The sequence below is a fragment of the Vespa crabro genome, chromosome 13 (assembly GCF_910589235.1).
Source record: "Vespa crabro chromosome 13, iyVesCrab1.2, whole genome shotgun sequence".
NCBI classification, from domain to species: domain Eukaryota; kingdom Metazoa; phylum Arthropoda; class Insecta; order Hymenoptera; family Vespidae; genus Vespa; species Vespa crabro.
In genome coordinates, this window is record NC_060967.1 from 6038431 (window position 1) to 6099378 (window position 60948).

Consider the following 60948-nt stretch of genomic DNA (forward strand, 5'->3'; position numbering starts at 1 on the left):
GTGGACGGACATCAAGAACAGGTTGGGTGCCCGTTTCGTCTCTCCGAACCATTTTACAAGTCAGTTTCGTTCAGGACACGGAGCATTTAAGGCCGATCTGAGTTCGCTGAACGTCATCACGGAAGGAGCATGTGAGTGTGGCGATGAGGACACAGTTTCGCATCACATCGTCGACTGTCAGGTTTTCGAACCACAGAGAGTTGCTCTGGAAGAAATTCTCCGTGGAAGGAATTGGCCAGAGGCAGCGAGACATCTTGTCTCCACGGCTGAGGCCTTCTCCCTCTTCACGGAGTTTCGCAAAGAAACCCTTTCGCTACGAGCGTCGTCTATGGACGACATCCGCGTGTCGACCTGTGTGTACGAGCGTCGTCTACAGACGACGTCATTGCATAACACTTGATATACCATTTGACTATGAGCCCAACGATGTGTTTATTTTTACGCATACTGTACATCGATCTCATTTGTTGTCAACCGTCCTGAATTAATCCGAGTAAAGGTATCTTTTGAATGCGAAATATATATTCTGTACGTCGAAGCAAATTTCTTCTGTATTCTACACATAACAATAACTTTGAAGTATGGACGTCAAAGACATTCGTCCCCAAAATACATAAGCTTGCAGTAGCGGATTCAAGAATTAAAAGAAATATTAGTAGATCAGCAAAAATCTTAGATTACTTTCAGCTTTTTATTTCTGAAGAGCTCGTAAAGTTGATTACAAGAGAAACTAATCAATATTGGTCTCGAAAGAATAATAATAATAATGTAAACAAGTCAGATGGAACAGTAATAGCCGAATTATACTGTTTTTTTGCTGTGTCATTATTGATGACACGCAACAAGAAATTATCATTAGCAGAGTACTGGAGCAAAGATAAACTTCTGCGTAGCGAAATCTTTGGAGAAATAATGACGAGAGACAGTTACTTCAAATTATTTCAAATGCTACATTTCACCGATGATGTTGGTCGTACTAATGATCGTTTATACAAAATACAAAACGTCGTAGAAATATTACGAAAAGCATTTAACGAATCATTTCAGCCTTATGAACGGTTATGCATTGACGAAAGTCTGCTTTTGCATAAAGGGCGGCTTTCGTCTAATCAGTACATACCATCGAAGAGAAACAGATTTGGTATAAAATCGTTTATTTTGAGCGACTGTGAGACAGGGTTCGTGCAAGACCTAATAATTTATGCCGGATCATCCACCATGGTGGATACAGAAAATCTAGACATTGAAAAATCTGGAGCAATTGTGAAAACCCTTATGAAGCCGCATCTAGGAAAGGGCCATACTCTTTACGTAGATAAATTTACGCTTTATTTAAATTTTTGCATCATAATGGCACAAACGCGTGCGGGACCGTAATCAAAAGGAGGAAAGGAATGCCCAAAATTGACAAAGGATTAAAAAAGGGGGAAACAGCATTTAGATCATCCGATGATTTATTGGTCTTAAAATGGATGGATAAGAAAGAGGTATATATGATTTCTACAATGCATACAGCAGAGTTCAAAACGTTAATCAGACACGGAAGAGAAAAAATTATCCGGAAACCTGTATGCGTGTTAGATTATAATAATTCAATGGGTGCAGTGGATAAAGCGGATATGGTCATAAGCACTGTGACCTCGATACGGAAATCCTTGAAATGGTACCGGAAATTTTTCTTCCATCTGGTGGGTATTTGCGTCTGGGACGCTTATTGGCTGTACAAACATAAAATGAAACAACCAATATCTATGGCAAGATTTCAATTGCTACTAATTAGGGAGATACTGGGAAAGTATCATGAAGGTGTAAGTCATCCACATCGAACAGGGAATAATACTCCGTTGAGATTAATAATACGACATTTTCCGTCGGTTTACAAATCGGCAGGAAAAATACCAAGAAGAAGGTGTTGTGTCGTTTGCCATGCGAACGACAAAAGATGCGAAACGATGCATGAATGTAAAGACTGTAATGTGGGAATATGTGTTGACCCTTGTTTTAAAATTTATCACTGTGTATTAAATTATTAATAATTTTAATTTGTTATTGTAAAGTATAATTGTTAATTTTTAAATACATTTTTATCGATAATAATTGCAAATCTCCAATAATGTTGTTGTATAACAATTAAAACATCGTACGATCAAGAGAATGACGAGGCTGCACCGAAAGATGTAAGTCCAAACACATAAGCGCGATATGCACAATTTTCGGTGCAATGCTCCGTTCAGCGGTGTCACTTCGGCGGAGTACACTGCCGTAGCGAAAGAGTTAAGGGTCATTAGTTCATGAATCCTGTTCAGCTGGGATTGTCAGAGTTCAGGTGATGAAGGTGGGTGCCTGTAATCTTCTCATATTAACTCACTCCCGAACAGAATACGGTCAGAGACGCTCGCCTGCAACTCCCTATTTTTTCTTTTTTTTCCACCACCAAACTCACTCCCCTGAACTTGCTATCCTACCAGTTCCATCCCATCGATTCGGACTCCAAGCCCATAAAGAAATAGATGTAATGCCCATCCCAACACAACTAATTGAACATTATCATACAAGAACATCAACAATTCTATCTCACTTCAACAAATATACTCTGATAATTGCAATCATTAAAATAATAACCTTCGTACGTCATTTATTTCAAAAAATCATTACCCATACCTGGAACAGCATTGTCATCCATTCAGTATATATTTTTCCACTTTCTAACATCGCAGCGTGCATTGCGTCATCCACATAAACTATCAGTGTACCATCTCTCCTCTACATTCCATACTACTAACGCCATTACGTTTTCTAAATATCTTTTTCAAAATTTTGATATGGAATCATCTTTTTGTATTGTCCATATGATTTTGTCTCACTATCATTTCTACTATCTGGTCTTCATCATATTCTATTTCTTCTTCGCCCAAAATGAAAATATTCAATTTAAGTTGAGCTCTCAATTTTATAACTTTAATCTGCAGTTTATTCTACTCCTTTACACTCATATCCACTAACACTGTTGCACCATACTCAAAATTTCAATATTTTCAATATTCATCCATTCTTCCACAATGCTTAAAACCTCATTTACCTTACTCTCCAATTTCGTACAGCTATCTCCAGTTACATATATTAACGTGTCATTAGTATATTTTTACGCACAACCTTCTTTTTGCAAAATATAGCATGAACACACAATAGTCGTTGGGCAAAATATTGACTATATCATTTATGTTCATCTAATAAACACCTGGAGTCATAGTACTGACCATTGAAATAATTTTATTTAAATATACAAAAACCACAATGTTTTTGATTGTAATTTCAAAAAATGCCTTCAAGATATACGACTAAGCAATTCTTATTACTCACTCCTCAATAAAACAGAGCCACAAGCTATTAAAAACAATTTAGAAAAGCCTGTTAAAACTGTCCACTATCCTTGATTATTTGACACATTGCGTACGGGTCACGAGATATCCCGTTTTTATGTTTTCTCGACTGAATCAATGACTTAAGCAACGAGAGACAAATGATTTGTTGCGTTACCAGGATAATGAGGCCTTGCGCGTTTAGTTATCGAAATAACTAAATGTTGACATTCCGAGAATGCAAAAATAATCAGTCAGTACAGCCAGTACATCGATAGATCTGTGCCGATCGTCATATGTATCGTACCTTATAAAATGTTTTATTATTGTACAATTTGAAATTATAAAGTTCGTGTTTTAATTTGTAAAAAACAGCTTTTTAAAAATCATTTATATTTTCAATTTATTACTGATAATTTATAACAAAAATTATTTTATGTAATAGGCTCTAATTCTATAAAAGTAGCAAAATTACACATACATGTAATGAAAATGAAAGTCAAAGTGAAGTGATGTTTGATAATTTATCGGGTGCACCGAACAACACTTGCGACGAAAATGAATTCAGTGATAGCAGCAACAATCTTGAATTAAATGTTCCGATTAAACATAGAAGAAGACGGTGTAAAAAATATAATGTTTCAAGCGAAAGTGAAGATTGGGAGATGGAGGCTCATAAGTCTATAATTGAAGAATGGGCCGATGGGGATACTTCTCCAAATCTGGAACCTTTTAAAGGAATTTGTGGTACGTCGACATCATTACAAAGAAACTGTAGTATGAAGGAAGCTGTTGATTATATATTTGGCAGTGAATTTTTCCAAATTATTTCTGAAGAAACAAATCGTTATCATTTACAAAATGTACATAAATATAAGGGTAATTCTAAACAAGGCAAATGCAGGAATGTCTCATGTTCACAAATAAAAAATTTGTTCGGAGTATTTATTTTGATGGGACAAATACTAAAGGAAAACATAAACGAATATTGGCCCGTGGATCCATATTTGGCTACATCTATCTTTTCAAAATTAATGAGTAGAAACAAGTTTGAATAGGTTATAAAATATTTACATTGTAACAATAACATGAAATGAATGAAGTTAGTGATAGACTATAAAATAGAACATACAATTATCCGATAGAAAAATTTTAAACCGATTATACTCCTCATCAGAACCATTCGCTAAACGAAGCCATGATCCCTTAGCGTGGAAAATTAAAATTTAAGATGTACAATTCACAAAAGCTCACTAAATATGGAATACTTGTACGAGTATTATCGGAAAGTCAAATTGGATTTATATGTAATATAGAAATTTGTTGTAGACAAGGAGAAAACCGCAGGAATCTTCTTACACCTTTACTAACGATTCTTACACCGTTATTAATAATATTGATAAACACCGTATTTCGGATATTAGCACTGCCTTTAAATGGATAACTATTATAATACTTTGAATTTTGCTGAATTCTTATTACAAAATAAATTACGAATGGATGGCACAATAAGCGCAAACAGATTGCCAAAATGTTTTAAAATAAAATCGTTAAATCTAAAGGAAGGGGAGAGTATTTTCAAACGTAATCGTGATATTTTGTTGCAAATTCGGAAAAATAAAAGAAAGGTACGAATGATATTCGACAATTCATAAATTTAAAATGGTTGAATGTATTGGAAAATATAAAACCATGCAGAAATGCATTGCAGAATTTAATTCAAACATAAACGGCATCGACCTTGTTACATCCCGCTCACTTCAACGTATTAATTAAATAAAACTTTACTTATATCATTAAGTAAAGGAGTAAATGGGGACACCTTATGTATTACACATTATATTACAAATTTGTTCAAACTCTTTTATTAATCAAAGAAGCGTATAAGTTAAGATCCTTAGATATATAAGTAACTAACACAATTATATGACACATTCGAGCCCGATGTAAAGTCTCTATTATTACAGACTAACATTATTATAGAATACCACCCACTAGTAAATAAGTAACGAACATACAAACGTTAAATTCAAGAGACGAAGGAACCTGAGGAATTTATGAAAGCGACGCCAAATTCCAGAAAAGAGAAGGCAACGAAAGAATCTAAGGAATTTGTGAAAGCGATGGCAAATTTCGGAAAAGCAAAAAGGGACGAAGGAATTCAAGCAATTTGTGAAAGTGAAAACGCAAGTGTTTTCCAGGTAGAACTTTCTAAAATTCTATCCCCACGACCAACGGAGTATATAAGCAGCCGCATCTCTCGTCTCTACGGTTATAGTGTTCTGTCGTTCGACTACGACACTTCAATTATACTATTCCGTCTTTCGACTACAAGACTTCGATTATACTAACGCATTGTTAGTCGTTATACTACGTGGTTACTATACGCTACGTCTCGTTCTTATACGAACTTCGTTTTCTTATATTTTAAAGACGATTGCACACTGTTATTTGACAATTATTAAGAAATTAGTTTTGTTAAGTTTAATTCGGTGTTCGTTCATAACCATGGCTGTGCTTCCCAGGCAACCTCGCGTAGTTCTAAATTAAAATCACTAAATTCTCTCACGAGTCTCAAGATCTTCCTACTACACAGTCGACAAGTTCTAAGCTAAAAGCTTCCATTTCTAACGTGAAAATCTTCACCTTGGTTATCCTTTACTAGAGGTGCGTACAAATCGCACGAGTTATCGTAAACATCCATTAAATAATAACTAGAGTTATTATTCTCCATTCCCAAATCTCAACTTCCATTATGCCAAGAACACGACGTAGTGGTAGGAAGTATCACCTACGGCGGATACTCGCGGCGTATTACGATCCGCTTCGTCATCATGCGGACTTGGGAATCGCTCCATCAGAGACTACTAACAAACGCGAAACAGTTCCATATCGTTTCGTACCCATTACTACAGAAGAAAAACCATTCCGAGAGACTTAGCACCAACCGATCCCTGGGCGACGAGCAGTCTCAAGTTTTCAGTCAACTTTGCCGAGCCAGACGACTGTGCAAATAGGTGTCCATCCCCTGCCACGAACTGCACATAGTAGGTAACGGCCAAAGGGGGCACAAATCCCACGAAGGTTAGAGCTCCTCAAAATAAGTCTTGTACTTAAAAAATTTTTGAGGCCCGTACCGAGTGGGACGTGACAAACTTGCTGATCGGTATCTATCATATTACTCAATATTGAGGAAAACAATTAAATGGCCAAAAAAGGTAGTATTATATCTCATCAACTGCGGCTTGTTCAATGCATTCAAGATTTATAATCCGTGTAGGAATAAAAATAAAATATAAAGATTTTCTACTTCCTGTGATGAAATTATGGACGACGGAAAAAATCAACGGAGACAATTATGAAAATATAACAAAATATTTTCAATACAACATCATCTACGCATCGACCTACCATTAGACTCGCTGGTAATATGAAACAGCATATACTTGAACCAAAGACTAGTAAAGACAAGAAGTTTCCAACAAAACAATGTAAAATTTGTTCGTCCAATGGAAAAAAGAGTCAAACAAGATACTGCTGCACATCGTATAGAACACCATTGCACAATGGAGTATGCTTAACTAGATATCACACTCTAAAACATCATTCAAGGATGTGAAGTAAATAATAGTTAAAATGTAAAATATCTTATACAATAAATAGAAGTATAAAATATATAGTTATAATTAAGAATAATTTATGTAAATATAATACCAAATGCAAATCAAAAATGTGCATATACCCATCCTATTGTTTGCCATGCATCTGGAGTGTTAAAAAATGTGCGGGCCTTGGGAGCGCGTTGAGTGCGCAGAGCACCGTACGCAATGTGTTAATGCCATTAAAGAGAAGAGGCGTAATTCTTGACAGATTTTGACGAACTAAGTCTCATTTTAAAGACGAAGGTTTAATTTACTGTAGATGGATTTTTAAAATAGATTTATTTTTTTTGAAAAAAATTCTGTCAAAAATGGTATTTTTTCGAGAACAGTTTATGTATAAATACCAAGCTTTTTTAAATCCGTCGAAATCATACCGTAGATTAAGCTATTGTCCTTGATGGCGTAAATGCTCTTTTCGATATTTTTCGCGAAGAAAAAGTTTAGTATACTGTGGTGCTCCTCGAAATTTGCGGCAAAAGAAATGAAGCTCGTACCTTCACTATTGGTTTTCATATACACGCCTGAATGGTATATGTTTATGTCCGTGAAGTAACAATTGTTTGCTAAGTTGGGTATGTAAATAGCTGATGCTCAGATTTTTTGAACATTTCCAAACCTAAAGAAATGCGTTTCACGATGCTCTAATGGAAAAGCTCTGACGGGTGAACTTTGGCCAAATGATTTTATGGCAAAAATAAGAAAATACGGGTCAAATCTTTTATGTCAATGGATCGGAATTTCTAAAATATTTAAATGTTTGAAAAATATGTAGTTTCCTTTAGATTTTATAGACTAAGAAGATTCTATAAGCAATGTACAACATATTGGCAAGCGTATAGATTCGTAATTCAGGAACTTTTAGATCGAGACGTAAATGATTCCAGTGGTTTTTTCGATGTATCGATGTAAACGAAAATAATGAATTTGCTCTTTTTTCCTTATTTGATAAATTACTAAGCTGTTACTACCCAATATCTTATATTTATTTCCTCCACCGACAAACGTAACATGAATTTCACGATGATCTGTGGTAGATAGGATAGAGTAGTATAATTTTGTTCGGTGGTAAATGCATATAAAAAATATATACATTTGTCGATTATTTTTTTATAATTAATAATTAATGAACATATATATATATATATATAATACATTACTTTTTATGAAGGCCAAAACAGGAGTTCGTTTCAACTTTATCTACGAGATTGTTCTCCAAGCACTATTTTCTTATGGTTTCCTTTGTAGGAAATGTCACTTCATAATATTACTATTATTACTAATGTTACTATAATAATAATGTGATATAATATATGATATAGTAATAATAATAAGAAAAAACAGAAGAATATACTTATTTACATCATGACACATACGATGATGGTAATTTATGATAACAAAAGAAGGAAAAATGTATCATTTTATGTGGTGATTTGACGCGCGAATTCTCAACAAATCATGTCCTTAATTATTTCGACAAATGATCACCATCGACAGATGTCTAATACAATGACATGTGAAAAAAGTATGAAAAATTTCTTTATATTTCTTTTGCTTTCGTCTATTATTCTTTCTTCTTGTCTTACTATCTTGTGGTCGAAGTGCATTTATTTTCATACTGTTTCTCCACGATCAATCGAAGCCTCACAATCAATAGACTTATTAATTTTGTCTCATTAGTGAGTTTAAAAAAATGTCAGCAAAGAAAAGGCTTCTAACAAGAAAAAATAAAGGCAATGCATTGATTTTAACCTGTTAGTTGTTAAATGCTGCTATAATGGCTTCCGCGTATATTATCTTATTGAACGTTACATCACTATAATGGCTTTCGTGGGTATTATGCTTTTGAACGATATGTGTAGATTTTATCATTGACAACCTACTATGTAGAAAAAACTTTGCACATCAAGTAGCCGCCCAAGCCTTTTTACCGTTTCGGACAGCATATAGCCGCCCAATTTTCGCACTGTAGCTGACGTTCTGTTATCCTCCTAAACGATAAGATACGCATATGTATACTAGCCTAAGAAGACAAATAGTCTCTCAATGAAATTTGAAACATTGTAGTGATGAAGTCATATCTTGCACATAGGTGATTGCTTCGAACTATACCATACGAAACTCGAATATAAAAGGTCTCATATGTAAACATGATAAAATTTGTATGTTTATGATATTGTTATCTCGAAAAAGTTATTTAAATAAAGCTTTAGTTTTTCTAACGTACAGGTGCGACGTGGACAATTTCTTTACTGCGCGCTCCAATAATTGTCATCCACACCGAAGATCGCCCGTCGGGCGGCTTCGTCCGCAAAAAGTTAGCTATGTTCGATATAAAGTAGATACAATTAGACTATGACTTCCAGCAGCTATGGCTAAAATCTCTAGAAGAGTCAAAGAAAGAATAATTTTGTTTGTGTTCCCGGTATCCTATATCCGTCTCCTATCTTTTCAGGGTCTTTGTTGTCCTTTTACTTTAGGTTACTTTTTACTTTTAGTTTCCCGCGTGTGCGTTTGGTGGCTCGTATTTATTATGTGTCTACCGGAAGAGACGTAACAGTCGCGACGAGATTGCCACAGCCACTACCTGAGTGAGTTTCTGCAGGAAGTTTGAAATTGACTTTACGAGTGTAAGATCATTTAGAATTATCTGTAATGGAACCACAGTGATTTGGTTGGATTTGTTGATCTGGTTGGTCATCGTCGGTTATGTTTATGTATGCAGGCTTCAATCTGTCTGTTGAAATGTTTTTCTCTTCTCCGTTGATGTTAATTTTGAAAACTCGATCACTTATTTGGTCCTTATATAAACCAATGTACAGTTATTCCAATGGATTTCTCACGTGATTACAATACAGGAATATATGAGAACAGGTGTCCAGATCATTTAGAATAAAGATCCTGACTTTGTTGTGATGAGCAGTCAATGTACTTCTAAGACCAAGCATGAATTCTGATTCTTCAAAAAGATTTTTGGCTTAGATTGTTGTTCAGCAGTGACGCAGATTTCGCCTGGTACGCGTAAATAGATACCATGTCAGTTGGGGTGCCTTGGTGTCAGGTTTAAAGCTGATTCTGTATTAGGGAACACATCAGCGCTGCTTTGAGAATCTTGTGCATCCTCCTTACAATTCCATTGGATTGAAGATGGTAGGGTGTAATCAGAATTTTTGTTGCTCCCACGAGCTGAGCAAGAGTATAGAAAAGTGCTGACACAAATCAAGTTCTTTAGTCAGTTGTGATTTTTATTGGTGTACTGTAATGACAGGTCCAATGTTCGTGTAGTGCAGTAATGATGATATCCTTTGTCATGTCTTTCAGAGGTATAGCTACGGGTGAAACTATATGGTGAAACGATCAATGATGGTTAACGCTTTCTCGACGGGTGCCGTTTACATAGGCACTAACTTGATGCACCAAAGCGGCTGATGTCATATAAATACGACAGCCATTTTTTCCCACGGAGGCTGACGCCACTTATACACGGTAATCATTATTACTAAATATAATATATATAATTAGTTTACAGCGGCTGACGCCGTCTAGATACGGCAATCAGATCATTCGTTTCCAGAGGCTGTCGCTAACAATATACGGCAAAGACTTTATTGTCACAGAAATAAAGAATTTTTCTCAGTAAGAGTATTCTATGCGAATAAAGACAACACAAAATTATTTTGCTAAAAATTCGAAAACTTCTGAATTATATTTTACTTACTGATTACATTTACTTAGTACATCGAAATCTGATGAAACTGAAGATGTTATTTAACAAAGCATCAATCCGAATGATATCAGATGGACCTCTCAACATTATGGGCTCACCATTCATGACTTTATAAGACAACAATCGGGAATTCAAACAGACATATCTGATTCTTTGAAAATTTTTTCGATTTTTCAAATTATTCGTATCTGAAGGAATTGAAAGATTTCATTGTTGACAAAAACATCTAATCATAGGTGACTAAGAGATAATAGTAATCCTGAACCTGGGACAAAGACAGACGAACTGTACTGTTTTATCGCTGTTTGTTTACTAATGTCTGTTTTTGCATATTTCAACTGCCTCATTGGCTTCAGGACTCCATGCGATCTCGATTATATCATTTTTTATTGACACTTTAAGGTAACTGTTGAGAGGCAACATGATCCGAACTGCCTGAAGTATACAGCAATGATAGTAGATCATGCCAAGAAATCTGCGAAGTTCAGCGATAGTTTTAGGTTTCTGAAATCTACTAATAGCATCAATTTGTTCGCACGTTGAAATGTAACCATGTTCATTAATGGTGTAACTCAGGAAGTTTATTTCCTTTTGGTTGAACAGGCAGTTTTTGAGATTGATAAGAAGATTGTTGTCTTTTAAGCGTTCAATGTGTGTGTTCCAGATATTAGTCTCATCGTCCGAGAATACTAGAATGCAATCCACGTAGACGAAGACGAAATCCAGGTCTCTGAAAAGTGCGTCCATAAATCGTTGGTACGACTGGATGGGATTTTTCAGACAAAAAGGCATACCTAAGTACGCAACCCAAGGTGTTATGATGGCAGTTTTTCAATGTTGTCCACGTGCACAAATAGTTGAAGATATGCTTTTTCGCAGTCGATTTTGCTGTAATGCTTTCTATCATGTATCCACAGAAAGAATGAGCGGAGAACTATATGCCAAGATTAGGAGAACCATTAAGTTTATGATAGTCACCGTACGTTCTCTAGTTGTTGTCTTTCTTTCGTATCACATGAATAGGATTGGCATACATTCTGCCGAAGTATCTAATGGTTCGGGAGTTCAGAAGTTCTCTGATTTGAGTTTTTGCCGCCACTGCCTTTTCACTCGCTAGTTTACATGTTCGTGCAGTAAGACTAGTGGACTATGCGTAATAATTTTGTGCGCAAATGGACGTGCTTTTAAATTTAGTCATGGCTTGCTAATCGACCAAGTGATCTCAACGAATTGTTTTAAAAGTTTAGCATACTCAGTAGGCAAATCTGAACTTACAGATGAGATGGCGTAATGCTGTGCTTCCATTGCATTACCTTTTGACAAGAGATGAGACACTGGATCCATCAATTGTTGATATTTTAAATCAATCAACAAAATGTAGTGAATTAGGAAATCAGTTCCGATGATTGCTATTTCCACGTCTGCGATGATAAGAGACCAGGAAAAATCTCTGCGGAGATTTAAATCAAGGTTGATTATTTTAGTGCCGTATATTTGTGATGAATTTGCAGCATAAAGTGTGAGTCGGCATTTCTATTTTTACGAAACTTTTTTGCAGATATTATGGACACGACGAACCCAGAATCAATCAAGAACTTCTGTTTGGTAGTGCAGTCGGAGCTCTTTTGGTCTGGAATTGTTGTCTTTCGCTGCTCTTACTGAAGACAGCGACGTCAGTTTGTCATTGAAGCGAATTTACAAGGTAAAAGGCAGCGTTTTACTTCATTGCCAAAACTTTGGTGATAATAGATTAGATTGCGAGTAGGTCGATGATCTTGAACTACTGCAATTACGATGCGTCAGGGTTGCGTCAGGGTTGCAGCTGTTGGTTTTGTTGTTGCAGTAGAATCTGTTGTAATATGAACTAATTGGTCTCCATCACAGAAGATTTTTGAATTTCTATGAACTGTGAGGCAATATCATAAAGAGTCGGTGATGCAAGATAGCGTGTAAAGATTGCCATACATAACCTGGTTATTCTGTTGATCGTAAGGCATAATCTCGTAAAAACGATCCGCAAATTCGGCTATAGCATCAAGTGGAAGTTTACTTGTGGTAATCAGATAAGGTTTGATATTTGCTGGTATTCGTTCAAGCCAAAATTGGTGCAATATGGTATCATCAGCGAAACCATCAGCCAATTCGCGTATTTTTCGCAGTAGCTGAGGTGTTCTATTTGGGAGTATTGACTCAGCTAAAAGTTTCTTTGCTTTTGTCTGAAATCAGATAGTCGTGAGATTACCGCGTTTCTGAGAGTTTTATCTTTACCTGTAGCGGGCTCCTGTTGTATCACGTCCGAAATCAGGACCTTAAGGACCCTCAGGTATTTTACTTTATCAGAAACGATTCCAAATGTAGTGAATTCAGCCTCAAACATGATGAACCAGAGATCCGGTCAAATTTTGGTGAACGCCGCAAATTTAAGTTTACTCATCGAATAATATTTGTCACGCAATATACCGTTATAGCCTGGTGATTTATTACAATTGTACATGTTCTATATACCAGAAGTATTGCCTGCTATTGTTCCTGTTATTGACGCTGTTGCAATGGAAGAAGCTGTCGCAGTGTTTCGTGGCGTTATTTTGATTCCTTTGTTCAGAATGAGTTCCTTTGTCGTCTGAATCTTCCGTGCTTAACTAGCCGTTGCTGTTAATTCCTGGAGATTGGATTCAGTTTCGCGCTGAATTCTGTTGTATCACGTCTGAAATCAGCTCGATCGTTTCTTGATCAAGATCCTTAAGGACTGTCAGATATTTGAGTCTGAATGTATACTGTTGGCTCTTAACATGGTGTTCGATGTTTGTGATTCTTTTTCAAGTGTTCTGAACATGAGGCTCGAATTTTATGATGAGACAGGATGGCTGAGGCCGATACGTTTTTCCTTTTGTAGGTACTCTTGATGCATAAAGATCACGTCGGGGTCATCAATTGTGGTCAAATTATCGTTGACATCCCACTATGTAGAAAGAACTTCGCACATTCAGTAACAACAGTAATAACAATAGTGATCAAGTAACAAAAATAAGTACATAAATTTAATTCAAATGACTCTGGAATGAAAACACGAATTAATCGATTTGCTACTCCATTAGACTACTACGAGCTATTCTTTTCCGAAGAATTGATATTATTAATTGTTGAAGAATCAAATCAATCGAAAAGAAAAATCGGACACAAATAAAAATTCTGTGTTCATTTAGAAAACCTTATGAACAAGCAGCAACTCTGAGTGGGATTTATTGTTTCTTTGCAATTAGGTTATTAATGTCGCGAGTTAAAAAATAGCATTACTCCGAATGTTGGATAAAAGATAAATTTTTGCGTAATGACATTTTCGGATACATAATAAATAGATATAGATAAATATTTTCCATGTGAATGCCTTATTTCAGTGAGATTAGTAATAGGCTAGTAAAAATAAGAGAATTGTATAATAATCTTTGCCTTTCATTTCAAAATAATTTTAATTCATTTTGTAACATATGCATCGATTAAAGTTTATTAATATACAAAGACAGGTTATCGTTCAAACAGTATATTCCATCCAAACGGAATAGATTTGGCATCAAATCTTTTACATTCTGCAACTGTAATAATGGATACGTTTCAAATTTTATTGTATATGCAGGCAGGGATTCGGAGATAACAAAAATAACTGAAAATTCACACGGAAAATCAGGTGAAATTGTATTTTTATTATTGGAACCATATATAGAAAAAAAAAACCACACCTGTTTATTAATAATTGGTGTATTAGCCTGACTGTGTTCGCTTGTCTCCACAATAATTAAACAAAGGTACTATAAAACAACATCCAAGAAAGGATATGCCTATCATGAATGAAAAACTAAAGGCACGTGAAATATGTTTTCGGTCTTTGCCTAATATGTTATCGCTCAAATGGCAAGACAAACGCGAAGTATAAATGCTGACCACTTTTCACTTCGCAGATTTAATAAACACAAAAAGATTAAATTACCGAATGAAGCAAGTAATCCAAAAAACAGTCTTGCATTGTGGACTATACTGCAGATATGGGTACGGTAGATAATAGAATAGTTGAATCCATCAATAGAAGTACTAAATGGTACAAAAAATATTTCTTCCTTTTACTTGGTGTGGCTGTTTGGAATGCATTTTGTTTGTCCAAGATGAAAAAGTGACAATGCGTACATTTTACCTTCAATTACTAAAAGATATAGTCAAAAAGCGTAAGACGTTAAACAATAATTATAGCAATCATGATAAATCTACTGTCTATCAGTCATAATGATTAACAGATAAATATTACCCGTCATTCTGTAAAATTATAAATAGCAAAAAAACGTTGCGAAACTCTGTAAGGGGCTCCAAAAATGATATAAGGAGAAGATCGCGGTACGAATGTGATGATTGTGACTCTGCGTCGTTTATCATATATAATTATACTATTAATTAATGAAGTATATTTCTTCTTATTAGTTTTTTGCGTATTTTTCAAACTTTTTACATAAAAATGTATAAATAAATTATAATTTATTCCTTTATAACTCTACTTCGATTTAATGTCATAGTAAGAAGCGTCATGCACAGTTTACGTGCAGATCCTTTGGAAGCATGCTGTACAAAGATACAATCCCGCGGAAAGTCCTGTCGTAACTAAAAGTTTAAGAAATTACAGAAGGAAGATTGATATCATGAAACTTACAAACTGAAAATTTGCACAATCCATGTTTGGAATCTGTACAAGTAAGCGCAAATATTTCTAATTTCTCTCCACCTCCTTAGCGAATAGAACGCGTATCAAATATATTGTGTTGTTCGGAAAGTAATTTGGTTTTTAACCCAACAGAGATATTAGTTGTATTTTTAAGCTGCTAACTTCATGCTGAACTATATTGTTATTATATATTTTAACATCTAACATTTAATGGAGTGTTTGTAAAGGAGGATTCTGTGGAATTGTTTTTTCGTGGTGTATTATCAAAAATGAAATATCAAAGGCAGCATTTTTGGCATACTTTGCTTTTTTATTACCAAGAAGGCAAAAATGCTGTTCAAGCGAGGGAAAAGTTAAGTGACATATATAGAGAAGTTGTCTTAAAGTAACTCTAGTGGTCAAACTGATTTGAAAAATTTCGTTCCTGCAATTTTGATATTGAAGAAGCGTCACGTTCTGGAAGGCCAATTGAAACTAATAAAGTCTAAGAATAAAGGTACTGCAAACTGCCCAATAATAACACAAGACATCGCTGCGAGATTAACACTAGAACTACCGACCAGTCAAAATAACCAATTATATTAATTGTTCACAAGATTTTGTCTTGAAATATTATTTAATATTTTCTAATAATGTAATGACATTTACTAAATTCATGAATTTAACATATATTATAAATTATTTTGATCGTTCACTTCAATTTTTCTGATATACATATGATAAACCTATATATACGTTTTTGTATGTTTCTGTGTGAAACTTTTTTATGTTTTGTGATATTGTTTTATTTTCTTATTAGTAACTGTTGTATACAGTTGAAATATCTACACCCAGTATAGTATTCAGTCATTTTTTTATTGGCAGTTGTATACTGTTGAAATACTTTCAATATTGTGGACAATTGTGCTGAATATATTTCTTTCAATTTATACTTATAGTAGCTTGAAATGTAACTAAATTGTAAATATTTTATTATAATAAGGGAAAATATATTTAGAATATTTTTATCCAGAAACTTTACCCTAAAAATGCCGAGACGTCCGAAAATATCTAAAATTTTAAAGAACATAACAAATATAAGAGAAGACTTTTCCGATATCGACCAAGGTGATTTTGACCCTGAGATTGGACCAGCAGATATTTCAGAAGATCAATTAAAAGAATAAGTGTGTGTTTCCTCAGACAGCAATAGCGAAGAAGAGAACATTCTGAATGTACGTAAATCAAGAAGACATTTGAGATTGTCGTCATCTTCGGATGAGAATGACCGTCAACAAACTGAAATTGCTCCTGATGGAATTATCTCGACAAAAATAAAAGCTGGATCCACTCCAGGAAGGAGATCAATAAATAGCATTTTCAAAGCAGTAATTGGACCCACAGCATATGTAAAACGAAGCATAATGAAGGGCACTGTAAGTAGTGCTTTTTTTTTTTAATAATCAATCGACGAATGATGGATTATATCAGAACATGCACAAGACTAGAAGCTTTTAGAGTTCTTGGTGAAAAATGGGATCTATCTCAAGAAAAGTTTTACGCTTTTCTTGCAATTGATATTTTTAATGATATTTTTAAATTTATCCGCTTCGATAAAAGAAATGAACGGAGTGTACGATTGCAAACGGATAAATTTGCATTGATTTCAAATGTTTGGTATTTATTCATTGAAAATAGCCTGAATTGTTATGTACAAAATATTACAATCTACGAATAACTATTCCTAAGCAAAGCGAGATGCCGATTCACGCAGTATATGCCGAACAAACCCGATAAGTTCGGAATCAAATTTTGGTTGACATCTGATCTCCAAAGTAAATGTATAATAAATGGGTTCCCCTATTTGGGAAAGAACGAAACGAGATAATCATCAATTTTTTGTTTCAATTAGCAGAAGAACTTAGCACAGAGTATAAAGATCTATCTGAACTGGAAAACTTGAATGACCTCTTGAAGACCCCCAAGAGTTCTAATATACGAAAAAGTTGCCAAATAGGTTTTTGTAATGAAAATAAAACTATGAATATATGTGCTGGCTGTAAAAAACATGTTTGTGGTAAATGTACATTGAACAAAATTTCTTTATGCAAAAATTGTGGTGATCCAAATAATAACTAAATCTAAATAAAAAACAAATAATAGTATTACCTTTTATGTAAATATATGTATATATCATGTACTTGCAATATTAGAATAAAATATATTTTATTTTCCTTAAAACTTTTCTCTGAATTTTTATATTTTGGCAATTAAATATCAGACCGATCAAAATGAATCGTTTGGTAGAAATAGATATATAACAACTGTTGGTAGTTCCAGTGTTAAATCTGTCGAATTCGACCATTTATAATCACGTGAAACGACTTGATTTTCTTTCAAAGATCGATATATGGGTTCCATATATTCTTATAGAAAGAGATTGCTTCGTCGAATTATGATTTGCTTCACAAACGTCAAAAAAAAGATCCATTTCTAAAGCTAAATCATAACTGGATACGATCATGGAGCAGAAGAGATGAGCTCGCTCAAAGTACTTCGAAAACAGATATTCATCAATAAAAGAGATGCTTTCTATTTGGAGGAATTATAAGGGAATTTTTTTTTAACTTTTACCAAATAATTAATTCGGAAGTGTTTCATCATCAATAATTCGTTTTTAATCTCGGCAATTTATGCCTTGCCAAGATTTAAATTCACAATGGATAAATGAAAAGATTTCTTACAATCAATAATTCATTGCAGCAGGCAATTCTAATGCAAAGCATTCAAGCTGGGGATCAAAAATAACATTACGAGGTAATAAACGAAATCCTTATTTACATAACACTAATCTGAACATCCTCACCATCGATAAGTCAATCTACTGGGTACTAACTTATAATAAAACTCCTTATCTACAAGATTTTAATATCTTGAAAGCTTTAAACCAATTATATTTTAAAATTGAATCATGCTTCAAACTCAGCTCTAACATTATAATAATTAGTTTAATCTCTATCCCGCACGATCCCCTTCTGCTCTCAACACTCCTTTTAGAAAAGACTTTATTTGTAACTAATTCGACCTCATTGGCTGTTTTGCATTTTACACGAGTTGTTAAAATGATCCTCGCGTAGTACTGGTCATTTTCCTACATTTTCATGCTTTTACTATTATTATTATTATTGTTATTAATGTTAACTTCGATTTGAAACTTATAGAAATTTTAACAAACAATTTTTTGGACGAACTTACTTATCATCCGGAAAAAGAAAAAAACTTTGAAAAGTGTAAATTTTCATAAAATGAAGTATTGAGATGCCAAATAATAGTAATAATAATAATGATGATTATAATGATAAGAAAATTAAAAATGAGAAAAGGAAATATAGAAAAAAGACGCGAATTTTTCATAAAATGGCCTTAAGCAATTAAAAATAACTTTTCCTTGAAATAATTTCTAATACATATCTATATAAGTCAAATTAAAGTGTTTGTGTAAGAAAGAGAGCAAGTGAGAGAAAGAGAGGAGGAAGACAGAGAGAGAGAGAGAGAGAGAGAGAGAGATGTCTTGCAAATGTTTTTTCCAAAACGAATCTTCGCGCTTCTCAATATCGCGAGTTTTGCCTATCAGCCGATTGCATCTTCTAAGCTTATTTAAATTTCACCATATTTATACCCATGTTCGTAGACCTTAGAGGAGACTTTATCCATTTAGTTTTAAGAGAACCAAATCTTAAGAATAGATGTCATATTAAACATTTGTTCGATTATTCTCATTTATTTTTTTTATTTCTTCAACTTCAATTTATTTGACCAGTTTTAATTTCTTTGTTTACGATTATTATTTTTTTTTCTTCTTTATTAATTGTATAATATTTATATAATTTTTCTGGCTCCCTCTTACTTTCTCCTTCTTACATTGATTTCTCTATAAACATTTTTCGTATTCATAACATTTTCATTTGTAATTAAATCATACGGGTAATTATATACACACACATATATATATTTGTATGTATATGTATATTTTCTTATAGATAAAAAATATGAAGTATACTGTTTTATTATTCCAATGTCTATTAATATAATGTTTATCTATTTCTTATATTTCATCGACGATAGTAACGATATAAACGAGCAAACGAAAATTAATTAAATCATAATAACTGTTCAATAAAATCGGTCTTTTTAATTTATCAATAGGAAATATAGATATGCGTGTATCTGTGTGTGTGTGTGTTATTACTGCACTTTTTATTATCAACATTTGACATGATATAAAGTTGATCTAATCAGCTATCCTTTAATTAAGCGATCCTAAACACTCTGTTCATATATTATGAAAAATAAGCGATATTTATTCATTTTTTTCTTTTGGTAGATTCGACTATGTCTGTGATTTGTTGCTTATCAATCGAGAAGGAATGTCTCTGATAAGTAACTTTATAAAATGTAACGACATGAAATAACACATGAATAGATATTTTGTAATTAGAGTTAAGCTAATTAAAAAAAGACAGAGAATGAGTGTGTGTGAGAGAGAGAGAGAGAAGTATAGATGGCAAGTGGGATGCTGCAACGAAGCTCGACGAGGATCAGAGAGACTATTCGATGTATGCGTAACGACTACTTGTGTACATGTAGTCACGATTAGAAAAATAGAAATAAAGAGAAGTAAAGAAAAGTAAAGAGAAGTCAGGAGAAGAAAGAAGGGCAGAAGAATGAAGACGAGAGAAGAGGAAAGGAGAAAGAGACGAGAGCTCCTGCTCATAATGTGACCTCTTATTGGTTGATCCAATTTGACTCTCTCTGACATGATGTACATCGAGGTTACATACATACTTAAGATAATATCTAACCGTAATACCCAAGCTACTACTTCACCATAAATTGGCATTGTCATTAATATTCTTTCCACTATATAAACAAAGAACAGATTCATCCCATAGACTAAAGTGTCATCGATAGACCTTGGATTACTATCCGTAAAAATTAAATCTAGAGCAACTTTTCCATTCCACTTTATGACACCATCATAATACAATATACGTGCTTTTTCTTAAATTAGATATCAACCCCTACTCCCATCGAACCATTTTTTTGAAAAATGGATATGTATATGATAAATATAAATATATATATATATATATATATATGGATATGTGTTAATATACGATAGAATTGAAAAGCTCCGTTCGATTTGGTATCGATGAGCCTTTGCTAAGTTATGACGTAAATGATCTCGATCGACGAGACAAATTGAACCCACGCGCTCTTTCTACTCCTTCTTTTCTCTTATTACTACTTCCTCATTCACGTTATTCTCATTTCACATCCTGCATGATGATCTTTTTTCCGATCCAAAGCAAAAGATCATTCAACGCACACTTGCTATACTAATATGTAATAATATGTAATGTAATACTATAGTAATGAAAATAGTAATAATAAGAAGAAACAGAAAAATGTATTTATATTGTATACATCGTGATACATATGATGACGGTAATATATGATAAAAACAGAAGGAAAAATGTATCATTTTAGATGTTGGTTTGACGGTCGAATTCTTAACAAATCGTTTCCTTGATCATTTCGACACATGATCGTCCTTCTAATACAAATGTCATATGAAGAAAAATACATAATGTTTCTTTTGTTTTCGTACGCTATCGTTTCTTCTTGTATTACTACTTTATGATCATTATGCATTTGTTTCCATACCGTTTCTTACGATCAATCGAAGATAATTGTCTTTACTATTATAATATAAAATGTATTAAATAATATCTGGATGTATATAAATCATTTTTAAAAACAATATATTATTATATTATGTTTTTATTATTATTATTATATTATTATTATCAGGAATAATAGTAGAAGTAATAGTATAAGTACAGAATGGATTGCACCTACAGGAGAAATTATGAAAAAAAAAAACACTAAAAATTCTACCTCATAAGTAGTGTGGAAATGAACTTATATTTTATTTAATTAACTTATATTTGTATTAAAATGACATAAAATATAAGTATTCAATAATTATTTTTCAGAAAATATTAGAAAAATTCTTATCTTTTGTCGCAAATTTATATAACAATTACTATATGTGTCAATTATATTTATTATTTTTTATACATTTATCGTGCAACAAATGCGTATCTAGCACGGACCACTGCAAGACGCACGCACTATCAAAGGAAGATATACATATGAGAAGCGAAGAATGTGTGTTCATAGTCTACTAAACTACTTTAACCCACACGAAACCAACTGTTATGTATGTATGAGAGGGGAATAACTAAACAAGCTTATACGCCGATAAGATGGATGCATGATTGGGATAGCGTTCCTCGCTTGTATTTGTAGTTCATATCTTTTGTAATTGATATTTTGTTCATACCTGTCGCTGAAGTTACGTACGCTTCGAGCCAAAGATAGTGAATAAAATTAAATTGTATTAATAGCTACATAATTCTATTAAACTTCTATACACTTTTGTGCATCGATGTAGTTGCAAAGTGCAATTACAAGTTTTGTTTGATAAAACTCTAATTTTGAATGCATTGATCGATGCAATTTTTGACCCTATACAAAATACGTTAATAATGTTACCTCTTAAAATTGTTAGTTTAGGTATTATTTTAATTTCAAACATGGTGAATTATTATTTCAATGTTCATTGGCACCCCTGCACCTACATGCCGTGTGTTCAAGGAGGAGGATACCAACTGGCCATATAAGAGAAAATGTAAGAGAGGGTAGGAATGCATGTTTGGGAGGGGTTTAATGGAAGTTCTCCGTCTCCGTGAGACAATTAACAGAGGCGGCAAAAAGGGTATTAAAGGTTAAGGTTCTTTATTTGGTCCATTCTTCTATCATATCATCTTCTAATATATCCGAGCCTTATCCAATCTCATCGCCCCCTCTCCAATTCATTTGATTACATATAATTTAAATAATTGATATTCTGTGAAAATAGCATAATACATTATACAAAAAATAAAAATTGATAATAATTATAAATATCACAGCAATTAATTATTTCTTTAATGTAAATAAATGAAAATACATGAATATCATAGTAATTAATTACTTGTTTAATTCAAATAATGTGAATAAATGAAGATACGAAGTTATTTTTTTCGTAATTATAATATTGAATTATATGTAAATAAGTATCAACTGGAACGATAGAGATCAAGATCCTCGATCTTTTTTCTCACAAAATGAATATATTTTATTGCGGCATATCAAAGTAATGGGATCTTTAATACCATTTTCTTGTTGTCTTCATTCTGTCAAAATTGTCTAGCATATTTCGTGTATAACATTCGTTTATTGAATATCATCATATTAAAAATCTTTATCTTTATCTTATATCGTTAATTCACTCATTATAAAATAATTATTTTGGAAAAGAAATTCATATGAAAGAATTGTAAGAACGAATTGAAATTTTTTAAATCCCAACATAATTTATCTCCAATTTTATTCATTTTTTCTCAAATGTGCTCTCTCACTATATTCACAACTTTTCTACACCACAACATAATCTACGTTTCAATCTATTCCTCTAGTCTTATTTTTTGACGGGTATCAAGTGAACAAAAATCATTATGTTTCGTCATTTAATATATATAATTATAACATAATAAAGATATTTTGATATATATACATATCAATACTTGGTTTTATCTATTTGATGAAAAATATAATTGTCATTTATTTTGCTGCTTCATTTGGAGAAACACGGACGCGATCGTGGTTATATTGATGGAACTGGTCTAATTTAGTTTAATAATAAAATTGTTAATATAATCAAATATTTACTAATTATAATAATTATTATTATTTAATTATTACTATTATTATTATTTTTTTTTGTAAGCCATTGTTCTTCCCCTTTTCAACTATTTCTCTTTTCTAAAGTTTTCTTCTGGTGGCTTCATTTCTTATATTCAATAGAGAAGTTTCCAAAAATTCCACTTCCAAAATTATTCTATAACGGGAGATATTCTAACCTCTCGTTCGGAACACCGGGTGGAGGCTTTACCAGGGGCAGTCAGTGTAAGGATAAGCTCGCGAATAGCCATGTTGCGTACATTTAGCGCGATCTCAAAGATGACGAGTAGATGCACTTCTAGCGTAGGGCAGCGTACGAACGCAACAACATGCCGGGTGAGTGTTCGTCGTGTGAGGCAACTCACCAAGCGATCCACCGCTGCGTTCCTTGCACCGCACAATCCGAACTGCATCAGGTGGTAGCCAGTCTTCATGCGGCTATAGTTGTTTTGGAAAGATGTGATAGGAGTTTACCGAAATCATCTTTTAAAACTGGGCAAACAAACACTGCGAACACTAGAACGACCGTGATTAGGGAAACACAGCGCAGGAGCAGCGGCGATAAAATCTTCTAATTAGGATAAGAAACAGCCTAAACATCACTTAGATTATGAATTGATAAGCTTGCGACCGCGAACTCGAGCATACATCCGTAAGATCATAAGACTAGATAACGGAATGAGATTTGCGGCGGTCCGCGAGTTAAGAAATTGGTCAGCGGTTGCGGCGTTCAATCCGCGCATTGAGTTAATGTTATCTCGCAGCATAGTACTCCGCACTGCATCTGTGCAGAGTTGCAAGCACCTGGTTCCTCCTTCTGTGTCGTCTCATTCTACTCTTAGTACAGCGACAAAATAGAGGAGCACCTTGGGTACTTGGAATCGGTACTTCAATCTCTAAGGGGGAAGAGATTAAATGTATCGCCAGACGCCAAAGTGCGGTCATCTTTCTGGGGCCATCAGGGCACGGATGAGAGGCTCGAAGCTGAACACCCTCATCAGGAATGAGTTTTATATAGCGCAGAGCAACCAGCCCACACTTTTTAGGCGATGATTCCTCATACATCGATGTGATTCACTTGTCTCAATCCATGAGCCAAATCATCGGTCATTGGAAGATTAGAACAGACAGGACGTCCAGCGATCATAATTCAATAGCGTCACTTGCCTCGACGGCTGAGTGGTTGAGGGGCGCTGGGTCGCGGGAAACTGAAGGTTCAACACCAGAAGAGCCAACTGTGACTTGTTCCTCGAGCGCACTTTCTCTCTTGCCCCAGCAAAGCTAGACTGAAGAAGTTTAGGATCAGCTTCAGAAGTGGAGACACGGGTCAAAGTTCTCACAAATGTTCTTGAAGCAGCATGTTTTGAATCGTTGCCTCGCAAAATGGTTCTCCGAAAATCCAACCCGTGGTGGACATTACAGTTAATGTATCAGAAAAAGCGGTAGTTAAATTAAGTAGCGCGTTCCAACGGGAAAAAGATGAAAGCGCTTTTTGATTTAATGAAGAAATATTGCTCTTGGGGGCTTACAGCATAATGTTATGATGGGTCAAATTAAATAGTTGGAGAAAACTCGTCTCGGAATAAGGTAACGCGGAACTGTGGGGAGATATATATAGAAACAACAGGCGAACAAACTTCAGGTTGAAAGTGTCATAAACACTCTCAAACAGTACTGTAAGAAGACTATGAACGTGCTAGATACAGCTAGAGTTCTCTTAAATACGCATGTACCAGACGACAGCGTATCCGAAGATACAACGAAACTTATATAGCAATAAGAAATACTTCGAGAAACGTTCTCGAAACAGTGGATGCGCCTCTTTTCACGGAGGAAGAAGTCGCGTAAAGGGGGTAAAATCTCGGACAAACAGTTTGACTTCGTCAACAGGGATGCTCAAAGGAAGATGCAATCGTGGAGATGCGTCGAATTGTTTCTGTCTCCTCACGGAGATATGTCGTTGCGCTGTTGTTCGATATCTCAGGAGCTATTGATAATGTATGGTGACCTCTAGTCTTCAAGGCATTCAAAGATCGAGACTGCCCGAGAAAGGACTTTAACGTGATGACAAGCTACTTTGCGGATCGTAAGGTTAAAATCACTTTGGGATTCTCTCAAGGATCGACCCTTGATCCTTCCCGCTGAAATCTCATGTTCGACTAGCTACATAGGATACTAGAGCAATCCTCATAAGTCAACGCGATTGCGTACGTGATTGATCTACTCGTTATTGTAAATGGAGACTCGAGAGAAAAACTCGAAGAGAAAGGGAATCGCGCGGTAGATTGCATCACCGGATGGTGCTCGTCAGCAAAATTGTTTATCTTTGAGCATAAGTCGAAAGCGATCGTCCTTAAAAGCGACTGGGTGAAAAGAAAACCCATCGGTAGAAGGGGAGGACAACGACCGAATAGGAAACGGATGAGAGCGAAAAAAACGGACAAAGGTATTAGGCCTCCTACTATAATAATAGGGACTAACAGCATTAAATTAAGGAATCCTATAAGATATCTCGGCGTACATTTTAAAAAGGGTTGGAAATCACGAGAGCTGCCGTTATATTAACGATAAGGTCGGCCCACTGTTCGCAAAGCCAGCTAGATTGGCTGCTATGGCGACTTCGTCACTACGCACTTTGAACGGTTTATAGTGGCGTGTTTACCCCTAATGTTTCGAACGCCGCAGCAGGATGTTCCAATCTCTGCAGGGAGGGAGATTTTAGGAAGTTAAGCACCACTCAACAGTCGGCCCTCATCCCAGTTACATCCGCGTACCGCACAACCTCAATGGAATCTGCGTCGTACCTGCAAAACCTCCGATTGATCTCCAGTTATACAAATGAAGATTATACGATCTTCGGAAAAATAGGAACGCCAAGGCAACGACATGTAAATTGAAAGGCAAGAAGCTTATGTATGCGTTAGTAGAACAGGTCGACGAGAAAATTCTTGCGAATTAGCAATCGAGATGGCAGAATTCCTCCAAAGGAACGACGACATTTGCTTTTTTCCCGGACATAAAGAAAATGATGTGTGCCCGTTTCGACCTTCCAAACCATTCCCCAACACTATTTCTTTCGTCACTGAACCTCGTCATGGAGGAAATATGCAAGTGTGGCGATGAGGATACGGTTTCGCATCACATCATCGAATGTCCGGTTTTCGAAACTCAGAGAGTTGCTTCGGAAGAAATTCTCTACGAAAGGAGTTGACCAGAATCAGCGAGACATCTTGTCTCCACGGCCGAGGTCTTATCCATTTTCGCGGAATTATGTAGAAAAACCCTCCTCATTAAGGTCAATTAGTTCATTAATCCTGTTCAGTTGGGATTGTCGGAGTTCTGGTGATAAAGGTGGGTGCCTGTAATCTTCTCAGATTAAATCACTCCCCAATCGGATAGATTCAGAGACGCTCGCATGCATCTCCCTATTACACTATTTTTTTTAAACTCTAACCCAACACTCTCCCAGAAACCCGCTGACCAACCATTCCCATCCTGTCCTATGGAGCAAGTGTTAAGAATCGTGATACTGTGAGTGGGCCTGTCCGTGGTTCCTGATAGGCACCGCCGGAATCAGCATGATGACTCTTTGCTGCGAGGATGTTGGTCGTGGTTAAACCGCTCACCATGTCTCGTCAGCAGGAGTTTTGGTTTTTCCGAGTCTGGTCACTTGGCTCTGATGGCTGTTGTCTGTAGGTGGTTTCGTAGCGTATGCCCTGATGGGCGAGGTAGCATAGAAGATGTCCACCTTCACAATATACTGTTCCTATATACTTATGACTGCATGCTATTTTAATTATTAACAGTTGGCACACCTGCGGCACTCTAACCTAAAAATTAGAAAACGCGGGAAACACTTCAGGCATGGCTCTACGGGCCCTGTCGCCCGGGGGCCTCAGGCACGGCCCTATAGACCTTGTCGCCCGTGACTTTAAAAATTTTTTTGGAAATTTTCCAAAATTTACAAATTTTGAAAATACTGGTTCTTCGATAAACTAAAACACGCAGCCAAGTTGGAACTTCTCAAAATTAATGGTGGGCATGTTCTATGACCGCATACTGAGAAAAATGTTGCTTTCGAAACCGAAAGCAATGCGACTATTGTACTTAAAAATTATATAGTCGGTATAGCCTGCGGGCTTAATGTTGCTTTAAAAGCTAAAAGCAATGCGACTATTGAACTTAGAAATAGTCGGCATAGCCTACGGGCTTAATTGTTCTCGAGACTTGAAAGCAATGCGACTATCGGACTTAGAAAAATTCTAAGACGATGGTTTAGCCTTCGGGCATAATATTGCTCTTAAGTTTCGAAAGCAATGCGACTATCGGACTTAGAAATTTTTTTTTTTTTTTTTTTTTTTTTTAATGCGACTATTGAACTTAGTATAAAAATCGGATAATTAGAGTAAATTTAGTGTACGTAAACGTTGCTTTTGGGGCTGGAAGCAATGCGACTATCGGACTTAGAAAATTTCTAAGTCGATGGTCTAGCCTTCGGGCTTAATGTTGCTTCTAAGTTCCGAAAGCAATGCGACTATCGGACTTAGAAAAATTCCGATGAGTCGACGAAACGTTATATAAATGCTTTCCGAAAGCAATGCGACTATCGGACTTAGAAAAATTCCGATAGTCGATAAAATGTTATACGAATGCTTTCCGAAAGCAATGCGACTATCGGACTTAGAAATTTTTTTTTTTTTTAGCTACAGTCTTCTTCGCAACTTCTTTCCTTATGTTCAATTAAGAAGTTGCTTCCGTACACATCATGATGGTTGTCCGTGGGGAAAAATATTCCGGAGGTAAAATAGCCTCCCATTCGGATCTCCGGGTGGAGGCTTTCCCAGGGGCGGTTAACGTGATCAGGAGAAGTTCGCGCATAGCATCGCTCAATGCGGCATGCGCGCCCCCGAAGACGAAGAGTGGATGCACTTCCGGCGTAGGGCAGCGTAGGAACGCAGCAACCCGCCGGTTGAGTGCCCGAACGTCGTCCAAGGCTACTGACCGCGCGACCCCCCGCTGCGTTCCTTGCCCCGCACAACCCGGACTGCAACAGGTGTTAGCCAATCTTCAAGAGGCTATAACCGTATTAGAAAGGTGTGATAGGGTCTTGCCACGGCCATCTTCCAAGGCCAAGCAAACGATCATCGAAGATAATCTATCCGGGAACATAGAGGTAGACGAAATACGCGAAATCGGCCCTTCCAGTCCGAACGATAGGCAAGCAGAATCTAAAATAGACAGAGAACCGGTTGCCACGCGTCCGCGAACACGAGCGTATGTCCGCGCGCAATCCCCGCAAACCATTCCAGAAACGGAACATACGCCCCCAGTCCTCATGAAAAATGATAACCTACGTAATAGCACAAGACGCGCAGCGAATAGAAATAACCCCCTACCACCTATTGTAGAGATCGACATAGATCAAGTCGGGGAAAGTATAGTCACACCCCTAGAATCGGAAGCGACTACGGAAATAGGCAAGGCCCCGTTTGAACACCCCGAAGAAACAGATATAGGCGTAACCCAGGAAATCAATGGTGTTACAAGCGTGAACACCGTACCCAAAGCACCGCGAGTCACCTTCGCCGAGCCTTGTGCCACGATAAGCGAAATCGACACGACCACCATCGTCAAATCCCCCCCCCCCCCACACCAACCGTGCATTTCCAAAAATCCACCTCCTGCAGCTTAATATGGGGCGCTCGAGGACGGTAACGGGAGAAGTCCGCGAATTGATCAACGATAAACGCTTAGATGTATTACTCCTGCAGGAGCCATACGTCCAAAAGCACGGGACAGGATACGAGATTATTGGACTAGGCAGCAGAACCAGACTAGCGGCGACTCGGGACGAGAGACCATGGTCTGCTATCGCGGCGACCAACCCGAACTTCGCGTTGCTTTTCTTCTCGCAGCTTGGCACCCCGCACTGCGTATGTGCGGAAGTGCAAGCACCCGGCTTCTCTTTCTACGTCGTTTCGCATTATTTTCAATTCAGCGACTAAATAGAGGAGCACCTTAGGCACCTGGATACGGTACTTCGTGCCCTAAGGGGGGAGAGAGTAATAATTTCGCTGGACGCCAATGCGCGATCACCTCTCTGGGGCCCTCAGAGCACCGATGAGAGAGGTTCGAAATTAGAAGCCCTCATCCGGGCATCCGGATTAAAGGTAATCAACGACGTCAAGCAGCCCCCCACATTCTGGACGACGAGAGGCTCCTCATATATCGATGTTACCCTCTCGTCACAATCCATGAGCCGATTCATTGGCCAATGGAAAGTTAGATCGGGATGGACGTCCAGCGACCACAATTCAATAGATATCGCGTTACAACCCCCGAAAACTGAACCGTGTCGAGGGGGGGGCGCTCGGGGGGCGGGGAACAGGAGGTTCAACACCAGGAGAGCCGACTGGGACCTTTTCGCTGAGCGTCTTCTCTCCCTTTCCACGGCGAGGCTGGAGGGAAGTAGTCTAGGATCGGCTTCTGAGGTAGAGGCACGAGCTAATGCGCTCACAAGTGTCCTACAAACCGCGTGCTCTGAATCGATGCCATGGAAAAAGGCCCATCGGAAGTCCAACCCGTGGTGGACGTCAGCGTTAACGACACAGAAGAAGGCGGTGTCTCGGCTTAGGCGCGCGTTCCAACGAGAGAAAGTCGATCTGACTCGTCTCGAGTTGATGCGGGACTATCGGACGTCGCTCCGAGCTTATAGTAAGGCGATACGGCGCGCAAAAATAGAAAGTTGGAGGGAATTCGTAACGGAGCAGGGTAACAAAGATCCGTGGGGATATATCTATAAACAGCAGGCGGGTAAACTTCGCGTAGAAAGGGTGATTAAAACCCTGAAAACAGACGGAGAAAAGACAATGAATGTCCGCGATACAGCGAAAGTCCTCCTCGACACACATGTCCCGGACGACCGCGAGTCCGAGGACACGAATGAACAACGCGCGGTGCGAAACACCTCTAGAGGTGCCCCTGAAACCGTTGACGCCCCTCCTTTCACGACGGAAGAGGTGGCGCGCGTTATAAAGTCCCTCAAAAATGGAAAGGCCCGGGAATTGAACTCATAGATGTGTGCGTGCTAAAAAGAGCATTCGCCACCATTCTCTCCTACTTCGTAGACCTGTTTAACGGTTGCCTCCGATGGGGCATCTTCCCATCCATCTGGAAAGAAGGCTCCCTAAGAGCACTCCTCAAAGGCGTAGATAAAGACGCGGAAGACCTCAAATCCTACAGACCCATATGCCTCCTCTCGGTCCTAGGAAAGGTTCTAGAAAGGCTGCTCAAGATGCGCCTAGAAGCAACATCCCTCGCGCCGGGTAAACTGTCCGACAAACAATACGGCTTCGTCCCAGGACGCTCCACCGAGGACGCGATAGTCGAGATGCGCCGAATCGTTTCTGCCTCCTCACGGAGATACGTCAATGCATTCTTATTCGACATCTCGGGAGCCTTTGATAATGTCTGGTGGCCCTTAGTTCTCAAGGCACTCCGGGATCGAGACTGCACGAGGAATGTCTTTAATGTAATGACCAACTACTTCGCGGACCGTAGGGTGAAGATAGCTTTGGGAGAGCATGAGATTTCTAAGCAGGCTTCGAGAGGCTGCCCACAAGGTTCGGTCCTAGGCCCCTCCTGCTGGAACCTCATGTTTGACCAGCTCCTTCGAATCCTCGAGAAATCATCGGAAATCAACGCAATCGCGTACGCAGACGACCTACTCGTTATCATAGACGGCGATTCTAGGAAGGAACTTGAGGAGGTAGGGAACCGTGCGGTTAAGAGCATCACGGAATGGTGCTCCGCGGCGAAACTTACAATCTCAGAACGGAAAACGGAGGCTATCGTTCTGAAGAGTGACTGGGTAAAGAGAAAACCCATAGGGAGAAGGGGGGGACTCCGACCAGATAGGAAGCGTAAAACGTCGAAAAAGACGGACTTAGCTAGTAGGCCACCTACTATAAAGATAGGGGGTAGTAGCATCAAGTTCAAAGGATCAGTTAGATATCTCGGCATCCATTTCGATAAAGGCCTAGGAGTTTCGAAGCATTGCCGGTATTTAAATGATAAGGTCGGGCCCCTTTTCGCAAAATTAGGAAGACTAGCGGCTAGGGAATGGGGGCTCCGTCATAATGCCCTACGGACTATATACCGAGGCGTATTTACTCCCACGGTCACGTACGCAGCGGCGGGATGGTCAGACCTCTGCACCGAAGGGGACCTCAAAAGGCTAAGCGCGACCCAGCGATCGGCCCTCATCTCGGTTACATCCGCGTATCGGACGACAGCGACTGAATCCCTCTGCGTAATAGCGGGAGAACCACCGGTCGACCTCCAACTCCTTAAACGTAGGAAGCTTTACGAGATAAGAAAGAATACGAAGAACGGGACCATAACGCGTAGACTGGAAGGCGCAAAGAACAAACGCGCGGTAAGAATAGGAGTAGATGACGAAATTCATAGGATTTGGCAATCTAGGTGGGAGCTCTCCACAAAGGGACGGATCACACACGCGTACTTCCCGGACATCAAGACAAGGATGGGTGCCCGCTTCATCTCCCCTAACCACTATACATCTCAGTTTCTTTCAGGACACGGCGCCTTCAAGGCGAAACTAAAGGCGCTAAACATAACCACGGAAGGAACCTGCGAGTGCGGCGAAGAGGACACGGTTTTGCACCACATCGTCGACTGTCTGGTCTTTGACCCCCAGAGAGTTGCTCTGGAGGAAATTCTTCGCGAAAGAAGCTGGCCCGAAGTAGCGAGACATCTTGTCTCAACGGCCGAGGCCTTCTCTCTCTTCGCGGAGTATTGTAAAGAAACCCTCCTTATCAAGGGTTGTTAGTTCGTAATTCCTGTTCAGCTGGGCTTGTCGGAGTCCCGATGATGGGGTTGGGAGCCTGTAATCTTTTCAGGAAAACCCACTCACGATCAGGATAGGGTCGGAGATGCTCGAGCGCGTCTCCCTTTTTTTTTCTCACCTTCACAACTCTTTCCTCATCCTACAATCCTCCCGATCCCATCCCATCCTACGGAACGAGTACCTAGGGTCGTGGTACTGTGAGTGGGCCTCCCAGTGGTTCCCCGTGGGCGCGGTTGGCATCACCGTAGGGATTCGTTGCTATGAGGATGTCAACCGTGGCTAAACCGCTCACCCTGCCCGCCGGCAGGAGTTTTGGGTTTTTCCGAATCCGGTTTCTTCGTAGTGGTGGCTGCTGTCTGTGGGTAGAACCGTAGCGTATGCCCTAATGGGCGAGAAAGCATAGGTGCAGGCACCCTTCCGGTGCCCACCTTTACAATATACTGTTCCTATATACTTTTTTCTTTATTTTTTTTTCTTGCGTTCATTTCGTTATTGTTGTGGTCATTGCATCTCCGCCTACCATTAATGGAAGATTACTTAAGTATTCTTCCCACCTTTTTTTTCCAGCTAAAAGTCTTCTATGCAGCTTCTTTTCTTAACTTCGATTAAGAAGTTGCATCCGTATATATCATGATGGTTGTCCGTGGGAAAAAATATTCCGGAGGTAAACTAGCCTCCCGTTCGGATCTCCGGGTGGAGGCTTTCCTAGGGGTGGTTAACGTGATGAGGAGAAGTTCGCGCATAGCATCGCTTAATGCGGCATGTGCGTCCTCGAAAAGACGACGAGTGGATGCACTTCCGGCGTAGGCCAGCGTAGGAACGCAGCAACCCGTCGGTCGAGTGCCCGAGCGTCGTCCAAGGCTACTCACCGCGCGACCCCTCGCTGCGTTCCTTGCCCCGCACAACCCGGACTGCAACAGGTGTTAGCCAATCTTCAAGAGGCTATAACCGTATTAGAAAGGTGTGATAGGGTCTTGCCACGGCCATCTTCCAAGGCCAAGCAAACGAATGTCATAGATAAACTATCCGGGAACATAGAAATAGGCGAAATAAGCGAAATCGACCCTTCCAGTCCGAACGATAGGCAGGTAGAACGAAATATAGATAGCGTACCGGTAGCCACGCGTCCGCGAACACGAGCGTATGTCCGCGCGCAATCACCGCAAACCCTTCCAGAAACGGAACATACGTCCCCAGCCCCCAAGAAAAATTACAACCTACGCAATAGCACAAAACGCGCAGCGAGTAGAAATAACCCCCTACCACCGATCATAGAGATAGACATCGAACAAGTCGGGGAAAGTAAAGTCACACTCCTAGAACCGGAAGCGACTACAGAAATAGGCGAGGCCCCGTTGGAAGCCCTCGTAGAAATAGAAACAAGCGTAACCCAGAAAGTCAAGGGTGTTACAAGCGTGAACATCGAACCCAAAGCACCGCGAGTTACTTTCGCCGAGCCTTGTGTCACAATCTGCGGAAACGACACGATCTCCACCGTGAAATCATCCCCTCACACTAAACGCGTGTTTTCAAAAATCCTCCTCCTGCAACTTAACATGGGGCGTTCGACAACGGTAACGGGAGAAGTCAGCGAATTGATTAGTGATAAACGCTTGGACGTGTTACTCCTGCAGGAGCCATACGCCCAAAAGCACGAGACAGGACATGAGATTATAGGACTAGGCAGCGGAACCAGATTAGCTGCCACTCGGGACGAGAGACCATGGTCTGCTATCGCGGCGACCAACCCGAACTTCGCGTTGCTTTTCTTCTCGCAGCTTGGCACCCCGCACTGCGTATGTGCGGAAGTGAAAGCACCCGGCTTCTCTTTCTACGTCGTTTCGCATTACTTCCAATTCAGGTACGAAATAGAGGAGCACCTTAGGCACCTGGACACGGTACTTCGTGCCCTAAGGGGGGAGAGAGTAATAATCTCGCTGGACGCCAATGCGCGATCACCTCTCTGGGGCCCTCAGAGCACCGATGAGAGAGGTTCGAAATTAGAAGCCCTCATCCGGGCATCCGGATTAAGAGTAATCAATGACGTCAAGCAGCCACATTCTGGACGATGAGAGGCTCCTCGTATATCGACGTTACCCTCTCGTCGCAATCCATGAGCCGATTCATAGGCCAATGGAAAGTTAGATCGAGATGGACGCCCAGCGACCACAATTCGATAGAAATCGCGTTACAACCCCCGAAGGCTGAGTCGTGTCGTGTGGGAGGGAGCGCTCGTGGGGCGAGGTACAGGAGGATCAACACCAGGAGAGCTGACTGGAACCTGTTCGCCGAGCGTCTTCTCTCCCTCTCTACGGCGAGGTTGGAGGGAAGCGGCTTAGGATCTGCTTCTGAGGTAGAGGCACGAGCTAATGCGTTCACCAGTGTCCTACAAATCGCGTGCTCCGAATCGATGACTCGGAAAAAGGCCCATCGGAAGTTCAACCCGTGGTGGACGTCAGCGTTAACGACACAGAAGAAGGCGGTGTCTCGACTTTGGCGCGCGTTCCAACGAGAGAAAGTTCATCTGACACGTCTCGAGTTGATGCGGGATTATCGCTCGTCGCTGCGAGCCTACTGCAAGGCGATACGGCGCGCAAAGCTAGAAAGTTGGAGGGAATTCGTAACGGAGCAGGGTAACAAAGATCCGTGGGGATATATCTATAAACAGCAGGCGGGTAAACTTCGCGTAGAAAGGGTGATTAACACCCTGAAAAAAGACGGAGAAAAGACAATGAATGTCCGCGATACAGCGAAAGTCCTCCTCGACACGTATGTTCCGGATGACCGCGAGTCTGAAGATACGAACGAACAACGCGCGGTGCGAAACACCTCTAGAGATGCCCCTGAAACCGTTGACGCCCCTCCTTTCACTACGGAAGAGGTGGCGCGCGTTATAAAATCCCTCAAAAATGGAAAGGCCCGGGAATTGAACTCATAGATGTGTGCGTGCTAAAAAGAGCATTCGCCACCATTCTCTCCTACTTCGTAGACCTATTCAACGGTTGCCTCCGATGGGGCATCTTCCCATCCATCTGGAAAGAAGGCTCCCTAAGAGCACTCCTCAAAGGCGTAGATAAAGACGCGGAAGACCTCAAATCCTACAGACCCATATGCCTCCTCTCGATCCTAGGAAAGGTTCTAGAAAGGCTGCTCAAGATGCGCCTAGAAGCAACATCCCTCGCGCCGGGTAAACTGTCGGACAAACAATACGGCTTCGTCCCAGGACGCTCCACCGAGGACGCGATAGTCGAGATGCGCCGAATCGTTTCTGCCTCCTCACGGAGATACGTCATTGCACTCTTATTCGACATCTCGGGAGCCTTTGATAATGTCTGGTGGCCCTTAGTTCTCAAGGCACTCCGGGATCGAGACTGCACGAGGAATGTCTTTAATGTAATGACCAACTACTTCGCGGACCGTAGGGTGAAGATAGCTTTGGGAGAGCATGAGATTTCTAAGCAGGCTTCGAGAGGCTGCCCACAAGGTTCGGTCTTAGGCCCCTCCTGCTGGAACCTCATGTTTGACCAGCTCCTTCGAATCCTCGAGAAATCATCGGAAATCAACGCAATCGCGTACGCGGACGACCTACTCGTTATCATAGACGGCGATTCTAGGAAGGAACTTGAGGAGGTAGGGAACCGTGCGGTTAAGAGCATCACGGAATGGTGCTCCGCGGCGAAACTTACAATCTCAGAACGGAAAACGGAGGCTATCGTTCTGAAGAGTGACTGGGTAAAGAGAAAACCCATAGGGAGAAGGGGGGGACTCCGACCAGATAGGAAGCGTAAAACGTCGAAAAAGACGGACTTAGCTAGTAGGCTACCTACTATAAAGATAGGGGGTAGTAGCATCAAGTTCAAGGGATCAGTTAGATATCTCGGTATCCATTTTGACAAAGGCCTAGGAGTTTCGAAGCATTGCCGGTATTTAAATGATAAGGTCGGGCCCCTTTTCGCAAAATTAGGAAGACTAGCGGCTAGGGAATGGGGGCTCCGTCATAATGCCCTACGGACTATATACCGAGGCGTATTTACTCCCACGGTCACGTACGCAGCGGCGGGATGGTCAGACCTCTGCACCGAAGGGGACCTCAAAAGGCTAAGCGCGACCCAGCGATCGGCCCTCATCTCGGTTACATCCGCGTATCGGACGACAGCGACTGAATCCCTCTGCGTAATAGCGGGAGAACCACCGGTCGACCTCCAACTCCTTAAACGTAGGAAGCTTTACGAGATAAGAAAGAATACGAAGAACGGGACCATAACGCGTAGACTGGAAGGCGCAAAGAACAAACGCGCGGTAAGAATAGGAGTAGATGACGAAATTCATAGGATTTGGCAATCTAGGTGGGAGCTCTCCACAAAGGGACGGATCACACACGCGTACTTCCCGGACATCAAGACAAGGATGGGTGCCCGCTTCATCTCCCCTAACCACTATACATCTCAGTTTCTTTCAGGACACGGCGCCTTCAAGGCGAAACTAAAGGCGCTGAACATCACCACCGAAGGAACCTGCGAGTCCAGATTTCGAACCCCAGAGAGTGGCTCTGGAGGAAATCCTCTGTGAAATGAATTAGCCTGAAGCGGCGAAACATCTTGTTCCAACGGCCGATGCCTTCTCCCACTTCGCGGAGTTTTGTAAGGAAACCCTCCTTATCAAGGGTTGTTAGTTCGTAAGTCCTGTTCAGCTGAGATTGTCGGAGTCCTGGTGGTGGGGGTGGGACCCTGTAATCTTCTCAGGTAAACCCATTCTCGAATTGGATAGTGTCGAAGATGCTAGAGCGCGTCTCCTTATTTTTTTTTTTCTTTTTTTTTCTCCATCACCCAACTCTTTCCCCTAAACCTACTATCTTTCCAATCCCATGCCATCCTACAGAACGAGTGCCAAAGATCGTGGTACTCTGAGTGGGCCTCCCCGTGGTTTCCCTTGGGTACGGTCGGAAATTATTCGAAAGTCATCGTACTGTGACGATAAATCGTTCCAGAGACGAAGTCCTACCTTGTCTTGGTATGTTTGTAATATTTAATTACCGTCGCCCTTCACTTGGCAGAGCCGAAAGGGGATGCTTTATTTAAATTTATAATTGGAAACTAATGCGTTCGATATTCTAGAGACTAAGTTTTATAGCGGGAAGCGGTTGGACTTTCTATCCGCCAGTCCGTTCCCATAAGACTCCATGAATTTCACCGTGTGTTGCCGATCACTCGCCAGCATAATCAGTATTTTTAAGTGTTTGAACATTTTGGCCTGCTCAAAATGCCGTCGCCGAGCCTGACCAGCTGTTGGCAGGCGGAGTCCTCTGACGGCCAATACACAGTAATACCGGTCTGCGACGCTGCTGCTTGGGTACTCTTAAAACCCGTCTTGAAACACGGACAAAGGAGTATTACATGGGTACGAGTCATTGGGATTGCAAAACTTAAAGGCGAAATGAAAGTGAAGGTAGACCTATATGTACAATTATAAGTTATTCTGAGTAAACTAGTCGTCGAAATAAGATTTTTCTGGAACTAATGAAATCTGTAAAGTACAGGAAAACAAAATTTGGCATTGGTTTTACTGTGTACCAAAAAATCTAAAAATTATCTGAAGCCTTTCTTACATGTAAAATATTATGAATACGCATGCAGCGAAGGCATAAGGTAATAAGTTTCGTTTAGGCTGTATGAATAGAAGGCGATACGCAGGCTGTGTAGGCTTAAAATAATAAGTTTTTCTTTTCTTTGACCCATCCTTTTCCGTGAATAAATAAGAAATTTGCTTCCACCACTCTATACTTTCTTACCCGACATAAACCGACCAGCAACGACAACGCATAATAATTCAGTCTTACAGAAAAAATTCTCAAGCGATAAACAGTTCTATAGTTATCCCCTAAAATGTCAGATCCTAAGGCAGGAACATCAGGAATGCAAGAAGCAACTAGTGATAATGAAAGTGATAATTTCATGTTTGCAAGAAATAGAAAGAAGAATCGAAAGTTTGTTATCATGGATAGCGATGGTGATTTAGAAAATGTGGAAAACATGAATGTGAATATTGAACTGTTAGGTGATACACAGGATGAGGTTTTTGAAGAAAATGATGGGGTCGATTGTACTGACATTGAAAGTGAAATAGAACAGCATCAAAGTGAGCTTACTGAAGATACAGAAACGTGGGAAGATGATGTTCTCTTACAAAAATTCCTTTTGTGGGTAAATTATCCTCCAAAAGTTATCAAACGGAGGTAGTCCGTACGATTTTTTTGAACTTTTATTTGACAATACCTTTTTCTCTTTGATTGTCAATGAAACAAACAAGTACGGCGAAATTGTTTTAAAGGAAAAATGGAAGGACTTAACTATTTCTGAATTCAAGGTGTTTATAAGTTTATTATTACATATGGCAACTATCAAATGTCCAAGAATTGATAATTATTGGAATAAAAGCGAACAATTTGGTTTCCAGTGTTTTTCCCGACGCATGACTGAACAAAGATTTCAAAATGTCTTACGAGCGCTTCATTTCTCGTCGGATAATGAAAGTGATCATCGCCTACGGAAAATAATTCCAATTATAGATTATTTTAATAATAAAATGAGAGAAATATCTCTAGTTCCTTAAAGAGGAAGGTTAATATTTAAACAATACATGGCCGATAAAAAACACAAACATGGTGTAAAGTTATACGTTGTGTGCGAAAGTTCTGGTACTGCGTTACGAATAAAAGTATATACGAGAAGTGGTGACGATATAAGTGGAAAAGGACATGTAGATAAAGTTGTCTTTCATTTGATGAAAGATTTTCTAAATCAGGGACATTCTGTTTTCATGGACAATTATTACAGTTCTTTTGGTATAGTTTCAAAATTGCTACAATACAAAAGTTACTGTACAGGAACATTTAGAAAGACAAGGAAAGGAGACTTTAAGACTTGGAAGTAATAAAAAAAAAAATTGACAAAAAATGAAATTATTTCTCGATTCAAAAACAATGTAATGATAGGTAAATTTAAAGACAAAAGAGACATGTTATTCATTTCTAGTGAATACAAAGCAACGTTAAAAGAATACGAAAATAAATATAAACGAAATATTTTGGAACCAATTGCGTTCCATTATTACAGCAATTATATGAACGGGATAGATCGCAAAGATCAGATGCTGTTTTATTATTCTTGCTCAAGGAAAACATTTAAATGTTACATCAAATTATGGATTCATTTAGTTGAAACTTTGGTTTTTAATTCCTTCAATTTATACAAAACATACTCACCGACAATAAGAACATTGAGTTTTAACGAGTATCGTCTAGAGATTTTAAAAAACTTAATTGGAAACCCCCGAGACAGAAGGTCGACAACACCAGAAACAAATGATCACCTACCTGGAATTTTACTAAGAAATAAAAATAGGAATGTAAACAGAAAGATTTGCCGAGAGTACTACAAAGAAGGAAAATATAAACGTAGTAATTACCTTTGTCCTGCTTGTATCGGTAATCCTAGATTATGTTTGGGAGAATGTTTCAAGCGCTACCATCAAACAACTAATGTATAATTACTTTACTATTTCCTAAAAATGTATTTACAAATTATATTTTCTTTTTTATTATTGAGTTACATTACAGTATTATCTTTAGACATTTTTCTAAAAATTTATTTCTCATTTATGTTACTTTTTTCATTATTCAACTTATTTTTTTTTAACTTTTTACTACTTTTAAAAAATTTTCTTTGCATAATATTCTGTTCTTTATTATTGAAAGCAAAATAACGATTTTATATTATCCAACTATTTTGGAAATAAATGTTTATACATTTTTTAATGATGTATTTTCATTTTACCTTACGTTGCACATATGGTGTTCAATCCGTTCCTCGCAATAAAAATTTTCCGAGGAGCGAGCTGCACACCCGGTGTGCAATGATCGTATTTATGTGAATTCGCTTACGAATTGTGTAATTTCCATAGTAAACATGTTTTTTTTTGTATTAAAAATGAAGAAAATAAAGAAAAAAAAAAATTTCGCTCCTGGGGACCGAGTTCGAAAAAAATCGTCGTCTCGAATGGGATAAGTCATAGTTAGCAAGCAGTCTCTTCTTACCGGATCCCACCATCAACCACCCTCCAAATAAAACTCTCCTGAGGATGAATAGGCAAAAATAGGCAAAAAAAAAAGGAATGTGACAGGACTTAATATATAATATATAAAGCTAGGGGAAGAAGTGTGCATGAACAGCGGAAGCACAAAAATTCATATGATAGCAAAGTTCTATCTATCATATCTGCAAATCAAGAAGGCGCCATGGAGTGATGAAGAATCTAGCCTCCTCGCGAGGCATGCAGCAAGATTGTTCCAAAGAGGTGCTAAATCCTTGAATGTGGTTCTCATTCCGTATTTTCCTAACCGCGCGCAAGCAGCCATTAAGGGTCAAAGATGCTACCAGCATCATAAAGACCTAGTACAACGTTACTTGGCAAAGCTACGGGAGAGGACACATACGAAACCAGACGTAAGCTTTGTTGCAACAGTTGATCCAATAATTGACCTTAAAAAGACTATTTCTAAGAAGATTGACAAATCAAACCCGCTTACTGGCCCCGAATTTTGGGCTGGTAGGCTGGGGACGATTTATAAGAACATGTCTATGAAGTCACAGAACGAGAAAGCGGCTGAACTGAATCCTTATCTTTTGGAGATATTTCCTCCGAAAACATGCCGGCGGCCGACTCGAGAAGTTCAGAACGGACTGACAAAGAGGCAAGCTCGTAGGGCAGAATACGCGATAACACAGAATGCATGGAGGAAAAATCCATGCAAATATCTTTGTGATATCTTAAAAATCTTCCAACACTAGTAATACTAGCCCAACACATCCCGAAAGGAAGAGATGGTCCCCTATTGACAGACCTTCATGTCAAAATCAAGCAACTTGTCTCCGTGAGTACAGTCTGTTTCAGAAAATGAAAACAAAGCGCTACTTATATCAATCGAGCCGGCCGAAATTTATCAGGTTTTGCCGGACACTAATACTGCGCCAGGCCCTGATGGCCTAACGAATGGACAGCTGAGAAAGATCCCCATTAGAATTTTTGTAAAAATATTTAACCTATTGCTCGATATACATTGATGATCTGGCACAGCAAGAACGAAGACGCTCGAAATGACCGACTATCGCTCAAGTTACTGATTGCTGAACGGAGCCGAGCCTCATAGTAATCAACGAGGCAAGCAACTCGCCAACATATAGTTCGCCACGAGGAACTTCGAACATCGACGTTACGCTCGCCATGGAAAACATAGCGCTGTTCGTAAGGAACTAAATAATTGAGGAGGGTCACAACTCCAGCGACCTCAATGTCATTTTGTTCTTTTTCGAGAAAAGCAGAAACAACAGCTACACGCTGCGAAAACTCCAATTCTCCGTCGTCAACGCCGACTGGAAAAGTATTGACGAGGAACTCGTGAGAAGAGTGCGAGTGAAACACATCACACGGAAATGCACGGACCGCGAAAGGGTGGAGGCGAGGATGCACGAGGTCACGGAAAACGTGAGGCCTGTTACGCCTCCATCCGGAGGAAACACCATAGACCGACTTCTGTCCCCTGGTGGAGCAAGGAACTCTTTAGGTTGAAGAAAAAGATATACAGCGCGCGAAAGCGTTTTCAAAGAGAACGAGACCCAGCGAAAATGCAGCGGAAAGAAGCGAAAGCGGTGCTACGACCTCCTCATTCACCACACGTGGAAGGAAAGCAGGAAGAGAACAGTTACCATCGGGGGAAATGAAAAGCGGTGGGGACTGGTTTATAAAATGTGTATCGGGAAAATCACCCCCGAGAAAACGCTTTGCCTGCGACAGCGCGACAATCTACCCCTGTCGTGGAACAGAGCCACGCTTGACCTTCTAAAAGCGCTCGTACCCGACGACGGCGAAGTGGACACCTACGAGTGCCAGCGAAACGTTCGTGAAGCTATGGAACAGGAACCCGTGACTGAGGACTGCGAGGCCTTCAAGGATATCGAGGTCGCACAAACAATCAACAGCCTAAGCAACTGAAAAGCATCGACCCTGAATGGAACCGAGGTGGAAGTTCTGAAAAGAGCTTGCATATACCTCTTCCGGGAAGTTACGGTCATAATGAACGGCTGTCTTCGGTGGAGCGTCTCCCCGGAACCATGGAAAATGGAATCAGTCAGAGCGCTCCTTAAAAACCCAGGAAAAGGACGAATCCGAAGCGAAATCATTTCGGCCGATATGCCCTGAGTACTCGGGAAAGGTACTCAAGATCTAGAAGCTAATGTCAAGTCGTCTACGAAAAACATTCACGAGGGAATAAATCACATCTAATCGGCAGTACGGATTCCGGAAAGGGAAGTCAACGGATGACACGATACTGAAATTCCGCTCGATCGTCCACGAGAGAGAGTAGAAGTACGTACTCGTGATACTCTACATCTTAGTAGCGTTCGATAATCTAAGGTGGCCCAGCGTGATGAATGCGCTGAAGCTGCGAAAATGCTCGCGCAACGCTTTCCGTCTCATCCTCGATTACTTCGCGAATCGTTACGTGAAGTAGCTTTAGGCGCTCAACTATAGACGCTTCTCCTGAGCGAACAGCGCTTATGGGAGCCGTGCATTTGTTTTGCATTTTTTGCTATTAAAAAATCAAGACATTCAAATAATCCTAGTATCTGAAAATATAAAAGAATATTGGTCCGTGGATCCATATTTGGCTACACCAATCTTTTCAAAATTAATGAGTAGAAACAAGTTTGAATAGGTTACAAAATATTTACATTGTAACAACAACATTGAAATGAATGAAAATAATAATAGACTCTATAAAATAGAACCTGTTTACAATTATCTGATAGAAAAATTTTAAACCATTCTTACTCCTCATCAAAACTTGTCGCTAAATGTAGCCATAATTCCTTGGCGTAAAAAATTACGATTTAAGACGTACAATCCACAATTGATTACTAAATATGGAATATTTGTACGAGTATTATCGGAGAGTCAAACTGGATATATACGTAATATAGAAATTTGTTATGGACAAGGAGGAAAACCACAGGATTCTTCTAACGATTCTTACACCATTATTAATAATAATGATAAACACCATATTTCGGATATTGGCACCATCTTTATATGGATAACTGTTATAATACTTTGAATAATTCTGAATACTTATTACAAAATAAAATACGAATTTATGGCACAATAAGCACCAATAGATAGCCAAGATGTTTTCAAATAAAATCGTTAAATCTAAAAAAAGGGGAGAGTATTTTCAAACGTAAACGTCATATTTTGTTGCAAATATGGAAAGATAAAAGAGAAATACGAATGATTCCAACAATTCATAAATTTGAAATAACTGAATGTACTGGAAAATATAAAACCATGCAGAAATTCATTGCAGAATATAATTCAAACATGAACGGAGTCGAGCTTACTGATCGGTATCTATCATATTACTCAATATTGAGAAAAACAATTAAATGGCCAAAAAAGGTAATATTCTAATCTCATCAACTACGGCCTGTTCAACGCATTCAAGATTTATAATTCGTGTAAGAATAAAAATGAAATATATAGATTTTCTACTTCCTGTGATGAAATTATGATCGATGGAAGAAAAATCAACGGATACAGTTATAAATATAGAACAAAGTATTTTAAATACAACAAATCATCTACGCATCGACCTACCATTAGACTCGCTGGTAATATGAAACAGCATATACTTGAACCAATAACGAGTAAAGACAAGAAGTTTTCCAACCAAAAAATGTAAAATTTGTTCGTCCAATGGAAAAAAGAGTGAAACAAGATACTGCTGCACATCGTGTAGAACACCATTGCACAATGGAGTATGCTTAACTAGATATCACACTCTAAAACATTATTCAAGCATGTGAAGTAAATAATAGTTAAAATGTAAAAAATCTTATACAATAAATAGAAGTATAAAATATATAGTTATAATTAAGAATAATTTATCTAAATATAATACCAAATGCAAATCAAAACTGTGCATATACCCATCCTATTGTTTGCCAAGCATGCACCTGGAGTGTTAAAAAATGTTCGGGCCTTGGGAGCGCGTTGAGTGCGCAGAGCAACGTACACAATGTGTTAATGCCATTAAAGAGAAGAGGCGTAATTCTTGACAGATTTTGACGAACTAAGTCTCATTTTAAAGACGAAGGTTTAATTTACTGCAGATGGATTTTTAAAATAGATTTATTTTCTTTGAAAAAAATTCTGTCAAAAAATGATATTTTTTCGAGAACAGTTTATGTATGAATACCAAGCTTTTTTTAAATCGGTCGAAATCATACCGTAGATTAAGCTATTGTCCTTGATGGCGTAAATGCTCTTTTCGATATTTTTCGCGAAGAAAAAGTTTAGTATACTGTGGCGCCCTTCGAAATTTGCGACAAAAGAGATAAATCTCGTACCTCCACTATTGGTTTACATATACACGTTTGAATGATATATGTTTTATGTCCGTGAAGTAACAATTGTTTGCTAAGTTGGGTATGTAAATAGCTGATGCTCAGATTTTTTGAACATTTCCAAACCTAAAGAAATGCGTTTCACGAAGCTATAACGGAAAAGCTCTGACGGATGAGTTTTGGCCAAATGATTTTATGGCAAAAATAAGAAAATACGGGTCAAATTTTATGTCAATGGATCAGAATTTCTAAAATATTTAAATTTTTGAAAAATATATAGTTTCTTTTAGATTTTATAGACTAAGGAAATAGAGATTCTATAAACAATGTGCAACATATTGGGAAGCATATAGATTCGTAATTCAGGAACTTTTAGTTCGAGACGTAAATGATTGCAGTGGTTTTTTCATTGTATATATGTAAACGAAAATAATGAATTTGCTCTTTTTTCCATATTTGATAAATTACTGAGCTGTTACTATCTAATATCTTATATTTATTTCCTCCACTGATAAACGTGACGTGAATTTCACGGTGATCTATGGTAGATTTTTGTTGCTCCCACGAGCTGAGCGAGAGTTTGGAAAAGTGCTCACACAAATTGAGTTCCTTAGTCAGTTGTAATTTTTATTGGTGTACCGTAATGACAGATCCAATGTTCGTATAGTACAGTAATGATGGTATCCGTTGTCATGTCCTTCAGAGGTATAGCTACGGGTGAAACGATATGGTGAAACGATCAATGATGGTTAACAATTTCGCAACGGGTACCGTCTACATACGGCAGTCATTTTTTGGCCCACGTAGACTGACGTCGCTTATACAACCAAGTCATTTATTAGTTAATAGCGGCTAACGCCGTCTAAATACGGCAGTCTGTTTGTTGGTTTACAAAGGCTATCGCCAACAATATACAGCACAGACTTTATTGTCAGAGAAATAAAGAATTTTTCTCAGTAAGAGTATTCTATACGAATAAAGGCAACACAAAATTATTTTGCTAAAAATTCGAAAAATTCTGAAGATACAAAAAGAGTGCATTTATTTTCTGTAAGCTTATGGTGTATCAGATTTAAATAACTTATAATAAGCTACAAAAAATAGAGTGAGCCGAATCACTAATAACATCGGTAAAACCTCCAATTTCACTTTTTTGTTGTTAATGTTAATAAATATTTTACCCTTTTTAAAACGGATTATAACAGTAGGAAACAACGGAAACAGGTGAACGAGACTGATTCGGATAGTTATGATGAAAATGAATCTTATATAAATACACCATTTCGTAAAATAAGATTATCTGATGAAACTGAAGATGTTAATTAACAAAGCATCAATCCGAATGATATCAGATGGACCTCTCAAAATTGTGAGCTCACCATTCATGATTTTACAAGACAACAATCGGGAATTCAAACGCACATATTTGATTCTTGGAAAATTTTTTCAATTTTTCTAATTATTCGTATATGAGTAATTGATAGATTTCATTGTTGAAAAAAACAACTAATCATTGGAGACGAAGAAATAATAGTAATCCTGAACCAGGGACAAAAACAGATGAACCGTACTGTTTTATCGCTGTTGCTTACTAATGTCTAGAGAGAAGAAATTATCAATTGATGAATATTGGAGCAAAAATAAATTATTGCGAAGCAACATCTTTGCAGAATAATGAGTAGAGATCGCTATAAGTGTTACTGAGAAAGTGTTACTGCGCTTTCGCGGAAGACAACAAAGTATGGTACAGGTGCGCCGTCGCGAAAGGGTTAAACAGTGTCGGTAGTGTTTGACCTTCAGTAGAAAGATGATGTCCAAGTAGATATGGTTAAAATGGTTATCAAGTACGTCTATGTGTATTGGCTTGATCTTATTGTGACGGTGAATTTTTCCTCGTTGGCAAGCAAGATATTCTCTAGACCATTTGAGTGCGTCCTTAAGAATCAAGCCAAATATATTTTTCGCATAAATTTAAATATGTGGTCCAGCCGCTATGATGTGAAAGATCATGAATGACTTTGAAAACTGTCTTGCGTAATGGTTCTGGTAAGAATGGTCTGATGAAACCTGAGAAAATGTCACAATAGATGTTCATTCCTGGTTCTAGTGTGAGTTTTCGTAGTTTCAATGAAGTTGTGTCTCTGATCATATCAGCTAGATCATTGTCGTTCAGTTGTGCTTGTTGGATTTCAAGAGATGTGAGAATGGATGGCATGTTTATAGTATTAATGCAGGATAGTGTATCTGCGACTGTGTTATCATCACCCTTCACATAGACTAAAGTCAGTGAAAAATTATGAGATGTATTCGAGCTATAGTAGTTGACGTTCCGATGTTTGGTCCAGTTTTTGTTTGAAGACAAAAGTAAATGGTTTGGTTTCTGTTTTGATGACAAATTGACGGAAATCAAAAAAGTGAAGCAAAAATTTGACTGATGCAAAAACAGCAAGAAATCCACGATCGTATGTGTTGTATTTCTGTTCTGTCTGGCTCAGTTATCTAGAGAAAAACCCTATAGGTTTTTAGATATCATCTTCCAGCTGTTCTAGTTTAGCTCCCATTGCAGTTGCGAATGCGTCGGTTGTGAGAGTCATTGGTCCGTTAGAAAACGAAAAAACGAGCAATGTGATTGTTGCAAGTAGTTTTGCATATTTCAAATGCCTCATTGCCTTCAGGAATCCATGTGATCTTGGTTATATCATTTTTTATTGACAGTTTAAGGTAACAATTGAGAGGCAACATGATCTGTATTGCCTAAAGTATACAGCAATGATAATTGATCATGCCAAGAAATCTGCGAAGTTCAGCGATAGTTTTAGGTTTCTGATATCTACTAATAGCATCAATTCGTTCGCACGTTGGAATGTAACCATGTTCATTAATGGTGTAACCCAGGAAGTTTGTTTCCTTTTGGTTGAACAGGCAGTTTTTGAGATTGATAAGAAGATTGTTGTCTTTTAAGCGTTCAATCTGTGTGTTTCAGATATTAGTCTCCATTGTCCGAGAATACCAAAATGCCATCCACGTAGACGAAGACGAAGTCCAGGTCTCTGAAAAGTGCGTCCATAAATCGTTGGAACGACTGGGTGGGGTTTTTCAGACAAAAAGGCATACCTAAGTACGCAACCCAAGGTGTTATGATGGCAGTTTTTCAATGTTGTCCATGTGCACAAATAGTTGAAGATATGCTTTTTCGCAGTCGATTTTGCAGTAATGCTTTCTATCATGTATCCACAGAAAGAATGAGCGGAGAACTATATGCCAAGATTAGGAGCACCATTAAGTTTACGATAATCACCGTACGTTCTCCGGCTGTTGTCTTTCTTTCGTATCATATGAATAGAATTGATGTACATTCTACTGGAGAATCTAATGATTTCGGAGTTCACAAGTTCTCTGATTTGAGTTTTTGCCGCCGCTGCCTTTCCACCCGCTAGTTTACGTGCTCGTGCGGTGACTAGTGGACCATGCGTAATAATTTTGTGCGTAAATGGACGTGCTTTTAAATTTAGACATGGCTTGCTAATCGACCAAGTGATCTCAACGAATTGTTTTAAAAGTTTAGCATACTCAGTAGGCAAATCTGAACTTACAGATGAAATGCCGTAATGCTGTGGTTTCATTGCATTTCTTTTTGACGAGAGATGAGAAACAGGATCTATCAATTGTTGGTACTTTAAATCAATCAACAAAATGTAGTGAATTAGGAAATCAGTTCCGATGATTGCTATTTCCACGTCTGCGATGATAAAAGACTAGCAGAAATCTCTGCGGAGATTTAAATCTAGGTTGATGATTTTAGTGCCGTATATATGTGATGAATTTGCAGCATAAAGTGTGAGTTGATATTTCTATTTTCACGAAACTTTTTTGCAGATATTATGGAATTGACAGAACCAGAGTCAATCAAGAATTTCTCTTTGATAATATAGTCGAAGCTCTTTTGGTCTGGAATTACTGTCTTTCACTGCTCTTACTGAAGACAGCGACGTTAGTTTCCCTGATTTGTTGTTGTCAGTTTGTCATTGAAGCGAATTTACAAGGTACAAGGCAGCGTTTTGCTTCGCTGCCAAACCTTTGGTGACAATAGGAGATTCTATTGCGAGTAGGTGTCGATGCGTCGGAGATTGTCAAACTTGCAGTTGTTGCTTTTGTTGTTGCAGTAGAATGAGTTGTGATTTAAATTCATTGATCTCCATCACAAAAGATTTTTGAATTTCTATGAGCTTAGAGTCAATGTCTTAAAGTGTCGGTGATGCAAGATTGCGTGTAAAGGTTGCCACATATAACCCGGTTATTCTGTTGATCGTAAGGCATAATCTCGTAAAAACGATCCGCAAATTCGGCTATAGCATCAAGTGGAAGTTTACTTGTGGTAATCAGATAAGGTTTGATATATGCTGGTATTCGTTCAAGCCAAAATTGGTGCAATATGGTATCATCAGCGAAACCATCAGCCAATTTGCGCATTTGTCGCAGGAGCTGAGAAGGTGTTCTATTTGGAAGCGTTGACTCACATAAAAGTTTCTTTGTTTTTGTCTGAAATCAGAGAGTCGTGAGATTACCGCGTTTCTGAGAGTTTTATCTTTACCTGTAGCGGGTTCCTGTTGTATCAAGTCTGAAATCAGAGCCTTAAGGACCGTCAGGTATTTTACTTTATCATCAACGATTCCAAAAGTAGAGAATTCAGCCTCAGCCATGATGAACCAGAGATCCGGTCGAATTTTGGTGAACGTCGCCAATTTAAGTTTACTCATCGAATAATATTTGTCACGTAATATATTGTTATAGCCTGATTGATTATAATTGTACAGGTTCTACATACCAGAAGTATTTCCTGCTATTGTTGCTGTTATTGATGCTGTTGCGATGGGTAAAGCTATCACAGTGTTTCGTAGCGTCCTTTCTCCGTTGTTATTTTAATTTTTATGTTCAGGATGAGTTCCTTTGTCGTCAGTATCTTCTGAGTTTAACTTGCCGTTGTTGTTGATTCATGGAGATTGGATACAGATTCGCGCTGAATTCTGTTGTATCACGTCTGAAATCAGCTGGATCGTGTCTTGATCAAGGGCCTTAAGGACTGTCAGGTATTTTAGTCTGTATGTATACTGTTGGCTCTTAACATGGTGTTCGATGTTTGTGATTCTTTTTCAAGTGTTCTGAACATGAGGCTCGAATTTTATGATGAGACAGGATGGCTGAGGCCGATACGTTTTTCCTTTTGTAGGTACTCTTGATGCATAAAGATCACGTCGGGGTCATCAATTGTGGTCAAATTATCGTTGACATCCCACTATGTAGAAAGAACTTCGCACATTCAGTAACAACAGTAATAACAATAGTGATCAAGTAACAAAAATAAGTACATAAATTTAATTCAAATGACTCTGGAATGAAAACACGAATTAATCGATTTGCTACTCCATTAGACTACTACGAGCTATTCTTTTCCGAAGAATTGATATTATTAATTGTTGAAGAATCAAATCAATCGAAAAGAAAAATCGGACACAAATAAAAATTCTGTGTTCATTTAGAAAACCTTATGAACAAGCAGCAACTCTGAGTGAGATTTATTGTTTCTTTGCAATTAGGTTATTAATGTCGCGAGTTAAAAAAATAGCATTACTCCGAATGTTGGATAAAAGATAAATTTTTGCGTAATGACATTTTCGGATACATAATAAATAGATATAGATAAATATTTTCCATGTGAATGCCTTATTTCAGTGAGATTAGTAATAGGCTAGTAAAAATAAGAGAATTCTATAATAATCCTTGCCTTTCATTTTAAAATAATTTTAATCCATTTTGTAACATATGCATCGATTAAAGTTTATTATTATACAAAGACAGGTTATCGTTCAAACAGAATATTCCATCCAAACGGAATAGATTTGGCATCAAATCTTTTATAATCTGCGACTGTAAAACTGGATACGTTTCAAATTTTATTGTATATGCAAGCAGGTATTCGGAGATAACAAAAATAACTGAAAAGTTTCTCGAAAAATCAGGCGAAATTGTAATTTCAATTATAGAACCAAATATAGGAAAAAAGCAAACACATGTTTAATAATTGGTATATTAGTCTGACTTTGTTCGCTTATCTCCAGAATAATACAACAAACGTTCTGTAAAACAACATCGAAGAAAGGATATGCCTATCATGAATGAAAAATTAAAGGCACGTGAAATATGTTTTCGATCTTTGCCTAATATGTTATCGCTCAAATGGCAAGACAAACTCGAAGTATACATGCTGACCACTTTTCACTTCGCAGATTTTATAAACACAAAAAGATTAAATTACCGAATGAAGCAAGTTATCCGAAAAACAGTCTTGCATAATGGACTATACTGCAAATATGGGCACGGTAGATATTAGAATAGAAATAAAATAATAACTAACGTTGAATCCATCAAGAAAAGTACTAAATGGTACAAAAAATATTTTTTCCTTGATGTGACTGTTTGGAATGCATTTTGTTTGTACAAGATGAAAAAGTGACAATGCATGCATTTCACCTTCAATTACTAAAAGATATAGTCAAAAAACATAAGACGTTAAACAATAATTATAGCAATCATGATAAATCTACTGCCTATCAGTCATAATGATTAACAGATAAATATTACCCGTCATTCTGTAAAATTATAAATAGCAAAAAAACGTTGCGAAACTCTGAAACGTGCTCCAAAAATGATATAAGGAGAAGATCGCGGTACGAATGTGATGATTGTGATATGTGATTCTGCATCGTTCCTTGTTTTAGCATATATAATTATACTATTAATTAATAAACTATACGTCTTCTTATTAGTTTTTTGCGTATTTTTCAAACATTTTACATAAAAAAGTATAAATAAATTATAATTTATTCCTTTATAACTCTACTTCGATTTAATGTCATAGTAAGAAGCGTCATGCACAGTTTACGTGCAGTTAGTGTGGAAACATGCTGTACAGAGATACAATCCCGCGGTAAGTCCAGTCGTAACTAAAAATTTAACACTATTCCTACCAGGACCGTTTTTAAATTTTCAATTGGAATTTCCTACATTCAACGTAAGTGAATCGCCTTTAAACTTTACGACTTTTCCTCATATATATGTATGATACATTTTTCGATATTCACTTGTTTTTTTATTGTTTATTTTCTGAGAAAAATTTGTAGTCTGTCTTACCTACCACGACCGGTCATTTGACCGGTAGTACGATTTATACATTTTTGTAATAGTTTCTCTCTAAGACTCAATGCCAAAACTATAAAGTCGTTACAAACGAAAGGTAATGTAGTTGTGGCACGAACTCAGCTCTGACCACTAAATTATATTAATTGCATACTGGAACACATCAATCGTTTATAAAAAGTCATGAATCTTGTGTAACCAAAAGACAAATTAAATGCTATTAAAAAAATCGTATGATTAGAACTGAACTGTAACATTCTGCTAAGGACTCCTCTTCAAATTGGAGAAACAGTTAACAACATAAAGATGTTATACAAAAGACCGCGTGAATAACAACCATACAAAATGATTCATCCAAAAGAAACCTGGAATATCCTGACAATATTTTCATTCAAATAAAGATGACAAGACAAAGCTAGGCGGTAGAAAAATAAGTCAAGAATAAACAAAAGAAAATTAAACAAATTAATCAAAGAAGTAAACAAAAACATACAAAATATCCAGAATAACAATATAACAATAACAAAAGATACTCTTTAAAGATTCCTGAAATCACTTTCACCAGTAACACAAGCCATAAGACACAAAATTCTTTTTGGAAACAAGTCAAAAGATGTAAAAGATCAATAATACCAATACCGGGCATATGAAAACTCGACGGCTCATGGAAAAAAATACAGAAGAGTAAATAGAAACATTTACTGATCACGTAGAAATAATACTTCACAAGGCACAAATTTATCCCGATAGTCAATAATATTTATAGAAATACATCCTGCGAAGGCGCGAAAAAATATACCCTGAAGGCTAGGTAAAAAATTAAACAATATAAATTATATTAAATCTATGATCGTATAAATAGAGACGTTGTCTCAATGAACACATTGTCCACATGCTACTTTCCATATATAAACGATTTACCTAATATCTATTACTGATAAATTGTAAAGAATATGGAACATAAAAAAAATGTTCTATACGTTGTTTCGAATTACAAAGGGACTGCCTGACGAATCGCCAAAGAAGTGTAAACAAATGTAAGAAATATGCGTAATATTCTGCAAAGAAACAAGCTCATTAAATACAAACAATTAAAGTAATAATCTCCCTTAATTGGGAAGCATAAAGCCGCCATTGGAGTTCGTACATAACCACGTTCACTGAATAAAAAAGTGGAGAAATTTAAATTTTTCAATTGACAAAATAAGATCTTAAGCTTAGCTAATAAAAACAGGCATGCATAATATAAGAAAACAATGAATAAACATAATTGAAAATTCTAAAACAGAATTACTAATGGTCATGCTCGCAAACTTATTGGAAAAATTATGATCAATAACTTATGCCGATTCGAAACTTTCATTGTCAGCATAATGTAGGATTAGGAAAATGTTCAATTTATATGTAAGTGTCGAAAGAATGGTAGAAATAATATTGTAACAATTATATTATATATATTATGTAATATATTATTATATATATATTGTAGCTTGTAACATTTCAATATTTTGTATCGTATATTGTAAATTTAAATATTATAAAATGCGTAAGGTAAATTAAAGCAGAGCAGAGTAATTCAGTTTTACCGAGCATCGAACGTCAAGCAAATGAACGAGAGTAAGTTTGTATATCACGAGAGATAATAGAGAAAAAGCATTTGTAGTTTTCTATATACTTTGGCCTAAACCCAACTACAATAAGGAATACTAAAGCGACTTGAATATGTTCACTTACTACTTAAGAAGTTTTATGGTGGTTCCAAAATACTCATTTGCGATGTAGATCGAAATTGACTTGAGAAGCAATGATTATCTGAAAAAAGATTACAAACAAAATTTATATTTGTTATATAAAGTAGGTATTTCTTCTTTAAATGGGGATGATCTAAATAGACAGGTTACGAGCAGATATCGTATCCTTTCATATATACACTTACAATAAATTAATCTAGTACTAACCAGCAACTTGAGCAAAAACACAATTACTCATTTTAATATCTTAAAGCAGATATATCGACTTTCCAAGTTTTTTAATAATTTAAGCATATATAAGGACATTATATTTTGATTACAGAAATAATTTTCTCTCTTTTTCACGTAAAACTACAAACATTTTACAATAAAATAAAAAATACGTGAAAATTTCTTCATTTTTGAAAGAAATATGTTAATTTTAACATATAAAAGATACGATTAAAATCCTATAATTTTCTAAATATTTTTGGACGGTATACGGAAAATTTATAAGGTATTATAAGGAATAAACGATTAACTCGACATCTCCGACTGAAGAGTATTAATCCATATCTTTACAATTTTTGTCTTTTGATATATCAATATATTCGTAAAATGAATAGATTTATTATCAGTGTTATTTTGCAGTCCAGTGAAAAGTTAATTATCTCCAATACAGATAACTAAAATAACAGTATAACACAAATATTCCATTCCATAAAAATGACACGTTATATAAATTCCGTTACGCGAGACTCAGATCTTAGAATAGAACAGACAAAGTTAATTAACGAAACTTTTTTTACATTGCTTCACATTTTTTTTATATTATATAAAAAACCACTGACGTGACTAATAGGAATAATTTTTATCTTATCTATGTAATCCATATAAGTTAACATACAAAAGAAATTTTAATTTCATGCACATAACGCATAATTGTTTTCAACAAAATAAAATAAAAAAAATAAGTGAAAAGACAAAAATCTAACAATTTCAATACCGTGTTATATCGTTATAAAAGAGTTACCTGTAAAGTTTATGTGACTATAAAAAGGAAGTTAAATATAACTTTATACGAACAAACATTAACTCTAAGATTGTTTTGCGCGCAATCTATTAAATGCACATGTTCCTCAAAATTAATTGAAATCGCAAAACGTAAACAAATTTAAATAAATGTAAAAACTCAGTCAGCTTCACAATTCTTCTTTTACTTTAATGAAACAAAAATCGACTCATCCATGGCTACACAGACAACTGCACAATAAGATCTGATATAAAGCGAAAGCAATATTACTAGTATCATTAGTATAATAAAGAAAGCTCCTTGGAAGTAAACGTATACTAAGTAAACGAAAAGAGGTTACTTGAATTTTTATTAATAAAAACTAAATGAAAAAAAACTAAAACAGCACGAAATAAAAAGGAAATGATAATTGCGGTTTATTTAATAATGATAACTATCCTAAAATAAAATGAAATAAAATTTTCGATGAATAATCATCAAGAAAATAATATTACTTATGTACCTCTATTTGTATTGTACCTTGATCATATTACAGAATAGTGAAAGAGAAGTCACCTTCCCTAATTGTCTATCATGCGAAAACAAAACAACTTTCCTAAAAAATACCAAGCAAAATAGAACAATAGAAAGTTCGTCCTTAATGTATGTTCTTTTATTAGAACTTAGTTGAAAATTTTAAAACCACATATTTAACTTAACTTCGGCTACATACGAAGAGCAGTGAAAAATAAACCTACGTTTCCACTGTACCGTGTATAGAGCTTCGTTGAATCGTAGAATAATAAAATGAAAATGTTTTACTAATATAAATCAAATATATATACATATAATATCTCGGATTAATTATGTGAGGTGATAAACGAAAATATGTTTCTCCGTGAACAAAATAATAAATCTTTATTTGTTAATTAATGCTTAATTGCTAATCAGTCTTACCTGTGAACAAAGAAACGATAATTTACGTTTATTATTCACGTTTTATAAATTTTATTTACTATATATTATCTATTATAAATATCCGTATAATCTCTCGTGCTAACTTTCTCTTCTACGTTCTATTTCTTACTGCCAGTTTCTCTTCCAAATCTTATCGGCTCGATTTGTAGGTAACAAAAGAATTTGTAAATAACAAAGGACAACGGAAGGGCGGGTCATGAGACGCGCGGCAAATCTACCTGAAGGAAGTATACTTTCTTTACACACACACACACACGCGCGCGCGCGCGCGCGCACACACACACGCACACACATATATATATATGTAAGAAATTTTTTGAAGCCCTACCTGGATGATACGAACTGGCTAATTCGAATCAGTCAATCTTTGTTAATACGAACTTTAATGACAAAAATACTATAACTAGAATGTAACAACTTGGAAACTATAATTCTTTTCTCATAATCTAGCCTACTCAAGATATTATCCATTAAAAGATAAATCACGCTCTCCTTGACTACCAAACGGTTTATCTCACATATTCATACATACACAAGACTAATTTGTTCCAGAATCTTCCATCGCTTCGTTCAACTGTCGATCGGTAAATCTCACACACACACATGACTAACTAGTTCTAGAATCTTCCCATTCCATATATATATACACGAATGTGTAAAATTAGGGTTTAGAGGGAATGATTGTAACAATTGATCTCACAAAATAATTTGAAGAGTATACATATATATATATATATATCTATGTATATATATATGTAGAATGCTACTACGGTCCGTTCGACAACACAAAATCTTACAGAATGTCCTCTTTTTGTCTTTCAAGTCTTTTTTCAATCGTAACTAAGGCTTCAGGTGACTGAATGCCTGAGTGTCTATACCACGCGCTTGGCAATAACAATCCTGATATATGTATACCCGTATATATACGATTTAGACGAAAGTTGAATATAATACATAATACATAATACAATCAATTATGATTAAGTGAACTAAAAATGAATACACTAATCACTATTAAAACCCTAACAGAGAATACACATTACGAAAATAAGAGCTGAAAATTCTAAAACAAGTACAACGCAATAAGCTCCACGATGGACATGTCTAGATTACAATTTTATTTTCACGAATATATCTCAAATGCACCATTTTTTCCACTTGCAAATGCTACACCATAGAAATTACATATTTAGGTATTGATTAGTATATTGGAAGAATCAAAAAGCAAGACCTGGCTAACACCAAGATTTACAGAATTTGTCAAAAGACATATTTACAAGGAAAACTGATTTAAACTGATTTATGTCTGAGGAAATGAGAGTTGGATGCATGATTGATTTAAGGGTGTAATAGTTACAAAGTGTTCACAACAATGTGGCAGGAAAGTGAGAATGTTCTGAAAATGTTAAAAAGCATCGATTTACTTCCTGTTCTAAGACAATCCTATGCATTATACTATAGACAGCATACATACTATAGACTGGTATAATGGAGAACAAAATTTTCTAACAAAAACACGTAAATATTCTTTAATGGTAACTCATATCTCTTTATCAATAATAGTTATCTTAAAAAAAAAATTCCCTTTTTAAGCATTACGCTGCATATTTATACTCTTAACTTCATTTATTTTGTTTAAATTCTTTGATCTTATCAACTAATTATCAACGTCGTTATTATATTATAGTAATATCGTTGTTCATATCTGAATTTACACATGAATTAATTACATTTTTCTTGAAATGTATAATTATAAAATGATTATCAAATATTTACTTAGTAAAAACCTACTAAATGCCATTCTCTATCTGTCTGTTTTAGTCTATATAATGGTTTATTTAGTTAACAAATTTTTTCTTCTTGAAAGATTTCTTCAAACTTTTTTGCTTCGATTATGTATATATTTTTAGATAAATAGCCTTGAACATATGCTTGGTGCACATATATTGTCTTTTCGAAACAACATGCCAGATTCTAATGTTTTTATATCTACTAACTTTTGTAAAATGTTTAACTTAATAGACTTTCTTTCTTTGTTGATCTCCATGTGCAATCAATCTTCGAATTTTTTCAGTGATCTGTCCCATTTTCTCAAATTTATTAAACTTTTTTATTGATTAAACTATTGGTTTAATCATCAAGGTATATGTGTTGTTTTTTAGAAAGTTGTCATATTTTGCTCTCATTGCTTCTAATCAGAATTTTTTTAACTATCCATTGCTTTTTGCAGACTGGTTGGTATATTGTATCGCCTTATACTTTCTCTATTATTTTGTAAAGCTCTCTTGGTGGGTATAATTTTCCAGTTCTTTCAATTTTTAGTCATCCAGAATATCTTTTAATGGAAGTGATCTCTAATAATCGCATGTCTATGATGTTCGATGATATTTTTCTGTCTGGATTTCTTCATTTTCTTGTTGCATCAATTTATTCAAAGGTACTTTAAAAGTTGTATTTTTATCTTATGAATGTTTTCTCGTCTATCGAGATTTGTATATCTTTTTGTTTGCCTTACTCATCGAGCTATATCGTCAACAAACAAATTTGTTATGTGCTAACGATTATGAGTCCAGATTGTGTCTGACCCTTATAATTTTTTCTTTGATAACACTGAACCTACAGATTTGGAAAAAATGGGACAAAAAAGTCCTTGGTAAAAAGGTTTTAAAGGATTATCTCATGTATCGACCAATTTCCATTTTCTTTTGGCCGAATATCCTTTGCGCACTTTATATCTACCTGAAGAGAGTATACTTTCTTTACATATATATATATATATATATATATATATATGTGTGTGTAAATTGAGAGAGAGAGAGAGAGAGAGAGAGAGAGATATTAATCATTTCAAAGTTTTCTATATTAATCCGTGTAGTTTCATTAAGATACATTATCCTTTTACACGTTACTTCGACTTATGTGTATTTACAGATATTGCTATATTATTATTTGTTACATAATATATGTTGAAATTATCAGCTATGATATATTCATTATTATTGCCTAATATCTCAAAATCTATATTATCTATATTTTTTATATCCCTTGATTCGCCTCTAATTAGTTCTTTCATAGGATTTTCTTTATTATTATCTATCATATTTTCGTGGTATTCCTTTTTCTTTTACCTAATTAATTTAACCAATATATTTCTACCATTTTATTTTGAAGTACAGCCAATTCTTTGCCATATCCTCGTATATTGCCTTCTCATAAGCCTTATTCTTTGTATTTGCCACTACTCTCATATCATCCAAAAACCATTGTTTACCTTCCCATACTTTCAGGATTCTAAACTTTTTCTTAAATGCTACGGTGTTCAATGCGTCCACTATGTCATCCACAAATTTTTTAGCTCTTTTATTTATTTCGATATCTTAGCCTTGTGCTGTTGTTTTCCACTAAACTAATAAATACATCTAAACTAAATTTACTATAGTCTCTAGCAATGAATTTTCTATATCTACTTCCAACTTTATATAAAGCAGATTTTAGCCACGCATGATCTATTTTAGGTTTATGAACTATTTGTACTTGCACTTTATCATTAACAAAAAGTAAATCTATAAAAGTGAAACTATCCTCCGTAATTCTTGTCGTTTACTAAAACCTTCTAATACAATACATTCTCATTTTATTGTTAGTTCCTCTGCACTCGGTAAATAATACACTACCATTATCGTACCTTTATACAATTTTTTTTTCACTCCTATTGTAACTGACCATAATTGAGTACTATTTTTTTCGTCACTAATATTTTATATTTAATATCGTATCTTAATATAATTAATATAATTCCCGGAGACGGAACTTTGCACTCAAAGAAATTACAACATTCATTGGATCCTACCTATTTGAAATTAAATATTCGACAATACAGAAAAAGATGTACTACTTGCCTACCTATAATCTGTATTTAAAAAATTGCAAGAATATCATTCCTATACACACACTCCACAACTCATATCACCAGAGTGCAAAAACAAATAGGAAGTATGCCCCGAGGCACTTGCGATACCCTAACTCAAACACGTATGATTCTTAATTAATAAGGAGTACGTACCAATTGCTATAATCGATTGTCAAGGCTAATGATTATTACGTAAATGACTAAAGCAAAAAGTACCAGTACATAGTACAATAGTATATATACGAGTATTTTCATGCAATATGTTGTCTACTATACAAAACGATATAAATAATAATATATTAGTATAGTAGTAGCACAAATAATAAATTAAACCGATGAAACAAGAAGATCCTATCCTGAGCTAATAAAAATAAGAATGCACAATTGTTATAGACAATTAAAAATATGCCACTTGCGAATAAATCCAAAAGAGGAATTGCTTATGGTAGTGCTTGTCATTAACTTATTTAAAAAATTACAACCAGTAACTTGTGCTGATTCGGACATGAATGAGCACTGAAGGTATTTTAAATTTGTTCACTCACTACTTAAGAAGTTCTGCGATAGTTCCAAAACACCGCATGATTGCATCGATTATCTGAAAAAAGAAAGAAAAATAAAATTATTAGTATAATAACTTTGTTCTTCTTAATAAGGAAAGATTTTTTAATGAAAGATTTTTATAATGAAAGATTTTTTTTTTAATTTTTATAATGAAAGATTTTTTGAATTATGAAGGAAATGTTTAAAAAAGAAATTTACTTACTGTAGTCTTTGCTGATCGTTTGCACGATGAGCATCCAGCCTCAGAACGATGACAAATGATTCTTCTTTTATTGAACCTGAAAAAAGGAAATAAAATTATTTGTATCATTATTATATAATAAAAGATCAATAAAATTATTAAAGAAAAGTCAAAAAAGAAATTTACTTACAAGTCTTTGTTGATCTTTTGCACGATGACCTTCCTATCCCAGGATCATGACGAATATGTACCAACACTGACTCTACTCGCGAATTTATATTTCATCTAATTTTATTTAACCAGATTATTTTAAAAACAAATCAAACGGGTTACAAATAAACATATATATATATATATATATATATATATATATATATATGTGTGTGAAGAAAGTATACTTTCTTCAGGTAGATTTGCCGTGCTTCCCATGTCACGCCCTTCTATTGTCTTTTGTTATCTACAAATTCTTTTGTTATCTACAAATCGAGTCGTTAAGATTTGGAAGAGAAACGGGCAGTAAGAAATAGAACTTAGATGAGAGAATTAGCACGATAATGTACAAAGAGAGTTTATAAAAGATAATACATTAAATAAAATTTGAGTAGTATGAATAATAAACGTGAATTGTCGTTTCTTTGTTTACAGAGAAACATATTTTCGTTTATCACCTTCACAATAGATCCGAGATATATATATATATATATATATATAAGTATATACGAATATTAAATTTAATACAACATCGATCGAACACAATTATTAACACAAAATCATT

The 60948-nt window shown here is 36.8% G+C and overlaps 1 protein-coding gene and 1 long non-coding RNA gene across 2 annotated transcripts; one reads left to right on the forward strand and one right to left on the reverse strand.

Annotated features, from left to right (window-relative positions):
* Positions 1-38782: 38782 nt before the first annotated feature.
* Positions 38783-39691, forward strand: LOC124428616. Its single transcript, XM_046972877.1, has 2 exons — positions 38783-39072; positions 39178-39691. Exons 1-2 carry the CDS (start codon positions 38783-38785, stop codon positions 39689-39691), a joined length of 804 nt encoding a protein of 267 aa, XP_046828833.1.
* A 13602-nt stretch (positions 39692-53293) lies between these two features.
* Positions 53294-60493, reverse strand: LOC124428843. The gene is made up of 4 exons (XR_006943297.1): positions 60364-60493; positions 60195-60270; positions 59974-60026; positions 53294-53610 (listed from the first exon to the last, which is right to left on the reverse strand). It is a non-coding gene; the product is annotated as an uncharacterized LOC124428843 (long non-coding RNA).
* Positions 60494-60948: the final 455 nt, after the last annotated feature.

Coding starts and splice junctions, on each gene's coding strand:
- LOC124428616 (XM_046972877.1), top strand. CDS start 38,783: ATGGCCGATAAAAAACACAAACATGGTGTAAAGTTATACGTTGTGTGC. Junction 39,073..39,177: donor GGAGACTTTAAGACTTGGAA/GTAATAAAAAAA, acceptor ATTCATTTCTAG/TGAATACAAAGCAACGTTAA.